We start from the raw sequence: 72089 nt of genomic DNA, 5'->3' as shown, positions 1-72089 counted from the left end.
AGTAGCTTAGCTCTCACATGTTCTTTTTCTGACCCTGATCTTCTGAGGTAGTTGAGTGTTCAACTAACTCATCTGTTGCATCGTAGTAGAGGTCTGTAAAGAGTTTTTGAGCTTTCATCAAGTCCTTGGGTTCCTCAATTTCATCTTCAATGTCGAGGGTTGAAATCATTTGGATGGGAATTATGTCATAGCTGTCCTCATTGCAAGATTAAGTAGGCATAGACGTATTCACACATACATCGATTGTCGCTAAAATTTGATTCCAATCAAATGGCTCAAAAAAATACTCTGGAAAGGGTTCAAGTACATATATTTCGTCTGTGTAATCCTTTTCTTAAATACATTCTTCTCGTTTTAAGCTCTCGTTTTTTGAAGCTCCACGCATCTAAATAGTAGTATCTTTGTTTAATCAGGATGGAAGCTTAGTTTCAGCCGAAAAGACTGAATCAAACTCTTGTATGGGAGTTTTTATGACATCTCTATAAGTGTGATCTTTTAGATTGACCCTTGTTATAGATCCCACTTGCTTCAAGTACATATAATTGTTTCCCCAATCTTGGATAAGTTATACCTGTTGCCTAAAAGGTCTTTCCAATATGATTTCATAATTGAGTTTTTTCCCAAAGTCTATTATGGTAAAAGTGTGTTGATATTCAGTCCCACAGGAATTGACTATCACTTTTTCAAGTAGCCCTAATGGTCTCTCAATGTGTCCGTCAGCCAATTGCAATTTCATTCCAGTTTGTCTATTGACAGGTTGTCCCTAGGATTCCCATACTGCTTTCGTGGTTATGGCTATGCCTGCTCCACTATCCAATATTTCCATGGTTTTAATTTCATTATATTTCACTAGAAGGGTTGTGTTTCCTTCTTCCTCTTCTTGATATTCTCCAACTTCTTTCATTGGAACAAATCGAATCTCTTTGTTGTCCATTTCGTTTTTCAAATTTTCCATTTTTTTTGAAATTTGCCCCGTTATCCCCACCTTCTCTAGGATTTTTTGTAGATCATTCCATAAATATGGTCTGAGTTTTAATAGCTTCCCCAAGGTAAGAGTACATTGGATGGGTGTAGACATGATTGAATGAATGTTGTCTACTTCTAGGGTCTGTTCAACTCTTTTTACTTGAGTGGCCTTACATACTATGGATTTATCTTCGTTATCTCCCAAGTAAGAGAATAATGTTTTCAAGGTCAATGGTTTAGACATTCCTGAAGCTTCAGACCCACAATCCCCGTACAAGGATTGTACATCCATGTCCATATCAGGAGGTAGGTTGTCCAACCAAACTTCCTCTATAGGAGTAGGCTTTAGAGTTAAGCTCCCATCATTGATCTCTCTAAATTTTTTCCATAAGTGTCCTGGCCAGTCTTCCTCTATGAATGGAATTCCGTTTAAGTCATCTTAACTGTCCGGCACTATAAGTTCTGCTTCTTTTGTTTCAAGGTGGGGTTCTACCACCACTTTGGATTTTTCTTTAGTGTTTCTTACCACAAGCTCCTCAGGTTTTGCGATACTTTCAAGCTTGGGTTTGTTTTTCTAGTATCTCTTGTGTGATTCTTACCAAATTTTGATATCCTCAAGCTTAGCTGCTTCCATGTCTGGAGAGGTATAATTTTTCCATTCGTTTGTCATGTTTTGGCCTCCTTTAAGTCCTGCTTGATAAGCTTCCAAGGCTCCATTAATAGGCTCAAAAATTTGATCAACCAAAATTGATCCTCCAAATTTCACGGTTGTTTCTTTGATTTCGCTTCTAGTTTCTTTCACCTTTTCTTGGAATAGATTTCTTGCTTTCTCCCCAATTCCACTCGTTGTTTTTGTTCTCTCATCTCATATCTTTTGCTTTGGCTTCTTTTGATCCTTTGAGAGTAAATTTTTGTATTTTCCTAATCATCAGAGGAGTTGTGTTTCTTTTTCTTAGCCTGGGCTCTAGTGATTACCTTGATTGGAACAATCGGTTCACTCTCACATGAGCTACTAGGTATCACTTAGACTATGTTTACTACTGTTTTACCCTTGTTTAAAGGATTTTTAGGACAATCTTCTAGAAAGTGTCCTCCCCTTTTGCAACATCGTATACAATAAGCTTTAACTGGCTTGAGGTTTTTTTCAGGCTCTGGACATTGATTTTTCCAATGATCATCTGCACCACAGTTATGACAGTTTCTTGTTCTTGGCTTAATCATGGATCTTACCATGGGAGGTTTGACACCTTGATTACCTACATAATACATTGGTGCAAGCTTTGGTGGAGCATAAGTCACAGGTTCTTCCATTGGTGGTGGATGTGAATTATAATAGTCTCCCTCTACCATTATTGTGGATGGACTAGGCTCGGCATACGGTACAACAGGCATAAGTGCTTGTTCATCTATGACTCCTTCGGAATGCATGTACTTTACAGGTACTACATTATGTCCTGGATATGGAGGTTGTTGATCCAACATGGGTTGAGGTCTTTCCATACCCATCGGTGGTCTTTGAGCTTGGGCCATATTAGGATACTATCTGTACATGGATTGTCCTTGTGGCCTCATAGGCATGTACTGAACATTCCCATCATACTTTGGTCGGAAGTAGCACTCATGGGTCTCATGGTTGGTCCATTTACCCTTGATTGCACACCATTTTTGTGGCCTAATTGGTTGTCCCTGTTGAGGTATCCCTTGTCCTGGTCCCCTCATAGGTGCTTTTTTGCATGTTATTCATCATGTTCTTCATCCTTTTGCGCATATATTCTATGGTTGAAAGCGGTGCAGCAGCAGCCATTCCCACTTGTGTTGGTTTAGTGGATGTTGTTTTCTCACTTTGGTTATCCTTAGGAACATCTTCTATTGAAAATATCACAATTGTCTCCTAACGTCAATAGCATCTGACACACACTCTTCTAGGGTTGTATGCTTCTTGCTATAGAGTATAGAGATGAAGTTCTTTGTTTAGCAGTCCCTCTAGAAACAAAGATACGAGTCGTTCTTCTGCAGGTATCTCTAGCCCTAGGCATCTAGCAATGTATTGTTTCATTTGAGTTGCACAATCTCTAATAGACTCACCATGTTTCTGTTTAAAACTGTAGATTTGAACTACCGTATTATGTTTGATCCCTGTTTTGGAACAAGCAACTACAAATCCTTGAGATAATGTGTTCAAGTCCATGATTGACCTTGGTGCAATGTTTTGGAACATGCCAATGCTTTTTCTTCTAATGTCATTCCAAACCCCTCGAATTCAGTATGAAAATTGAATATATGTTCTGCTCTTAGCACTTGCTTAAAGCTGTTAAGTGGTCGTATGGATCCCCTGATCCACCGTATTTTTTGACCCATTTCTGAAAATTAGCTGGTCTCACGCGTCTATTTGGTTCAACTCCCGGTCTCCTGGAAGTTGGTCCTGTTTCGAGTCCTTCAAACTAGTTTGTTGGAAATAGTGACTCATGTAGCTTTGGACTGGCCTTAGTGTCACCCGGTTTTCTACGTGATGAGGTGGTTTCTGGTTTCTTAACATTACTCTCAGATGATCTCTCACCATTTTCATCTCTTTTGATCCTTGTCCCAATATCCAATCCCTTATGGAATACCCTTGATATTTGGTTTGTTCTATCTCCTTAGGAGTCATCATAACAAAGTTGTTGTTATAACAATCTCTTATAAAATGAGAGTATATGCTTATAGCACATTGTCGTTCCGGTTTTTGAGTGAGTCGAGTAAGAAGACATTTTGGATGAATTTGAAAAAGTTTCTGAGACTTCTTCAAGAATAGTGTGCAATGAATTTCCTTGATTCATGCTTTCTTTAGTGGATACTCTACTGGAGGTTTCTCTGAGTATGCCCTGATTTCCTAGTACGCGACCAGATCTAAGGTTCATATAGACTTATGAAGCCCTGGATTGAGTACTTACCTTTGGATTTACTTGTTGTCAATTTCTACTTGATTCGATTGCAACTTTCTGTCAAGCTACCAATTCCTTTTCTGCAACCTGATTCATGTATAAATTTGATAAAGTTAGCTATTCTTTCACAAAGATTGTATAATTTTTGCTAACTATTGTGATTGGTCTGTGTGTATCACTTCAAATCAAGCTATGGGAGTTAGCAAATGACTTTCAGATTAGACTTTGGCAAAAATCAAAAGATTAATTTGCAACTTGGAACCTGAGTGAACATGTACCAATCTAGATCCGATTGAACCCAAAATTGCCCGGTGGCTTTTTATTATGTTGGTCTAACATTGTACAAGTTCAAAAGTCAAAATTGTGTCCATGGGTAGCAGTAGTAAATAATCACGATTATTTACTTTTGTCACTTTTTTTGTAAATTTTGGCTTGGTTTGGAAAGTATACAATCTGTTAAAGTCCCATGATAAATTTCAACAAGTTTGGACAAAATCTGCTCAAGTTCATCAACTGTTTTGTGTCCACAGACTCTAGTTTCAAGAATTTGGCTTAAGTCTCACTTTTGTGATCCAAATTTCACAAAAATTGAATTGTGGGGTCTACTTGATATGCTTGACCATGTGCTCTACTCAAAATCGCAAACTTGTCAATTTTTAAAGCAGATGTAAATAATCGCAATTATTTACTCCAACTATATTTTTGTAATTTTTTGTCCCAACTTTGACACAAATCTGTTAAGCACCTCAAGTTAAGGTCTCTAGCCAAGTTTCATCAAGTTTGGACAAGTTTTGGTCAAATGTCATCAATTTTCTGTCCGCTGACTAACTTTGCAAATTTGATCACAATTTTCAATCCAATGATCCAAATCTTACCAAATTTGTTTTGTGAGCTTATTATAATATGATAAAACTAGTGGTGTGTCAACTTGGTCAAAAAAGTTGAAAAATAGAGCAGATATAAATAATCGTGATTATTTACAACTAGTAACTTTTTGCATCTTTTTGGTCAACTGAGCATGTACACATGTTTATCACATCAATATAAGCCTATGAATCAAATTCAACAAGTTTGGACAATTTTTTCCCCAATTTACACTCAAGATTTAGAAAGTTAGTATAAACTTTAGTTTTTACCCAGTTTTTTGTCAGTTTTGTGATCCAAATCTTTTGTGCCTTCACAAAAGTTGTTTGTACATATGCAATGAGTCAATGGTATGAACCTTGGTCAAATCTGGGCTGAAAGTTAATAATCGTGATTATTAACTTCAGGCTTGAAATGAACTAATTTTTGCACTTTTTTCAAGGACAGTCTCTCTATGATCTATTTTAAAGCTATGAATCAAGTCAAAATTTAATTTGGCTTAAAAATGTCAAGAAAAAGTAAATAATCTGAGTTTTAGTCAACTCTTGAAATTTTTACCTCGAAGTGTCCTTGAGCTTACCCATTGGTTCAGACAACTTTTAAGCTTACTCTCCATTCGGATTGAGTGGTTTGGAGTCTTTTCGAGCTATTTCTAGCCGTAGACCTGAAATTCTGTAACTTTCAATAACAACTCACAATGATTCTTTCAAAGAGAGCAATGTTTAGAAATCCACCTCGTATCCTACTTACCCTGCTCCTAGATTCTCATGCAATGGGGTTGTGGAAAGTGTCCACAAACACTCATTTTCTTGTCTTTGATGGTTTTTTGAGCATTGATCTTAAGACTTGTCTCGTGTATCACTCATCGTCAAGATCCTAATCTATTTCTACAATCCTACAACCTTAAAGGCACTCGACAAGTACGATTACTTCCAAGCTATCTCTACACAGCAAAAGACGACAATCTTAGGCTATGCGATTTCTAAAAGAAAGTTTTGAACTCTATGTGATCCTAGAGGAAGTTAAAGGATAACTTCACAAGACGCTCGTGTTTTTTTTCTAGTTTAGGTCTCTTCGATCCCCGGCAATGGCGCCAAATGTGGGACGCGTGTGCAACCTCACTATCCTATCTTATTGCAGTATTAGTGAGAACCACGATTAAATTGTCAATCCATGGGATGAAGCTGATTCAACTAGTGCATAGAGGCTACAAGAGATTGTCAATCTCTTGGAAAACAACTAACAACTCGCAACTCACTCAAGCTACACTCAAGTGACTAAAATCACCAAAAGCCGATCGCTCATCTGCAAACAAATCACATCCGTTGCAGCATCAAACGACATCCAAATGTAACGAAACTTCTAGGACATGTTTATAATACCTAAGCACACATGCTTATGGTCTCAAATTTCACTTTAGTGCCAATTGCGATTATTAACAACAGTGAATTTTTTACCTAGTCATTTTCGACCCAGAATGCAACTAAATGCTTAGCAATGATGTCCAATACCCCGCTTATGCTTATTTTTTTATTTAAAAGTGTAAATTCTGAGTTATGATCAAATTAAGCCGCGGGTCACCGATGCCAAAAGCTACGAATTACTCTGATGTACTTACGTCAATGAGTAGAGCTCTTACCTGCGATTCCAATGCAACAAACACGACTGCAATGTGACAACCGGGAAGGGAGTAGGAAGCGCGAGGATGAGAGAAGTGAGCTCCGTTAGCTCACGCTGTGTATTTCATTATCCAAAACTTTATAATAACTTACAAAAATTGGCTTTTATACTTTAGCCAAGGTTTTTGGTGGTCAAAACTAATAATCTGGGAGTTCTACCAAAGATGGGTAATGACAGGTTGATACAATCTGGAAGCTTGTAGCCCCGGCTCATCAATTACAAGGTTTATCCAAAAAATAAGAGTTACAATATTCTCGATTTATCAAAATAATAATTGTTTTTACAATGAGAACTCCAAAAAATGGTATCCGTGGTATCTGTGTTAGCTTGCTGCTAACTCTCTCTCTCTCTCTCTCTCTCTCTCTCTCTCTCTCTCTCTCTCTCTCTCTCTCTCTCTCTTTGTGTGTAGATTTGGTCGTCACCATTACGGCCAACGTGACTGAGGTGCATGTGACAACACAAGAACAACAAAGGGGCCTTGGAGCTTGAAAGAGTGTCAATGGGGGAGTGGCAGTCAGATGTAGCCTAAGCAATAAGAAACACCTAGAGTTGACAAGGGGATTTGCAGCAATAGGCTACAAGCGGGCTATCACTCTCAGTGCCCCCTCTTGAGTCATCAAGATTCGTCTCTGCTTGCCTTACGGACAGTTAGCATTGCATGCCTCATTCAAAATTTCCATTTTCTATCTGCATGATTCATTAAATGAATGCATCCACAACGAGAAGACTTTTACCACTCTTTATATTTACAAGAGAAGATAGAACATGACGACAATCTTTTACCTACTGCATCTCCCTACTCAAAGCATAGCTTGTGAGCAACTTATTTGTCTCATTGTAGGGACGCTACCTTGCTAGGAGGATGTGTTTGTGAGTTGTTTCCTTTTGGACCATAGTTACATGGTGTCTTTGAAACGTTTCTAACTGCACCTTTTCGTCTTGTTTCAAATTTTGTGATGGTTGAAATTTAGATTTTTGGAGCTATACCTGGCCTTGGGTTGGTCATGTCGAATCTCACAAGTACTTAGTTTTCATTAATGCTTACATTACAGTTTCAATAAGTTAGATTATGCATGTATAGTCCATATGGTAGATTATCTGACATTTTCTATAGCTCTTTCATTACATTTTGTGATGGTTGAAAGCTAGATATTTGGAGCTGCACCTGGGCTTGGGTTGGTCATGATGAATCTCACAACTACTAAGTTTTCATTAATGCTTACATTGATAGTCTCAATTAAGTGTGTGTGTTTTGTGACAGGCATCTTAAAGTAGGCTGAGGTAGTTTGTTGCCAATGATCATGTGAGTTGGAGTTCTTGTAAGGTTATGCATCATTAATCTTCTTTTGCAAAGCTCATGTTTTCAATTGCTGAGAAGAGCTATCATTTCACTTTGGGGAGTAGTGAGATAGATAGCAGTGTTGTGGACATTAAAGACCAGATAAACCAAAAGCTGGATCATAGAGCAAGCGTGGAGGAGAGTAGAGAAATATTTCAACAGGCAGTAAGCAGTGTGTTGGAGATGCTTGGCCTCATAATTCCCATGCTTGTGGTGAGTGTTGCAAATTATGATAAGTATAATGGTATCATAGTTGCATCAAAAAGTCCAATTCCCATGCAATTCTTTGGTTGTTGATACAACATGCACAGGTTGGTTGGTTGTAGCAAAGATGATTTCTCTCAATTCAACTTTTACGAAACACATGAAAAAAGACTGAGCCCACATAGGTGGACAAACTCAAAATTTCAAAAATATCACAGGTTATTTTGAAGAAAACCAACAAACCAATGAGATTTTAGTGTGAAATATGACAAATAGAGGCAAAAGTCTAGCTAAAAACCGAGAGATTCATGCTTGCCCTTTTTTAATTGGTTCATGAAATAGTTTTTGGTGAACATAGAAACAAAAGAAGTCCAAAGTTGAAGCTCATCATGTTGACAAGAAGCTATATGAAACAGTACGATTGGTTGAGGAAAATTGTGGAAGTACTTGTGAGGTATCAGAATACTGTGCCTTGATCGCTTGTATTTCTCTGTGTTTTTGAATACACATTTAATAAATCTCTAAGGAAGAAATTAATGTGGAACGTGTTGCCAATTAAATTTCATGAATCATATAGTTGTTTGAATATGAAAAATTGAACTATTGTTTGATAATGCTTGGTATTCATGTTCCCATTTGCGATAAGTGACACCAAAACAAGGGGTGATGTATTGTTGCTTGTGGGAGAAAACTTCTAAGATGTCAGGTTTCAATCTACTACATTATTTTTCAAGTCCCTCTTTTTTTCCTTTTTTTATCTTCTATATCCCTTATTTGGCTGCTATTTCTTTCGCTTGGACCTTGTCTTTAGGTCTACAAAGTCTCAACCAATTGCCCCTAATACTAATGCTTCTAATTCATAGGAGCAGCCTCGTGATTTTATCACCTGTTTGCTCTATCGGCATCACCGAAGATTCTGTGCACGGCATACTCATCATGGGAAGACAATCAACTTGGCACACTTAATCATGTAATAAGAGACTCATGTAATATATATGATTACTTGTGAATCGTTCATGTAATAAAAATGCCGCCTCTGCCGAAGTGATCGTAATAAGCTTCACCCTTCATTCTGCGCGCCCCACTGCAGAAGCTTGGGGGATAAAGTGCCAGTCGTCTTGCTAGGCTTCCAGCTCGCAGCTTAGAGAGGCTTCCAAATAATTTTCTGTTTTCTTTGCTCGGCTTTCCTCTCTTACACCAGTTTGCAGTAGCTGACTAATATGGCGAAGGAAATCGGCGTAGACACCGTTCACTTGGAGCGGGTGGAGAATTGCGATGTACGGGTTCAAGTAGCTGATGCAGCTGCGCCCGAGTCGCAGTCTGTTAGTGTATGTGCCACCTCTACCCTTCTTTCTAAAATTCCTTATTTTGCTGCAAGCTTGAGTGTGCCATGGAAGCAGAACAGTACAAGCAACGCCGAAAAGATGCGAACTCTGAAGCTGGAGTGCGCTACCCATACTTCTCCAGCAGATTACATAGCCTGCTTTAAGTTCCTCATAGAGCCTCGCAACATGCAAATTGACTCCGTCTTGGCGGCGGTGACAATCATGCGATGTGCGGACCACCTTCTGTTCCAGGATTGCGCAGAGTTGTGTATGGCATACCTAGCAGCAAAGCCATGGTCTGATGAGGAGGAGGTGACCGTCCGGGACGCGCTCTCTCTTTTGGGTTTGCCTCCCTCTGCCGATCTTTCACAGAGGCTCTACCCGCCCTTGGATGGGCTCCGCATCTTCAAGCAGGTTTTCACAGACCTTAGCCAAGATCATAAATCCTTTCAAAATGGACTAGTAGAGGATCTTGTGAAAGATGCATTTGCGAAAGCCCCATCTGCCCTGGTTGCTAACTTCTACGGACCGTTCTTCATTGAAGTTTGGTCGGTGCTCACTCGTGAGCTTCTCCAAGATCATGAAAAAATCATCTCCGATAATGAGTCGAGGTTGAAGATGTACGCAAAAAGAGACAAATGGGTTTCGATGACTAGCATCCTTCTTTCGTATGCAGATTCTGCAAAAGTAGAGTTTGCAAAAGCAATTGCTTCTGATTGTGCTGCATTCTCAAGCCTCATTTCCAAAGCTGAGGGGCACTCAGTGATCTGTCAACCTCTTTTTGCCTGGTGCGAAGGTTTTGCAGGTGTTTTGACAAACATCTTACTTTTAAGAGGGTACTTTCAAGCTTGCCTCCACATGTTACTTCTATCGTGAAACTCACGATGGATAATCGCAGACTTCCCAGCTTTGAATCGTGCTATGAGTGGTGGCGCTCAAACTTGTCTAAAAGGATGGAGCTTTCGTAGTTTTTGGTCGTCCGTTTCCAAGTAGTATCAAAAACGGCAGAAAAAGTTATATGTTATAACAATATTTTAGATAGGTAGCCTGTTTTTTTGCATCTTCATGCTGTTCCATGCAATGCAAGAGACTTTAACAAGTTGGTGTTCTGATAAACTATAAATCTGTGTGCAATTATCAACTTATGGGTTTTGTTTTCGCTCTCTTCTTCTTTAGCATCTCTTGTATTGAGCGATAAATTTTTGTGCCTTGATTAATTTCTTTGGACGGTAGAAGAATGCTTAATCTAATTAAAATGCACAACGCATGAGATGCGCAGGCTTATTGTTGGAGTTTTCTCTAAGCATAGAAAACTATAAATCTCCTGTGTGCAATTATCAACTTATGGGTTTTGTTTTAGTTTTCGCTCTCTTCTTGAGCGATAAATTTTTGTGCCTTGATTAATTTCTTTGGACAGTAGAAGAATGCTTAAAAAATTAAGCTTAACTCATGAGATTAAAATGCGCAACTCATGAGATGCGCGGGCTTATTGGAGTTTTCTCTAAGCATAGAAATTGCTGTGTATAGCTGTCTTGTTTCTTGTTTCTATATTGTTTTTCTGAACTTCTAGTTTATTTAAAGTGTCAATTGTTAGGTCTAGAGGTCGTGGTTAATCCTCCATAATCATATGGATATACTTTAAGCTCAAAGCTTACCCCTTTCTCTTAACTTAGCGGCAATTGAGTCGCAAGTCTCAACTTCAAAACCACCCTTGGTCTCTTGTATATGCAGCGGCATGGAAAGCCTCTCTCTCTCTCTCTCTCTCTCTCTCTCTCTCTCAAATTTGTCCCATTCTACCTCAATGATCTCTCTTCTCCACAATTGCTTTGTTTATGTATGTGGCATTGCAGGTGTTATCTAGTGTGAGGATCTTTGTGAAGTTGAGCTAGATACGTGTCGAGGTGTCCACCCGATTGAAGGCCAATCGAATCTCGATGTCTTCATTGCATATTTCGTTGTCTATTCTGGCAGTGGTGTGGGTAGACAAGTATTTGTTCAAAGGTGGTATACCATATGTTACAACCCATCACATTGTGACAATTTTGAAACAATGTGAGTGATATGTCACCTAGCACTTGACGAGGCATTCTCAAAGGGTAGACCTTTTTAGAGAGATCTATAGAATTGTCATGTGTGCTGCACTGTTATCATCGTTAGTCTTGGCAAGCTTGATGTGCTTACTCTCACGCATCCCAATAAGGAAGTGATAATTCAAAGATTTGTCTTTGCATGGAACATTGGGACCATGCCAATAGCCGTGGATAGTATCCTTTCTCCATGCAAATTTGGAACCTCTACAGTAATTACTAATGCCCAAATCTTCCACTAAAAGAATGCTAGCCTCTAATGCCACAATGTACTTAGGGTAAAACCCCCAACTTAAGACCACCTAAGGGTTTCGCCAATTGCAGCCAGCATACTCCACTGTTTTCAGGTTGGATGAGCACAATTGGAAGAGCTCATCAATGCCTACCTACAGTAAAAATCTCGCCCACGAACGATGCTTCTACAACGAGGCGCAACGTCGTCAAAGATTTTTTGTGTAACAAAAATAGACGTGAGTGGAAAGCCACACGAGGGGGTTATTATGGGACATGGCACCCAACAAGGCTTGAACCTAGATCCAACGGCAGTGATTTAAAGTTAAGTTGAGCTAACCACCTCACCACAAGGCCACTTGTGTTCCTACATTGGACCTTTACAATTTTAAACTTGGGGAGTCCAAGGTCCCATTAAAGGGGGCCGGTTTTTTATTGGCCCCTCTAACCACCTCACCACAAGGCCACTTGTGTCCCTACATTGGACCTTTACAATTTTAAACTTGGGGAGTCCAGGGTCCCATTAAAGGGGGCCGGTTTTTTATTGGCCCCTCTACCCTAGTTCTCGTGGTGGATTCAGAAGCACCATCTTATAGAAAGATTTTCCATGAGATTAGACCACCAGTGATTCTAAAGTTGAAGCATGAATTATATCTTCATTTCTTGCATAATACAGATGTGTAACCAAATACACATGATTCTTTGATGCCGTAACTAAATGCATGAATCTTTTGTTTCATTTATATGTCCCTTTTCACCTTTCACGTCTACCATCCTAAGTGTCCGGGCTTCGACTCAACCATAAATTTTGTTAAGGACCCTTCTATTACAAATCCAATGTTTGAACAAGCCCAAATCATCTTATACATCATAGCCCAACACCACCATGTGTTGGACATATTGAGAATCTCAATCCTTTCCTGGTCACATTTAGGACAATCCTCTTGACATAATTCAACATACAATGGAGCAATAATCGGCTTTGCCATTCCATACAACAAGACTTGTGAGCGCTCTGCCACATCCAAGATAAAACAAGAACGTTCTTACTCATGTCTTTTATAATGTGCATGTCAAGAATATGGTTTTCTTCTCATGAATCCTTCATTTAAAAATGTTCCTTCAAGTTAGACTCCAAAGCATCTACGTACTCTATGCTTCCCAATGTAATGCATTTGATCCACATACCACAAATTTACAACGTAAGCGCATTTCTTTCACATACCAAACCAAGAGTTAAATTCATGTTGAGCTATGCCATAGAATTGACCAAAAGAGAGCACATTGACAAAGATCCATAAAATGAAAATTCAAGAAAACTAAGGACAACAATTTTAGCACTAATTTCTAAATCCAAGCTTTTGCTAACATCACAAGGTCTCATACAGCCAACAACGCATCTTACATAATGTCCATGAAGACATACTAGACTTTTTTATATGTGGCAAATGACATCTTTCTATCTATTGTTCATATCAAGGCTTTTAGGATGAAAATAGCTTCAAAAGGGAGATAAAGCCACAAGTCACTTGTAAAGAAGAAACTGATCTTAAACTGTCAAGTATGCACCTACAAAATTCAAACCGGAAAAGGTTTTCAAAAGAGACACTAGGAACTTCACCAATTTTCTAGCTAGGAACTTCAACAGTACTCCTCTAGCTTAAGCTGGTCTGCAAGTCGGTGATGCATTAATATTGTCTCCAACTTTTCACCATCTCCATTGACCACCTACATGTATTTAGAGACTATATATATACTCGACTCAATTAGATTCTAAATATTTACTTCTTCAATATCATAGCTATACCTTACTTTACTAGTCTTATTTACACCTAACCCTTTCTAGGAAAGAACACAACGTGGTATGGATAGCAGGTGGCCCAATTTTTTAATTTAGACTTTCCAAAAAAGATCCATAGAAATTTGACTAACCTTTGAGAAAGGAAAATGTGGCCACCTTTTTGCACTGGCTATGACATATAAACTCAATTTTGTAATCAATAAAATTGAGGGCATAACAAGTCCCAACTCACATGTATAGATTTTTCATTGGGGCAATCATACGGCAACGTATACAAGGTATGCTTGAGATCCCCAAAAGATTCAATATATTGAATACCATATGCGGCTCAAAAGACATGCTATGTAGGAAAAATGTATCATATGGTTGCATTGAAAAAGTTTAATAGCCATTACTTTAGAACCTTTTTTGTGCTATTAATTTTGGTTATAACTAGACAAATTTTCAATTCATAGTATAACTGATGCTAAGTAAGTATATCTAGTAATATCATTCACTGATGTCTGGGGTATCTTTTACAGCATCCGTCACATTTCACAAAGAAACGGTCCCAAGACAGCTATAATATCAATGCTAGGGAACAAATGACTCAACTAGGGCATGTAGGCAAGCCAAGAGGTTGTCAATCTCTTGTTTGAACACAAAACACTTTGTGGAAACAATCTATGAACTCTCCAATTGCGAAAAACCTAATTTTTACCTCTTTGATTCAATCACATGCAACACCAATATCAAATCAACTTCGATCAACACCAAACTTGGCAGGCACAATCCTTACTAGGTCAAAAACTCTTTTAGACTAGCAAACCTGAAATCTGCACACTAGAAAAAAAATGTAATTTTCTCCATTAGAAAAATTACAGGTCATCAAAATTTGATGTCAAACATACCTACTAGGTGGTGCTAAGCGTTGGGAATTTAATACGAATGTTGGAATATGAAAATAACGCTTAGATAGTGAGATGACACTTAGAAGGCTATGGGATTCAATGCTTGGATCTTGCAAAACTCTTGCAATGTAAATATTGACATATAGAGCTCTTTGAGGCTAACACATTGATGCTCTTGGCTTGTCCCTAACATAAGTTAAAGTTTAAAATTTAGGAGTCTCCTCTCAACCTCTTCGTCTCCTTGAAGAAACTGAAGGTCGATCGATAGCTGCTCTAGCTTTTTGCTTGTGGCTCCACTTCTTGGGTATTTCTTTGTGTCGTTTTGCACATCTCTTGTATAACCATTACATCATCACAATAGCATTTTTAGCAAATTTTCAAAGCTATCTCTACTTTTTTCATGTCTTCATGTATTCATTTAGCTTGTTGATTCTCTGGCTATCTTAAAATGACTATATGATTCATGTAGAATGCACAAAAACTTGAATGTTTTTTATTTATGTAAGATTAAGAAAAAATCACAATCTTTTCCTAGCTATGCTGGATAGAAATTGTTTCTAGATTTGGAGCTCATGGGCTTGATGTGCACTGTAAGAATAGGCTCGTTCTACGTACGTCTCTGTTGCTATAGTCTCTTAAATTGATGCGTGTGGTGGTCTCCATGTGGCACAAATAGATACAATCATAGTCCAGTCTTGAACCATTTTTAATTGGCACGTGAATGTTCTTCCTAGAATAACATCAAAGTTATTCTCAATACTAAAATCTACTACTATAAATGTATGCTTGTTGGCAGATACGCTGCGAGCGATCACTAGCATAGCAAGAAAAAAACCAACAACTCTATGTCAGTCAAGGATGAAGCTTAACCCGTAGGCATGTGGAAACAAAGAGATGGACGTCACTCATCTTCTTGACCTTCTAAGGAAATCTCTACTCAAGGAAATCAAATATAAATTTTCTATGCGCTAGTGAACATAACTCAACCTACAATGCTCATGCTATGAAAAACTAAACCAAACGCATTTGAAAAATTACAAAACTCATAGGAAACACTCACCTCATCAAGAGATCATTACCTTATGGACTTTGACTTGATATCCTACCTCAAACCACCTCGTGCGACAATCACGTATAAAGAGAGGCAGCAAAATGCAGGTCACCACTTTTTGATTTGTATGATCCTAATCAGTAGCTCTACTCGCGGTAAACCCACAGGTATGAATAAATCACCAAACGGACACACCGTTTGCAAGAAAACTCACCCGAAAGCTCGTAGAAGCTCACTTTGCGAAGACACCAAAAGCGTGCAAGCTTGGTGTTGGAAGCCTTAGTTGTTGCTAACACATGGGTGGTGTTGCTTTTGCAATGGAGGCTCCGATAGAGCGCGTAGGAAAGAGAAGAAATCTCTCTCTCTCTCTCTCTCTCTCTCTCTCTCTCTCTCTCTCTCTCGCTCTCTCTCTCTCAGACTCAGACACAACGCACAATAAACTTGAGATTTGATTAATTCAAAAGTTGGCTTAGGGTTACAAAAATTGGCTTATATACAATTCTTCCTTAAAGGCTCATTCCCACAAAGAATATTGGCCGCTAAAAACATTACAAAATTTCATTCTGCTTCAAAAATTAGTGATACAAAAATTTGGGAAAAGCTCCTTCTATGTTTGACCGTCAACACTCCCCTCTTTCACGTTCATGTCGTCCCTAACATGACGGGTCTTGATCTCCTGCTTCTGGTAAAAGTTGCCTTTGTGTCAGTGGAGCCTTTAGGGCTTTAGCAGCTTCAAGTATGACTCGTACCTTATATTGCCGAAGGTGACTGTGGGGCCAAATATTTTATTGTCATAAGTAAATAAGCTGGCGTAGAAGGATTCCTCAAAAGCTTGCATGTGGTAGCTTGGTAAGAACATTGTCCTTTGATATAACATATGTAACACCTCCAGGGATGGATGCTTCGACAAATCAAATGTCATTGTGGTGACAGTGTCACCCGTTGATAGGAGGGTTCAGTCTGTAGCTTTGGACGGTGCAAACACTTCAATGCAAGCTAGGAGGGTTTTACATATTTTCCTTATCATCACATATGTCAAGTGAGAGGAGCCAGTGAAAATCTTAATGGTGCCCTTTAGGATTTTCACCATATAAGAGACACTTATTCTCTCTCCTTCCTTGGGCGGTGGCATAGATGGGTAATTGAGCCAGGTGGGATGTTTCTTCAAGATTCTGATGTGGTTTGCCCATGTGCGTACATGAGGGACTGGAAAAAATAGAGTGTCATCTCTGACAATTTTGGGGGCTTCCACCAAGTACTTTAGAAATCCGAGGTACTTGAGGAGCCACACTTTTCTCCACTTTGGTTGGGAGTCCACTATCTTCTTTTCACTCTCTCCATCTTTGATGTCTCCCTCATACATTGGCTCTATTGCTTTTGCTTCGACTCTCTTCCTGATCTCTAGCACTTCATACTTTAGGAGAGGATATGGGAATGAAAGTTGTATCCATTCCTCCCTAAGCACATTTGTGCCAAGCTCTTGGACTCCTACAGAGTGTAACATTCTTGTCTCCCACTCCAAGGCTGCCTTGTGGTCTTCAACTATGGACTTTTCAATCAAAATTTGGAGGCTTGTCTCCTCCTCTGCAGTCAACAATTTCTCTCCTTCCTCCGGTGTCTCTAGTTGTTCTTCTTGGTGTTGTAGATCTTCTACATCTTCAGGAACTTCCAAGGTCTCGTCTTTGGCATTAGTCCCTAGATCACTGGGCCCCTGCTTCATCTATTTCTTTTTGTAGTTCTGCTATCTGTTGTTGAGCAAGTAAATGTTTCTTTGTAGCTTCCTCTACTTGGTCTACCAACATCTCTTGCAGTGTAGCTAACTTTCATTGGAGCTCTTCATGTTCTTTTTGGAGCTCTTGGTGTTCAGCCTTCATTCTTTCCTCTACGGCTAGGCACCCTTCTTCCATATGCATTCAATGTCTTTGTTCTAGCCATAATTCCTTTTGGAGGGTAGTGATTTGTGCTTCCAAGGCTTGGATAGCTTGACTATTTGCCCATGCAACTTCCCGTGCAACCCTCGAGGTTGCCCTTAGTCTCTTGATTATCAAGTCGTGGAGCTCTAATTTTGCTTTCATCTCCAGCATTTCATCTTTCGCTGCCTCCATCTCATCTTCTACCCTTTCTTTTTCTTCTTGGAGATTCTTTACTTCTCTCAAAACCTCTGCCATTTCCAATTTTAGAGCGTCTCGTTTTCTCTCAGCCTCTCTTAGTGTTGCACTAAGAGTCTCAAGCTCTTTTTGTGCGTCCTCAGCTTTCTGGCGGTTAATGTGCATCATGCTTGAGAGGTGAGCATGTTCCATTTGTACATTTTCTTTCCTGGTATGCAGCATATTGTTTTCTTCAACAAGTGTTAGAGATCGCGTTTTGACTCTGTCAAGTATCTGATATGTGGCTCTTACATCATCTTCATTTGCTGCAACCAAGTTTCAAGTTGATCGCCTAGGGATTGGGCCATAAAAGGGAACCTAGTGTCCCAAACTTAGCATGACCCCTACTGGAGGTGATCTCCACGGGCTGGCCCGATGGTCTCCATTGTGGCGTTTGCATGATTTAGACCAACCCTGACACTTTAGGTTGTGGGAAATGTATTTATGCGCTCTTCTCTACGTTTCTTTGTCTAGTTGTGGTCCTTTAGATCTATCAGCTCTCATCTGTTCTGTAGGGATCTTCTTTCTCTCTAGTTCTTGTCTGGTAGTCCACGGTGGGGTTGGAGTTCCATAAACTACTATAGAAGCCTATGCCGATGTGTATTCGGCTTGAAGGAGGTCTTCATAGGTGTCCCTTTCTTATTTTTCCTTATCTCTTGGTGGAGGTGCTGCCTCTTCTGTCCTTTCTTGTGAGTGTTGTGGTTGGGATGTAGAGGGTTTTGGACTTGAAGGAGGTGTAGAGGAGCCTTGTGGTGAAGGTGGTGGGGTTTCATTTTTTGCTTGGTCACCTTCTTGACCCTTCTTAACAGAAGGCTCTAGCATTTCTTTCAGCTTTCTCTTGATGTCTTGTACCTCCTCCATTGTGAAGGGCTCTAAATTTTGCTGTTCAGTCACCTTTTTTGTTTCTTCATATGCTCAGATGTAGTGATTGAATTGATCTCTAGAGGTCTTTAGGAGATTCCTCTGACTTTTGTTGAGTTTGGTACCCAATACTCCTCAAAGTCTCCTTTGAGTGCCCGTTTTGCCTTGAACTGCTCAATCAACCTCTCGATCTGGCTTTTTGGAGGTGTGTCTCTTTGGGCCTAGATTCTTTTTTCATTGCCATTTTACCCTTCTTCTTTGGGGGTTCCTGAGGCTCTTTCTCCGGTTCTGTCTCTAGCCTTCTCCAAAGTTGTGTGGTAACTACTGAGGCTACTGGAATTACTGGTTCATCTTTTGTATATTGCTTCAACTTGAACCATTCATTCTGTGTTGGTGGATTGGGCCACTAACCACTTGCACCAATAGCTTCATATGAAATCTTTGTTAGTGTTTCGCCACCTCCAATGTACTTGGGCTTTTGTATACCCATGATGACCACTTGCTCATGCAGATATTGGGCATAATTCACTTCTTTGGACACACTGCTTTTCAATGCCCAATTTAGGATATTAGCTACTACATGGGGAGGTGTTGTGTACTTTTGGGGTCGATTGTTGCTGCAAACATGGAAGTATTCGTAGTAGAGCTTATAGATCTTTGCAGCTCCTAGGTCTCCCAAGTCTTTGAACGTCTGATTGGGCTTCTTTTAAGAGTATACCTTTACTTCATCTGTTCTTTCTCTAACATAGCTACCCTTATTGTGGAGCCCCAATGCATCCACTATGGTTTGAACTTTAATCAGAGTCTCTCTTATGTCCGTCCAAAGCAGTCTTCAATACCTTGTCGTCTTTTTGGATTGAGCTTACTAGATCATAGACTCTCTGCATATCCACACCCTCTGGTGGTGTTGTGAAGAAGTTGTATAAATCTACTCTTTCCAGTTGGGTGAGTGTTTCTTCTTTGTTTGCATATTCCAACATTTCTCATGGATTCATTTGGATATCCACTACGTTCCCTTGTGGGTCTCTGAATGTACCTTGGTACACTGCCAATCTTTCCCTTTTTAATGTGGCCTCATCTACCCAAGACTTGGCTAGATTTAATGTCTCTTCTGGTAGTATATAAGGCTAGCTGGCTGTAATAATGTCCTTCAAGGACATCCTCTTCTTCTTGGCTGGTGATTTACTGGCTTCCATTGATACTGTAGGCACTCAAGTGGAAAAATTAGTGTTGTCTTACAAAATCTTGCATTTTCTCAGTTTCTAGATATCCAAATGACTTCAAATTTGAAACACACGCTAATTAGGGCCTAAGGATGCAATGCATGTGGTCACAATTTCATTTTGGGTGCAGATTTATGATGTGAGACATCATACGCGTACAATGTTGAGGTGCTCAAAACTGAGTGATATTCATGTGTACATAGCTCTTATCATGTACATCATGGGTATATGCTTGAATTTCAATTTGAATATCATTTGGACAAGCTGTCACCATTAGAACTCCTTACAAGCTTTGAAGCTGGATTCTGGCTTAGTTTTGAGCAAATGAGGTTCAAATGGGGTGAAACTAGGTAGATGCTCTCATAATCATGTCGTAAAGGCTTAGAAGGGGTCAAGTTAGCCTCCAGGTTCATTTCAGGCTAGTGAGACATCATACGCGTATAATGTCTACTTTGTTCAAAATGGCTCAAACTTGTAGTGTAGTCGGGCCTTAGCGTGGTACAGCCTCCTGTGATGTTAGAATTTGATTTGGGTTTGTCCTCATGTGATTGGAGCCAATAATCAAGTATAGAGATTTGGATTCCGGAACTTGGGTATAGATGGGTATATAGATACAAAACTTGATGTGACTTGGGCTTTGGGCTAAGATTAATGGGATAAAGGCATTGGAAGTGAGAAATCCCCCTTGAATTGTCATTTGACCCTCTCGAGACATTATACGCGTATGATGTCTCTTTTGAGATTTTTGGCCCAGGCTTCATCTGTAGTATCCTTAGGTGATTGGAAATCCTTTGATCATCTCAAATTTTGATTTGGAGATGAGTCATGTGTTTGGGGGCCATAGAATGTTTCTTTTGCCGAGATTTTTTGATTTTGGGCTCCAAGTGGTCATAACCTTGCCCAAATTTGTCCAAATTGAATGCATGGCTTTTTAATATATGGTGAACATGCTTTTGATGAAAAATGTGGAGTTTGACATCTGTATAAAAGAAGAGACATCATACACGTAGAATGTCTATTGATGCAAAACAACTTGAAACTCCATGGGTAAGTTATGTATAGCTTTTACATGATGTTCATGGTCTCTGATTTGAATTTGAGCTTGTGAATGGGTGTCAAAGAGCTTGAAGGGGTTTTTGCATCTAGATTTCACTTTTTTGAGTGATTGAAGCTCAAAAGATATCCAAGTGTGATGAAAATGTGTTGGGGAGCACATAATGATGTCTATTAAGAGTTAGAGTTTCCAAAATCACAATAGCATGTCAATTCAAGGCTTTTAGACATTATATGCATCTGATGTCTACTTTGGCATTTTTGGCTCAAACTTGTGGTAGAGGTAGCTCATGATGTGTGTATGGCTCTGATGTGCGCAAATATGAATTTGGACTAGTGCTTGTGAGCTCAAGGCCATATAAGTAGTTTATGACACTTTGATTTAGAAATTGATGTGGGTGGTGATCAAAACATACCCAAAGGTGCCCAAAATTGGTGTAGAGGCTATATGTGATATGCTTTACAATTCTGGATGTTCAGAGTGCTGACAGAACTCCTCTGTAATAGCTATGTCTAGACATTATACGCGTGTAATGTCTACTTTTGCAAAATGGATATTTCAACATAGGCACATGATGTATAGGCTATGTACTTGCTTTGTGTAGAATTTCACTTGATTTGAAGCACTTTTGGTAAGTCCAAAGCCAAATTATGGGATTAGGTTGAAACTTTGAGTTTTTTGGGTCTTGAGTACCCTAATTGGCTCCAAATCTTATGAAATTTTATGTGCTTCATGTTTAGGGTATGCATAATGTGTTTGTGAAGTCAAGTGGGTGTTTTTTGTGCAAAATTTGACTAGGAGACATCATACGCATATGATGTCTCCCTTGATAAAAAGTGAGTTTGATGCCTTGGGGTGTTTTGTGCTTGTGCCCTAGGCCCTACTACTAGCTATTTTTCAACTTAAGAAGTCAGATGTTTAGCTTAGAAACTCCCTTTTTGGAACTTCAGTCTCTAAAAGGGATTTCTTCATTTGAAGACGTTTTCCTGCAAAGATTCTTCTTGAGCTCCATTCCCAAGCATGTGGATGCAGAAAGGCACCTTTCCATGGCTTTGATGAATCATTTGAACTCACGGATACCCTTTTTGGTGATTTGTCACTCAAAAAGTGCCTTTTTATGTGGAGATGATTTTTCTTGATGTTTGACCCTACATGTTGGTTGTCGATGATATATCATTGATGCCTGTGAAGTTTGGTGGCAAACGGACACCTCGCTTCGCCATAGGACCAAAGGATGCTTTGTGTGTTTGAAGCCTAACTCAATGTTTTGGTCCACTTTTTGATGATAGATCTGGGAGGAGGTTACCTTGGCTTATAGACATACTTGAGACATAACTACTCATGAAGTTTTGTGTCGTTTCAATGATCCCTTCTCGATCATCTTCTGTCGTGTCCGAAGAGATTAGGGTTTTCTCGATTGACCTAAATCCACATTGGAGGTCATAGAGGTCTAGGTTAGGGTTAACCTCCTGTCATGTCTTGTAGCTATCGGGTCAGTGGTTGAAACATTACAGCCCCGTTTTGGTTTCTTTCCCGTGATGCCACATTGCCGTTTTTTTGGAGTTTTTCGACAAAGAGAGTATAGAACTAGAAGAGCACATGGTAACAACTCTATATCTCATTCCGGTGCCAGTCGTTGTGTCGTACGGAGTCATAGAAGGTCCACGCACTCTAGGTCTCTCAAGCTCTCTCTCACTTGTGAGTAGTGAAAATGAGCTAATAAGTGGGCCCAAATAAACTTATATCGGGGTTTCTCGAACTACTTGTTATCAAACTTAACAGGTGCTCCTATCTTGTTGCAAAATGTACTTCAAGCTCAAAAATTTCTTCATTTGAACTTCGTTTGCTCTGTTTTCAAAAAATTTGTCATTTCGTCCAAAAACTGACCAAATCGACTTTTCGTAACTTTTCTCATACTTGCACCCCATCTTCACAATAAGATTTTGTTCACTTATTGATCACTCCCATATTTTTCTTTTGTCACCATGTCGCTATTTCACTTGCTTTAACTATTTTCCTTTTTCCTTTTTGAGAAATTAACAAAAAATAAAGAAAAATAGCTAACTTGATCTGAAAATACCCATAAATCAAGATAATTAGATAATGGTATAAGAAACCACTATTTACATCTATTTGTTGTATTTTTGGTCGGATTGCTTTGTTTCCTCACTTTTTTAGCATGAAAACTGTGATTTTTACATTTATACACACACCTAGAGGCTCATCTTTGGTGTTTGTCCTCTATTTCATGTTGTAACACATTAATTAAGGGCATACATACTGGGTTTACCAAAATTCTCACGATCAAACACGGAAAACTAGCAAAGTCATAGTGCCCTTTTTTACACTTGTAGTGAGTTGGGTCTGCATTGAGAATACCTCCCCCCTTCCTAGTGAAAAATCCTCGTGGACGATAGTGTATCGCCCAAGGGTATGTGATCTGCATGGGAATCAAGAAGGCGCTAATGCTGGCCATGTAATACGGTCCTATATGCATACTCAAGCAATGCATGGAAAAATTAATGTTGTGCAAGAGGAAGGTATAAGCATGATGCTTATTGGCATTCAATGTTGAAGTTTCTGTGAAAGTATGAGAGCGATGAAATAATAAGCTTTCCGGTAATTTTTCTCTTTCTTTGATAGACAACGGAGCTGGTTAAAACATGTGGCTGTGAGTCACCTTTGTAGTTGTGGTTGTGCTCCGTTTAGGTATCCAAATCTGAACTGTGGGTATGGTTGGACTGGAACATGCTTTTGGTTGTCTGTTGAAAGCGTGTACTTCAGGGATTCCTTAGATTGTTGTTTTGGAACCCAGATTTTTGCAAGCTTACTTTGGGCCTTAAGTAAATACTTTGGTACTCATATTTTCTTGAAGAGGAACTTTGGTTTTTTCTTGTGATTGGTAGTGGAGGTCTTTGGAGAAGTAGCTTTGAATCGACTTTGCTCAAACCTTGCGACCTAATCCTTTCTGATCCATATCTATTTGATAGCTTTGTTGGGCCGTGTAGGTGGGTTTCGTTGTGGCATGCTGTCGTAAATTCTCGTCAAACTCATGTCCTAGGTAAGATTATTTGCTATACTGACTTAGTTTTCTTGCATTGTAGGTCTCTTTGAAATCCATTGTTGGACAATGGTCATTTGTAAGGGTTTCTTACATTTATCCATCGAGTGCATTACTAATGGTTTGTCTGTAGCTATTGTAGCAAAAGGAACTTGTTGTTTTCCCAAAGCAGATTGGATGTTAACTATATTGTAGCTCCAGTCAAGTCGTACATTATACCTTCTCTGCCAAGTTTGCCCTAGCAATAGAGCATGTTGTGTGTGATTATCTTCTACCACCACATAAAATTTATTGCGATAGACCTATTGTTAACCTGTACCAGGAGCACTATCCAACCCATTACCTTGATTGAGTGCTTTGAATAACTGTGGAGATTTTTTTATGTCTCCTGTAATTGGTTGTCAATTTGGAGTTGCTTGTAAAGGATAGGAGATCAGGTTACCTTGAGCACGTGAATCAATCATTGTTGCCTTGCATCCTAGTTTGACAGCTGCTATGTTTCAAAGTTACTTGAATGGCATTAATCTTTAGGGGAGGTCCATGTTGTACTCGCTATCCAAGTCCCTCTCTTTCAATGGTGGTATAGTTCTTTTTAGCACTGTTGAGTTGTCGGCTGGAATAACATACTGGAAAATCCATCTCCTGGTTGAGCCAAAATACATCCTATAGCAGATGCAGACGCATCAATATGAACGTAAAAGATTTTTTTCCAATCAAGTGTTTGTAGCACTGGAGCGGATATGATGGCATCTTTTAATTTCTTAAATGATTTCTCACACTCATCTATCTTCCTATCAATGTACACATTTACATGCATGTGTTGCAAGAAACGAAAAGGAAAGAACTTTGGCCTATTGTTATTATCCATGTTGGGTGTAGGAAAAGGCTTTGAAGACCAGAGTTTCATACCTTAAGTGGTGATGATGTGACATCTTCACCACATGCCTCTACCTCTTGTTGAAGTCCACATAATCCTCCACATTAGGTTCAAAACAGTGTGGGCAAGAAGAGTCTACCTCAATCGCCTTTCCATTTTGCATGCGGTGGTGACACTTGGGTGGTTGTACTTCAATTGAACTCTCTAGGCCTAGAGAGAGCATAGGCCCACTTGCTTCCACCAAATGCTTTAGGCTTTGTGTCTTGGACTTTGTGGCTGATACAGTTGACAACTCTTCTCTAACTGTTGGAGAGAATACACTTGGTGCTACACAAAATCTAACTGATATGAGATTGTTGATGTGGTTCTCAAAAGCAAAACTCATTGTTCTTTCTTCACCTCCTCTGTCGGTACTCATTGATAGAATGCTTTGGTTGAGAGCAGTGATGACATTTTGTAGCCCTCCCTCTTAATGATCTTCATTTGTGATTAATACAAGCAATGCGAAATGGGGAGCTTACATCTTGGATATCGATGACACTACAACCTAGCAGTAGCACTTCGATGAAGGCCTTGAGTGCTTCTACAGTCTCCTCTTCTTTAGTCTTCCGATTTGAAAACTCTTGTAGCTACTCGTCCATGATTGATGGCATGCATCGCTACTCTTTGTTGACTGAAGGTCTTTGCAAATCCCTCCTCATTGGGGGCACCAAATGAGAGATAATGGTGCAAAATAGACCCGGTGGCCTCTACACCAAGACTATGCACGATGGCCTCGATATGGGAGGTACACAATAGGGGCACCACCTAGCTTGGAATGCAACTAGGACGCGTGGTAGGGGGTCGCACATAACACAAGGAAGATGTGAGAGAAGGAGAAAGAGAGGGAGGGAGGGTGGGAGAGGAAGTTATTCATTAGAACTTCATTAGTATAGGCTTCATAAATACCATAACACAAGGAAGATGTGAGAGAAGGAGATAGAGGGAGAGGAAGAGATCATTAAAGCTTCATTGATATAGGCTTCATAAATACTATACAAACATTCATGAAGAGGAAAATTGCACACAATCAACATCTCACAAACTCATGTGTGCATGATAACTCAAACCTCTTGGCCTTTAAGAAACCAAAATGAATACTATGCCATAGTAGAACTATGTGTGCATAAAGGTGCATACACAAGGATGTACATATGAGAGCGTGAGTGCTAGAGCTTGATTGTGTGTCCATTTACAAAAGAGAAGGCCTCCTTTTATAGGCCAAGAGAGTGATCATGAAAGATATTATGAGCAAGAGGAGTTACTATAAAGTAATCTTAGTAAGAGGCATTGAGAGAGCTCCGTGTGTCCTTATTATTGAACGATTTCCTCCTAATTGCCTTCATCTTGATCAAATAAGAGAAAATCCAGCGACAATGGAGAGAAACCTATAAAAAGTGATGTGTATGGAGTTGGATAATCATGACTTCTTCCTATGTGAACAAATAGGCTCCACCATTTTGGCTATATCTCCCACATTGTAGCTCCAAAAATTATAAAAAAATTAGGGATAGAAAGATCAATTGAACGCCTACAACTTTTCTATTGAAAAGTTTTTTCAATTTGGAATTAGAAAAAAAATAAAAATCCCACAAAAATATATGTTTTTTTTTCCCCGGGCGGTCACTTTTTAGAATGTGTATGATATCACGTGAGTTAACCGGAGAGGATTATTAAAAGATCAAAATGTATACTTTTATGTATACATTAGAGGGGGGGGTGGGGTTTTTTTAAATAGGCTCACAGTGTAAGTATAGTATGTATATTGGGGTATTGTTAATTACCTCTTGAACGCACGTGATATAGGGATCTTTTGATAAGTGACTGCCTCGGGTCTTTTTCTCAGGGGGTTCACTATTCAGTACCCCCTATATAACATGTGTTCGTGGGATAATTTAAAAACCCCTTTTTAACATTTTTTAATGAATAAAATGACCCCTTATTTAAGGAATTTTCCAAAATTAAAAATAAAAAGCCCTTATTTCTATGTATCTATGTTAATTGCCTAAAGGTTTTGCATTTTAAAACCCTTCATGTCAAACTCACATGGTACATTAACATGATCACATAGTGCACCCCTCAAGGTCTTTTTCCTTCCAGAAGTCTTCCAGGTGGTCCCCTCTTGACTCCATGTGCAAGCTTTGTGTACACAAGTGAATTATACTTGAATTTGATAATATTTTATTGACTCCAACTCCATAATGCATAAGATTCTCCTCCCTTTCATTGTTGACTCTTATTAATCACCTGTAGTGACCGTCACGTAGTAATAGCATCTAGTGATTTTTTTTTTTTTTCATAAGGTTTGTTCCTACCTCTCCTTATTTTTGAGATCCAAATGTGGCAAAACCATAGCTATGTACAAAATAAATACATATATATTTTTTTGTGATTTTAATGCATCAAGTCCCTCTTCCTCCGCGAAGCCATGAAGCCTTGCCATCAAGTACATACCAAGAGAGAGGTGGTCCAAAATTTTGAAAAGCGGCCCTAAACACCAAGGTGGTGCATGAAGACTGTATTATGGCCTCCAAGTGGCAGTCGACGTTTGGTCCACATGAGCTAATGCGTATGTATGGGTCCATCCAAGGGAACAAGGTAAGGATCTTGGTGGACGATGGTGCTTCACAAAATTTCATTAACTATAAGTTAGTGAAACGGCTCAAGTTGCCCTAGACTTTGATTTTTTGCCGTTACAAGGTAACGATGATGAATGGCCATGACGTCAAGGTGTGAGACACTTAAGTGAATGATGTGCCACTAGAAATTCAAGGGTAACACGTCCTTGAATTTCCAAGTTATGAATATGGAGTGGGTGGATGTGGTACTGGGTCAAGAATGGTTTCATAGTCTAGAATCATCACGTAAATGTAGCTATGAGCACAGCAGTTTGATGTTTGAATCGAATGGTGTCAATGTGCAGCTATTACAAGAGAAGGATGTGCCCTCCTCACCACTCATTTGTATAGCAGAGCTTATGAAGCTCACTTCTCATAATGAAATAGAAGAAGTTTTTATGTGTTACTCCATGTGTCATTTTCTTTTGAATGTTGATAATGTTTTACTTGACAATTCATGAACACTGCATGCTTCTCTCTCTCTTTAATTCCATCTATGGCTACTTCTCTGTCTCTTGAATAAGCAAATGTTGCTAATAAGCAAAAAGAATTATTAATGGAACATAAAGATGTACTTCTAGAAGATTTACCACAAGGGTTACCATCGACACGGGATGTGCAACATGGCATAGACGTGGTTGCATGCAATAAAACAGTAAGTAAACCACCGTACAGAATGAGCCATTATGAGGCTATTAAGGTGGCACATTAGTCTGTTGACTATCTTTGTAGAGGTTTTATACAGCCTAGTTCTTTGCCATGGGCTTCTCCCATCTTATCAATGAAGAAAAAAGATGATAGTATGCACATGTGCGTAGACTATTGGGGATTGAATGCAGTTAATGTTAAGAACAAGTACTTGTTGCCAAGAGTGGATGCGCTATTTGATAAGCTGATCAACACTTGCATCTTCATAAAAATTGATTTACGATCAAGGTATTATCAAGTAGGCATTAGTCTTGTGGATATACTCAAAACTGCATTCCGAACACGGTTTGGACACTATGAGTTTTTGGTTATACCCTTTGGGTTGACCAATGTGCTAACTACTTTCATTACACATATGGATAGTGTCTTGAGACCATATATGTACAAGTTTGTTATTGTTTTTCTCAATGAAATTCTCATATATAGCCCTTCTAAAGAATAGCATTTATAACATCTGAAGTAGGTTATTACAAGAACATAAGTCTTATGCCAAAGAATCAAAGTGTGATTTTCTCAAGGAGGAGATTCACTATTTAGGGCATGTTATTTCAACTGATGGGTTACACATGGAACAATCCAAATTGGATGCAATTCGGAGGTGGCCCTCTCGCAGAAATCTTGAAGAGCTTCAAATTTTCTTAGGATTTGCATATTTTTATTGAAGGTTCATTAAAAACTATGCTCATATTGCGGTTCCGATGACAAAAACCAAAGGCCAAGGGAAAAACTTTTCAGTGGGGTACATCTCAATAACAAAGTTTTGATGCTCTGAAGGATGCATTAGCTACAACTCCTATCATTAGGAAGAGAATGGGGTCTAAGAGGGGCTCTTTATTTGACAGTTTTAAGGAAGTCAAAACTTTAGTATTAAAAGAATAATCAAAGGACAAATTTTGAATTCAAATTGTGAAAATGGCTAGTTTATTTGAATCCAAATTTCTCTCCCAAAATGGAGTTTAAAATCTAGCGGGTAAAACCATATTATGTAGCATATCTATGGAAAGAGCTCGATGTGTAGATTGTAGATCTATGATCTCTGCTCAAATAGAAGATCAGATACGGGAGTAATGTAAGACCAAAAATCATAAAATTATCCACCTCCTTTCTTGGGGGAGGGGAAAGTGTATCCTTTGACCACTCTTACACACCCACCATTCTTGCACACATGGCATATACCTATTTTTCTTAATGCGAATTGCCTTCATAAGCTCATGGAAAATAAAGAGGCCCTCCTAGACTTGATCCTCTTCCTAATGTTTAGCTATTGTGGATCCTTTGAGGCCATTCTTTTTAGAAACGAATGCCAGTAATCGTGCTATTGCAGCAATCCTTCTTCATAAGGAAAGGCCAATTGTATTTGAAAGCAAGAAGCTTGATTCACCCTAGCAAAATTATTCTGCTTACGAAGGAGAACTATATGCAATAGTGTCAAATTTGAAGACTTGGCGGCATTATTTGTATGGGGCACAATTTGAGATTGTGTTTGACCTTGAAAGCATAAAATGGTTTACACAACAATCTGATTTCAAGGGTCAAAAGGCCAGGTGGGTTGAGATTATTTAGGAGTATTATGCAAAGCTCCAGTATCATAAAGGAGGATATAATGTGGTACTTGATGCTCTTAGTCGAATGTCTAAGATCAACTCTCTTCTCTTTACCGAGATACAAAGGGAAAATGTGAGCATTGTAAGGAATAATGCAAAGTATGGAGCCATTTGCAAATGAGGGATCCTTCTCACTCCAATGTTGGTAGTGTGTCTTCAATCTCCACACTCATTTCTCCTCTTTTGAGTGATGAGCTGCAAACATGGAAGAATTTTTTCATAGATAATGGGTACCTTCTCCACAAGGGGAGAGTGTTTGTACCAGCGGATACGGACATTCGGCACCACATTCTTTATAAATGTCATGAAAGTCCAAGCGTAGGGTACCTGGACATTAAAAAATTTATACTCTCATACAAAGATAGTTCTACTGGCCAGGTTTATATGGCTATGTTCAAGACTACGTCACTGGTTGCATATCTTGGATGAAGCGTAGAGAACCATTCTTCTTCGGAACTGTGAACCACCTGTTTGATTATGGAGCACAAGAAGGCTCCAAGATTCCCATTTTGATTTTCTCATTCAGTAGCTCTACTAACTTTGGCAAATGAGCCTTTGGAACCGGAATAGGCCGCAGATTCCAAGGCACATGAGGTATTGTGAAAATTACCATAGGAGCTACAATAGAAGGATCAACACATCCTATCTCATGTGGCTTAAATGCAAAAGCCTTACCATGCTTTGAAAGCATTTCTTTGAAGCACTTTGTCTCCTCCTGTGTTAGAAACTCCTCGCGACCAATCTGCAAGTCTTGGAAAGACTCCTTTGTGAAGGTATGCCCAATATTTTTAGGATTCCTCAAACTTGGTTGTAAAGAAACTTGCTCAATCTTTTCCCTGTTGTTGGGTGGTAAGGGTGAAGCTACTGGTTTCACCTTCTTTGCTACACTCTTGTATTTAGTTTCAACATGGATTTCTGGGCCAACTGTTTGGCTTTCTTTAAAGGCTTCTATTACTTGATACATTTCCATAGAGCAAACTTCCACAACTTCATTTTCAAGATGCAAATTAGACCCCATTATAGCATCAAGCTCACCCATAGTATCTACAAAAGAAACTTGTTCACACAAACCCAAAACATTTTCAGTAGGCTCTAGCAACCCACTCTTTTTCATGCCTATTTGTACATTATTCACATATTGCCTCTCACATCTCTTCAAATCTTCAAGTTTTGTAAAACATATTGATCCATTCTTTGTTACCGAGGAGCTCGTTCAAAACACTTCACCTATTTTTGGATCACGCGAGACCCTTTTTCTTTTTGTACCACTGCAATCCCGCTTTACAATGGTACTTGGCCAAAACCCATCATTTCTCTATGATCATGAAACTCTTTGCTCACCTTTGGTAGAGGATGTTCTCTGAGGTTGTCACGATTTCTTTTATGGTTCAAACAAACTGTGAGAAATTGGACAACTCGTTTACCATCTTTGCTACGTATCCTAGCATATGCTGAACCATCATCCATTACCTTTGTTTCCATTCAAACTCCCACAATGTAGGGTTGTCCAAGGATGAGATGATATGAAGATGTATCCTGTACAAAGAAGTTTTGGTCATTCGTTACATCATCTATTGTTACCTTCACACCTGGACATGGTGCATACAATTCACCGGATGAATTGTTTGCCACTTTTACCATCCAGCCATGATCGGTGTCCATCGGCCATTTGCACTTGTTGTAGAGACTCTTTGACATTATGTTTATTTTTAAACCATGGTCAATCAAGGCAACAAATGGCTCTTCAAGATCACCTACCTTGACCAAAGTTTCTGTAGTAGCCCTTGCCCAATGACTTCGTGAATAGTAACTCCTAGGAATATCTTCAACTTCTTCATCATCATTTGAGAAATACACTTGCTTCACTCTCCCACTAGATTGGTAGCATCCTATCACAGCTCCATCATTCTCCTTATTTTGGAGTTGCATCCCTTGTGTCTTTGAGGTTTCCCCTTCAACCTGTGGACGAGAAACTTCAGCAAGGGTTTGCCTCTTCCTCTTGATGATGTCAATGATCTCCTCATGGAATTCACGCTTTGTAATGCCAAGAACTTCTCCCATAGTGGAGCTCATCGAGAAAGTTTCACCTATTTTTGGATCAAGCGAGACCCTTTTTCTTTTTGTACCACTGCAATCCCGCTTTACAATGGTACTTGGCCAAAACCCATCATTTCTCTATGATCATGAAACTCTTTGCTTACCTTTGGTAGAGGATGTTCTCTGAGGTTGTCACGATTTCTTTCATGGTTTACACAGACTATGAGAAATTGGACAGCTCGTTTACCATCTTTGCTACGTATTCTAGCATATGATGAACCATCGTCCATTACTTTTGTTTCCATTCAAACTCCCACAATGTAGGGTTGTCCAAGGATGAGATGATATGAACATGTATCCTGTACAAAGAAGTTTTGGTCAATCTTTACATCACCTATTGTTACCTTCACACCTGGACATGCTGCATACAATTCACCGGATGAATTGTTTGCCACTTTTACCATCCAGCCATGATCTGTGTCCATCGGCCATTTGCACTTGTTGTAGAGACTCTTTGAAATTATGTTTAGTTCTGAACCATGGTCAATCAAGGCAACAAATGGCTCTTCAAGATCACCTACCTTGACCAAAGTTTCTGTAGTAGCCCTTGCCCAATGACTTCGTGAATAGTAACTCCTAGGAATATCTTCAACTTCTTCATCATCATTTGAGAAATACACTTGCTTCACTCTCCCACTAGATTGGTAGCATCCTATCACAGCTCCATCATTCTCCTTATTTTGGAGTTGCATCCCTTGTGTCTTTGAGGTTTCCCCTTCAACCTGTGGACGAGAAACTTTAGCAAGGGTTTGCCTCTTCCTCTTGATGATGTCAATGATCTCCTCATGGAATTCACGCTTTGTAATGCCAAGAACTTCTCCCATAGTAAACTCAATCTTGTTATTCAAGATACTTTTCTCCAAGACTTTCTTTAAATCTGTAGCAACCTCAATATCAGATTTAAGTTTATAAGTTGGGCCTTTTGTCTTACCTTTCGTTGGCTCTTTCTTCTTTCCTGTTGTAGACTCCTCCATGACTACTTCAGGTGGAGATGCTCCTTGTGTTGAGGGTGTTTGAGAAGGCATTGAGTCGCTTCTTCCCCCACTTCTAGAAGCTCTTTTTGATGGTCCTTCATCAGCATTCTCACGTCTGCGCTTCTCTTATACAATTGCCTCATTTTGTTGGCATTTTGTAATGTAGGCATGCACTGACAATGAGTCCACTGGATCATTCCATCCTGTTTCTAGACGTATGCAATCACCTGCTTCATGTAGAATCTCTTTTTTAAGCTTTCCCTTTTTAGCTAATTGCATGACATTTGGCCAAATTTGACCATGATGGTCACTCACCTCTTCATCACAAAAATGTTCAATTTTTACTCCATAAGTAGCTGCCTCAAATGAAGAGGTGGCATGCTTAGTTGCCATATCTTCAACTAAGGTTTGCATTCCCCCCTTCCCAAAGTTAGTTCTCAAGGGTAGACCTGTCTCTCTTAAGTGGATTTTACCATCCTTAAAAAAGACAACATCTTTTGACAAAGCATCACTAAAATCATCACAATCCCTTCTTACATGGTCTGTACTATCACACCAAATACATCTATTAACAAACCCTTCTTTGGGCTGTTGTCTTTGCCTAGGAAGTGGCCTTGATGGTTGGCCTTTTTCTTCAAGCTTTGCAAACTTCACCTTCAAGTCACGCATTCCCTTCACAAGCTCATCTAGCATGGACTCATCAAACTTAGGAGCGATAAAAGTAGGCTTTACCATTTTGTCAGAAGTTGAGGTGGAAGGACTTGTAGTGTTTACTACCATCTTGTCCCTTCTTCTTTGTCGTTTGGCAAGCAGTGAGACAGCACCTTCAACCTCATTCTAGTCGGTCTTTAGTCCTTGCTCAGCATCTTTATCTTCAAGAAGAAGCTCCAAATTTTCTTGAAACTCTTTTCCTGCAACTTGTAAGAAAAGATCTGTCTTCTCTACATCTAGTGTGGCCCTTTCTGTCCTGGTGAGTTGTGCATAGCGCCGCTCAAATTCCCTAAGTAGCTTTGTTATTGATAGTCCTTGCTTTGGCTTGACTACCCATTCTAAGAATGTCCTTTTGGTCACTCTCTCAGAGTCCTCCATGAAATATTCCTCCTTTAAAGCTACTTTGAATTCTTCCCAATTTCTCCCATGCCCATCTTTAATTACCCTAACATGCTCTCTAATTTCTAGAGCAACAACTAGCTCAAAGCTTTGAATCATCTCACCTTCTGACACGCGATGCAGCTCCATCTCCTTCACATACTCGCGTAAGTTCTTGGTTACATATTTGCCATTGAACTGATCCATTCTATTGACGACTGCTTGTATGGCCTTCGTTGCTGAAATCTCCCTTCTTTCAATGGCATGTTGTTTTTGCATGAACATTGCAAATTCTTGAAACATTTGCATTGTTGTTGGTTCAAAATGCATACCCTATTGCTCAACATGATCACCCATGGTTATCCACAAAATCTCACCCTGACAATTCGCGTCGGGTTCACCAAAAAATATGTCGAGAAATTTGCGGTCTTGCCAGGAAAGCACCGAGCTTATGGCTGTGAGAGTTTGTGAGAGAACTCAACAAAAACTATATGAAGGAGTTAAACCATAGATGCCATGAAGACTAGGGTTTGGAAAGAAGTGCAATCAAAGAAGACTCACTCTTTCTCTCTTGCACTCACACACACAAAGAAAGAACACAAAAGAGAATGTCAAAACAATACGAAAATGAAAACATGAAGGCTATGGTCATATCGTATCATGGGTAATATGAAAGGGTTAATAGATGAGCTAATGGCATTCAATCTTGACTAACCAAATAGGCTACGAATTGTTCTTTGGAATTGTAGTTTTGTGCTTACCATAATATATATATTTTGTCTAGTGATTGGGATTAATTGTGTGTACAAATCCTCTTGGTTCATAGCAAGATAACTACGCTTACGTCAAAAGAAAAGTTATAGTTTATGAGAGGTAGTATGATGGGATCCGGTGATAGAAGTATTTCATTAAGCCTTTCTGGGCCAAAGAGAAGCACTATACGTTGTTGAAAGTGTATTTTTCGGCTAATCCATACGTTAATTCTAATAGATCGTACAGAGTGAAAGCGATAGAAATGATCATCATGTGGGTTATTCATCTAGGATAGTATGTGAGAAATGTAGATATGAGAGAAGTGAAGAGATGAGAAGTTTCCCTCCCAATCCCTATTCTTGCCCATAGGCAATAAGGATACTGTGGAGAGAGATGTACCTGTAGAAAAGAGAACCTAGAATTTGCAGAGAGGATGAATTACTAAGAATGAGAGAGATAGGTTTGGATAAGGAGATGAGATTAGATACATATATATATATATATATGTCGGACTAGAGATGAAAAAGAAAACAACAAGAAATCATGAAAACATCAATGTAGAACACATCTTACTTGACAAACCCTTCGACGCCATTATTGATGGAGAGAGAAGAAGAGGGGAGCACTCCACTTTGATTGATACGCCAAGTACAACACCTTCTTTGATTAGAGTTGATCTTCCAAGGATAGCGTACAAGAATGGCTAGTCTTCCTCTAGGAGAAAGTGTAGGCTTGGGCTTATGTTAATGGGGCTAAGTACAATTAGGCATTACTACTCACTCCCTCAAGAATTCCTCTCATCAATGGCTTGAATGCTTGAGTTCGTTTTCAAGGAAAAAGAGGTCCCCTTTTATAGGTGAAGGGAACCCCCAAGGGTTTACACAAGAAGAGAGGAGCCAGTGTGAATAGGAATTGGAAATGTTGGAAATGAGCTGTCCCTGCATGATGTGGGCAGACTGGGGTCCAGTATTTTGATCATATCTCCTCAACCGTGGCTCCAAATAAAAAAGTAAAACTATGGGCAGAAACTTCAGCTCATTAGCTACGATTTTTATTTTAAAATCATTTTCCAATTCGGATTGGAACCTTGTGTAAAAAATTCATCAAAATAGGGTCCATTTTTGGCAGCAAAAGTCTTCACGTGGTCCCCTTAGCCTAGACTTTCATTTAATTCCAAAGGACACCTCATGCCACATGAAAGCATGACATTGCTCCTTGATAAATTTTTGTAATCATGCTTGCAATAATGCATTAAAATAAGTGTATCTTTGAAATCATGCCACCTAGTGTCCCACTAGGATTTGATTCTCTCCTAGTAGCTATTTAAAAAGAAATATAAGAAAAGTATAAAAAATACATAGAATATATATATATTGGAGTTTACCCTAGATATAGGATCTAGCTAGGGTGTGAGATGATAATGAAATAGTAGAAATAAAGAATCAATGCTTTTTGCCCCAAGTTAAAGAGGCGGAGCTATTGAGCTTTTTCCATAGTATTTTCTGATGGTAAAGTAAGGATAGGTTACCCTTGAGAAAAATAATAGGATGAGATAGAAGGCTTATTATTATACTTAAATATGTATATGTACATTATAGGAAAGATAATTATGTATCTAAAAAGTTACAAGATAGATCTTGTAGCATGCGTTCGCACTATGTACGTGTCACAGCATGACATCCACCCCCTCTAAACCTGCACATCCTCCGGTATGTGCCACATTATTTCTTTGTAAGATCAGCCCTCTTGTACATCTTCCTTGCTTTCTTCTTCACTGGATGATTCCAAATCTTCATCTTCACTTTGATCTTTACCTGTGGTTTGCTCTTCTTCCTCATCAACATCTTCTGGATCATTGTCTCCTCTTCTCTTAAACATTTTGATCCTTTTTCCTACAATGGGAATCTTTACTTCTATACCATCTAGTTCAGACAAGCAAGCTGTAAGTAGCATTTTCATGCACATGCTTTACAACATACGGTCCAAACCATCTTTTTGAAAACTTACGCATGACTGTGTGCTAGTTATCAAGGCTACTATCATACACCAAAACCCAGTCACCTTTGTCAATTGCTTTGCTCCTGAGTCGATGTCTCTTATCAAAGTATTCCTTGTTGTTCAACCTTGCATTTTTGAGTCGTTCTTTTGCAGCTTCAATGTCTCCAGGTCTTCTCTCTAGCTGCCTTATATGCAGTGCAAGGAGATCTTCCCTACTAAGCCCCTCTTGCCAAGGTAGTACATTCCATGTGGGAATTGTATCTTAAATCGGCATCACTGGCTTTTAATCATACATTAGCTCCGCAGGCATGTAGCCAGTTATTGAGCTATGTATTGTACGATCAGCCCATAAAGCATATGGTAACAGTTTTGGCCACTCACCAACTCTTCCTTCGCAAGCCTTGGCCAAAGCTTTGATGATAGGAGGAGTCCCTCTTTCACGCTTTCCATTGCCTTCAGGGTTGTAAGCTGTAGTAAGAGAAAGCTTGATTCCTAATCTAGATAATAACTCCCTTGCTTCTTCGGCATCCAGTTCACCTCTATCTGCAGTGATTTTTCCCACACAACCATAACGGCAAATCACTTTATCAAGAAGGAATTTGCACACAGATTCTGTGGTTTTAGCCCTTAATGCTCTTCCTTCAACCTGGTTAGTTAGGTCCTCTCATGCAAGAACCAAGTATCTCATCTGCCAGAGTCCTAGAGGCATTGTGACTTGATCCACAACCCATTTATAGTGCATGGCTAGTGGATATGTAGGGTGCAATCCATCACGATGTTGGACATTTGAATACATTTGACAAGTTACACATGACTCTACAAATTGAGATACATCTTTAAACATACCCTTCCACTAGTATTTTTCTTTCAACTTGGAGAAGGTTGCCCACACACCCCTGTGTCCAGCCCATAGACTCTCATGAAACTCTTGCATGAGCTTTACTTGAGTCTCTTTTTTACATATAACCCTTTTTGGTGTAGCACCCTTTTGTTTAGGATGCTTCCACAAGTAACCATCCCTCAAAAAGTACCCATATGCTTTCCTGCGTATCCTCTTGAATTCTTGTTCAGACCAATCATCCTGTTTTGTTAGAATAATCAAGTAGCTTCCAATAAGAAGCCAATCACCTTCATAAAGCTCTTTCAAGAATGATTCAAGGAGATTAGTCATGCAGACATTGTTACCTTTGACATGAGAGATAGAATAGAACTTTGTGCCTACATCATCTCCCTCGTCAATCATTTGTGAATCATCTTCATACCTTGCCCTTCATAGCATATCTGCCACTGTATTGTCTTTACTTGCAATGTGCTTAAACTCAGGATTTAAGGACTTAATGTAGGCAATCCACCACAACATAGCAATGTCTGGAGTTGTGCAACTTGTAATCATCCCAAGAAGTGGTAGACAATCTGTTTCTACAACCACACATGCACCAATTAGGTACTCTTTCCCACTTTTCAAGGTTGTAACCATACCCCATAACTCTCTTTATATGTGGATAGTTTCTTTGGCGAGCACTTAGCACCTTTGCTCCAAATCTTACCACATACCTATGTCCTTCTTTGTCATCTTGCCCTATTGCCCATCCAATCCCTGTAGGACTGGTGTCTACTGTCACAATTACTGGCCTTTGACACTCATAGTCTACCTTTCTCAAAGTTGTTGCTGACTGGAGCAACTCCTTTAGCTTTTTCATGGATTTTACATGTGCTTCTGTCCATATAAACTTCTGATTCTTTCTAAGCAGCTGATAAAGAGGATCAGCTACATGTGCATAATGTGGAATCCAAATAACATAGAAGACACATGCTCCCAGAAACCTTCTAACCTCAGTGATGCTAGTGCATGTTTCTTTCATTCTTTGGATGGCATCTACCTTTGTTGGACAAGGTTTCCTACCATATGGCCCGCACATGTGCCCCACAATAAGCACTTCATTGACACCAAACATAGAGTTTTTCCCTAACAATGTAAGATTCACTTCTTCCAACGTAGACAAAATTTTATCACAATCATTTATGTGATTTACCACAAACCTGCGACATCCCTTGAGATCCAAAGATTCATCTTTGTCACTTTCTTCACATCCTTTGATAGGCAAATCATCAATGAAAGTCATTGTGATTTGAGGAATAAAGTCACATAAGACCTTATTCATCCCATTCATCATATGTGCAACCGAGTTGGTTGCTCCCTGTGGCAAGGTACACATCCTTACCAAACCCAAAGGTGTCCTCATGGTTGTCAAGTCTCTGCTTTCGATTGCAAGCTGAAATTGATCATACCCTGAGTAGAGATCCCCCATTGAGTAGATTGCCCTCCTTGCAAATGCCTCTGCAAACTCATCCACAATTGGACCTGTACTTACATTTCTAATTGTGACCTTGTTCACTGGTTGCATATCTTGGATGAAGCGTAGAGAACCATTCTTCCTCGGAACTGTGAACCACCTGTTTGAGTATGGAGCACAAGAAGGCTCCAAGATTCCCATTTTGATTTTCTCATTCAGTAGCTCTACTAACTTTGGCAAATGAGCCTTTGGAACCAGAATAGGCCGTAGATTCCAAGGCACATGAGGTATTGTGAAAATTACCATAGGAGCTACAATAGAAGGATCAACACATCCTATCTCATGTGGCTCAAATGCAAAAGCCTTACCATGCTTTGAAAGCATTTCTTTGAAGCACTTTGTCTCCTCCTGTGTTAGAAACTCCTCGCGACCAATCTGCAAGTCTTGGAAAGACTCCTTTGTGAAGGTATGCCCAATATTTTTTAGGATTTCCTCAAACTTGGCTGTAAAGAAACTTGCTCAATCTTTTCCCTGTTGTTGGGTGGTAAGGGTGAAGCTACTGGTTTCACCTTCTTTGCTACACTCTTGTATTTAGTTTCAACATGGACTTCTGGGCCAACTGTTTGGCTTTCTTTAAAGGCTTCTATTACTTGATACATTTCCATAGAGCAAACTTCCACAACTTCATTTTCAAGATGCAAATTAGACCCCATTATAGCATCAAGCTCACCCATAGTATCTACAAAAGAAACTTGTTCACACAAACCCAAAACATTTTTAGTAGGCTCTAGCAACCCACTCTTTTTCATGCCTATTTGTACATTATGCACATATTGCCTCTCACATCTCTTCAAATCTTCAAGTTTTGTAAAACATACTGATCCATTCTTTGTTACCAAGGAGCTCGTTGAAAACGCTTCACCTATTTTTGGATCAGGCGAGACCCTTTTTCTTTTTGTACCACTGCAATCCCGCTTTACAATGGTACTTGGCCAAAACCCATCATTTCTCTATGATCATGAAACTCTTTGCTCACCTTTGGTAGAGGATGTTCTCTGAGTTTGTCACGATTTCTTTTATGGTTCACACAAACTGTGAGAAATTGGACAGCTCGTTTACCATCTTTGCTACGTATCCTAGCATATGCTGAACCATCATCCATTACCTTTGTTTCCATTCGAACTCCCACAATGTAGGGTTGTCCAAGGATGAGATGATATGAAGATGTATCCTGTACAAAGAAGTTTTGGTCAATCTTTACATCACCTATTGTTACCCTCACACCTGGACATGCTGCATACAATTCACCGGATGAATTGTTTGCCACTTTTACCATCCAGCCATGATCTGTGGCCATTGGCCATTTGCACTTGTTGTATAGACTCTTTGACATTATGTGCAAGTAAAGGTAAAGCCAAAGAGGATGTTCCTTCTCTGGAAGACCCAGCTGTAACTGATGAGAGGCTGTTCGATTTTGCAGCATCATGTGGTGTTGGAGACAAATATGATCTAGTTCATTTTATGTTTAACCCAAAATTTGATATTGAAGACCTTTTAGCTCAGCACAGTGAATTCTTGTAGCCCTACAGAGATCAATTTGAACTCATGGTGCAGGTAGAGAGGGTTATTCTACCCAGTATGACTTTCGTTCATTTAAATGACTGCGGTGGAAAAGGACACTGACTGAAGAAGTATAGGGAATTACCACCTGCTTGCCAACATTCAGCTGCCTGCCTTTGCACCAAAAAGAGTGCAAACTTATTTAGGAATCCTTTGGCTTTATGATTTACCTAAACAGCCTGTTTGGATTCCTCATGCAGAATCCTAATGAGGTGTTAGAGGAGCAGGAGAGGATGCAGCACCAGACGAAGAATGCGAGGAGACAACACATATACAAGAAGTCGATGAGGTTGAAGATACAGTCGACCTTGAGGTTGAGGCAAATTGAAGTACAAAGAAGTAAGATGCTCTCTGTAAAAACAACAAACACCCCTACAGCTTCACTGTGTTTGCTGGCTGCTTGCTTGTGTGGAGACATGCCTACATGGTTTTGCTGGCTGTGCTTGACTTCAAGATTGGAGACATGACCTATATCTTTTTACATGATGTGCAAAGCATCTTTTATTTAAGGGAGGAATTCCCCCTGGCTATCATTTCCAGAGTCCAAGAGGAGAGGAGTGGATTTTTTTCAGAGGATAGTAGTGATGATGAGGCAATGGAAACATCCAGCAATCCAATGGAATGCCTTCGAAGATGCTTTGAGAAAGATGAAAAATACAAGGAGACACTACCGGATGAAGCCACCTTGCAAGCAATAGGACAAAGCCTAAGACCATCAACAAGTCACAAAGAAGTGGAGGATTGGTTTAACCATTCAGGTCAGGGGTCAACTACATCTGTGGACCTATGGCAGAAAAACCTTATTCTGTAGGATGAGAGCTTCATGGTAACACTCTCTCTCTCTCTCTCTCTCTCTCTCTCTCTCTCTCTCTCTCTCTCTCTCTCTGTGTGTGTCACTTAGTCAGACATGATATGTGCAGTCTTGGATTGCTGACAAAGATGACTTCCTTCGACGGCGGACTCGAGACTATCGTGGAAGGGATGCGGCCCTACCACAGTACCTTTCAAAGCTTTGCGAGTCGCCAATAGTAGTTTTTCACAATGGAATGTCACAAGAGGGTTCAATAGCAACTTACACATTAAAGACACTATCACACTTCTTGGGTGGACCCGTGCTGCCCAAAAGTGCAGATAAAGTCATTCTTGTGGACAAAGTGTTTTCCAGAGATTGTTTTGGTTACTTCCCGGGCTATACAGGTGGTCAGGCAGCTTATTATTACACTTACACATCAATGGCACTAGCTCTTGGTAGACAAAACCCGGATGAGCTTTTAGAGTATGGCAAACATCTAATGATTTGTTACAAGGGTGATGTGCCAAAAAACAAAATTGAACCTTCAAAATCTTGATACACTTCAAGTAGCAATTGTATAAGATCATGTATTACAGAAATTTTATACAATGTCATCCACTTAGAGTATCTTTCTCCACTTGTGGTTCACATACACCATTGTCTCTCTCCACCTTCGTCGACCTTCACGAGCACCGGAGTTGTTGTATACCATTGATCTTTTAACTTTTTTTTGTTGTAAATGTCTGATGGCTTGTGCTGTTGCTGAAGAGGCCAAGACTTCTTTTGCCTGCATTCGATGAATGATTCTACGATAGAACCATTCAAATAGTTCTCTCAAACTGTTAGCCTTGATTCGAGAGCCACCATGTCATGTGTGCCTGAAATAAGCATTTCTCGCCATGTAATGAGACTTTTCCATCCCTTGGGTATTCCATCTTGCCGGGTTCCCATACTTTTGTATAAAATATGGTAAATGACTGAAAATGATGTGTTGGATATGAAAACAGATTACTAGAATGTTTTACACTCACATAGTTACACATAAAAGAGAATCAAATACACAATAATACCATGTAGTGAGTAATCTAGGTGTCTGTCCATGCTGTCTTGAATGATTTTTTGAGAAGGTTGAGATTCTCCTTGAACTTGTTCATATCACCTTGTACCAGTCATCTTTGTTGCACATCAAAAATAGGATGTCTATTGATCTCCAAACCTCAGCCTTCGCGCTACGAGTAGTTGGTTCTTGATCTTTGGCTGCAATATGTAGCTTTTTCTAGCTCTGATACTCTACCTTGCTAACATAAGATGTGTTATATATTCTTCCATGTTTTGTTAGCTTTGGATCTTGTATTCCTTGGGGTTTAGATAAAAACCTCCATGCCTTCACCCCACCAATGGATGGTTTGCATGGGACATACTTCTCAGCAGTTGATCTCTTTTCATCCCACTGGATTTTCACATTGCCACCATGAAGCCCCATATCCGACAGTACCAATTCTAAGCACTTTAGGGCCACTTGTTGCTCTGCTGAGTTCTTGATTTTCCAAGAAAACCTGATATATAAGTAGACCAATTTCTCCACAATTCTATAAAGGGCATGCATTGTACAGATGTGGACATTCACAAGTGGTATTTTCAAAACCGGTCGAAAAGCAGGGTCCTCAATGTGACGTGTTGGAGCTTTTCTCCACCACTTTGGGTCCATGACCTTTGCAGGCTCCATGCAAAACAAACACGGTGACTTTGCCATTGCACCCATTCCACAATTATACATGCACTTTAATGTTTTGAGGTCACCTGCAAGATGCCATTGAACTTGAAAGTCTCCCCTTCCATCTAGACGTAGTACCTCTCCCTGGTAGTCTGTCGATCAATCACCTCCGGAACACCCAATATAGAATCTCATGATCTTCTTTCTTTACCTGCAACACAAAATAAATGAGACTTAAGTAGATGTGAACATTTGAGCTTAGCTGAGAATCTCGCTTACCTCAAAAGCACCAAGCCACCATATGCTAGATTTTGATTGAACATTAAAATACAAAGGATCATCATTGGGACACTTTGAGAGGGCTCTATTCATTAAAGTAATAGTAACACGCTCTAGCTTTTTCTCATTAACAAGCTCACACTCATCCTGTTTCAACACAAAATGTAATACCCCTCGTGAATCTTCAAATGTGATGTTGTAAAACTCCACCATTCTCTTCTGCAACATCTGCAAGTCCATAAAAATATTATTGAACTCATCATATGCCATGTTTGCTCCATGGACACTGTAAGTTTCTTTAATATGAAAGGGATGTCCAAGATATTCTCCCTGTGCGTCGTTAAGCTGAAGCCTCTCTTTCCAAACATTTGAGGTTGATGGTAAAAGTTTGGATTTTATACGCTTCTTAACAAAGATGGATGAGACAGATTTTTGTATAGCTGAATATCCTCTTTTGCTTACACCAAGTGAATCAAGTGTGACTTGTATCTCTTTTGCAGGCACTGAGTTCTCTGAAATAAAGCGGTCCACTACATTTCGTTGTAGGACCTTAAACTTCTTGTCATGTACTATATCTGCTGCAAGGCTTCTACTTATAAGTGGCTTCAATCTCTTTCCTATATTGGCTTTGGGGTCAATGTTTTCCTTGTCAGGATAGATTGAATCTCTACATGAAGAGAATGCATAAGTAAATAACAGAAAATTTACTTCACTAACACTATTTAGGCACATGAAAACAATGCATAACAAGAAAAAACAAAAAGATTACTTAACTAAGACAATTTAGCCAACCAAGAAGCATCACCTTAATGCTTGGATTCTTTTCTTGAGTTCTCTGGATGCAACCTGCAATGTTTCAAGATTGCGCAATTTCTTCTTTCGGATACGACCACCCAAGATGGTGTCCTTCAATTGACAATTTTGTACCTTTCCTTTCAGTTCCTGTACCTCTGAGTTGTGTTGCAAAATGGTAACCTGATCTGTAGAATGTAAATGTAAAAGATGAACAATCTCACATTGTTGAGCTTGGAGAATGTCCTTATAAGTTTCAGCTTCCCTTGTAAGAGATTTACAATAACCCAGTTTGCCCTTTTCTCCATCACCAGCAAAGGTCAATAAGCTTGTAGGATTTACAAACGGTGGAGACGCATTAGTCATTGGATTCTTAGGATAGAGAGAGCCTCTTGTCCAGATATCTATGTGTTTAGCTCCCTGAGCTCTGAGCGTGTCTATGGACGCGGGAGGTATATGTGTGTTTGCTTTACTACGCTTAATCAATGGTTGGTACTCATTGTCCAAATCAATGTGAAGGTGATATTTGGCTCGTTTCTGCATAACATTTGTGCCATTTGAGGAGTGTGCCATTAGCCAAATGTGCAGGTTTAATGGAAAGTGAATAGGTGGTTGTGCCTTCATCCCTCCATGTTAGCCTCATTCCCTCCATGTTGACGAGGTTCATTCAATGCAATTGAAAAGAATATTATCCCTCAATCATTACGAACGAATGTTCAGAAGAGTAAAGAATCTACTTAAAGTACACTTTTTGAACTTTTACCATAAAAGACCCACCTCTATTATTCGCCATATTTTCTAGAGAGAGAGTGCGAAAAATACATTTTCTTAGAAGGCCCTCCAAATGACCTCCGAAATTTTCTAATGGTGTAGCATCAAGCTATGGTGGATATAGCCTTAGCTTAGCCATGGTGTTAGGATTATGGTTAGGGTTAAAGTGACTAGGATTAGTGTTAGGCTATTCCAAGAGAAAGATCATTAGGGTAGATCATATACACAATGAAATAAGCTCAAAGTGCAATGATTTATTAGGAAATAGCCTCTAATATAGGCTTGGTAGTTTCCATCCATTGGAAAGAGAGGTTGCATCCTTTTTCTACTATACCATGTCATCATCTCATCCATCCTAGTAGTCAAGGGATTTTCCAGTGGTGTCACAAGTGTGGGCTTACCCTAACAATCGTCCCTTAAGCTAACGCTTGGGGAAAAATACAAAGATGTCATAATTGCATGTCATAGTTTACTCCTAGGTTCTACTGATACATCTCGGTGTAGTACATGATTCATCATGGCGGTTCTCATACAATATTCATCACCTATGGTTCAATAATACTCCACATTGCACCACCAATATCCCACTCCTCTCTCTCTCTCTCTCTCTCTCTCTCTCTCTCTCTCTATATATATATATATATATATATATATATATATATATTATATATGTGTTTGTGTGTGTATGTGTGTGTGTACCTATCACAAGTAGCACATTTTTTATTTATTCATCTTCCTCTCACCCTAACTTTCTTAGTAGGTAGCCTCTCTCTCTCTCTCTCTCTCTCTCTCTCTCTCTCTCTCTCTAGTGCAGCCATTTTTGACCTAATAGACTATAGTTGACTCTTTTGATCATAACTTCTTCATCTGAACTCCGATTTGGGTGATCTATAGCCTCAATCAAAGAGCACAATGCCCTCTACACATTGATGTAAAGGCGAAAAATTCCAAATTTATGGAATGTATTTTTGTAGCAGCATGTCTAAAGTGAATGGGTTCAAGAAAGTTGACTCTCATCTCTTATTTACATACAATGTCTTCCGGCACTCTCAAGGGTTCTTCTTCTTCAAGAAGGTCCACAACCATTGTAGAAAATGATCCAAAATCTCCTAAGGGTGAAGATAGCACACAACCACTCAACCAACGACATCAAAAACCATGATTATGGCATACTTGGTGTCGTTGCAAGAGATCGTAAAACAAACAAGGTGAAGACTTACGGGCACTTGCAATTTTAGAATGGCACGCTAAGGGTCCTTATGGTTGAACATGAGAATCTCAAGAGGACACTTGAGATTCAAACAACACATTTGATGCAACTTGAAGAGGAAGTCAAGGAATGTAAATGCTCTCTTGTGGATCTGAATGATTTGAAGGAGCACAGGAGCAAAGTAAGTAGAGCATGATCATGTATTGAAAGAGGAGAAATTTGACACCATGAGCCGGTATGAATGCGACTTGAAAAATGTATGCATAAACAAGTCTTGGACTGATGTATGTGGTAGCAATGTGGTTCCTAATTCCTCCCTCATACAAGCTATGGCTGAAACAAAGAATGTTGAGAATGTGGATGTGGAGGAGTTGAAGGAACGTGAGCGACGTTCCAAGAACATTGTTTTCGTGGAATTTCCAAAGAGAAGTTAGAGATGCCTCTTTCTCTTGCCATTGTTATCAAGGATTTCTTCCAAACCCACTTTGGCATGTCCGGAGTTATGGTCTACAAAGCACATAGAATGGTTAAGCAAGGAGCTCCTCGCTCGGGAGAACGGCCAATTGTATGCACCATGCCGGATGAGACCAAACAAAATATTATCCTTGATAATAATTAGATCTATTTGAGGGATACAAAATATTTTGTATGTGAAGATCTCACTATTAAGTAACAAAATATGCGTCGCAAGGCTTTTGAGAATAAGAATAAGAAAAACAAGGAGATCTCTCATGAATAAAATGTGTCTAAGGAGGAGGCAAGTCCCTCAAGCAAATAGGGATGCACGACCTATGAGACCGAGTTACAATTGAATATATGATTTGAAATTGCAATGGTACCCATGGAGTGTGGAGGTTGGCATTGATGAGTTAACAATCAAAGCCAATGTTGTACTTCTTAATGAAACTTGGGAGCATGATACACAAAGGATTAACGGCTTGGAGGATTACAATGTACATTCATTGATGTGGTCAAAGAATCTCAAGAAACAAAGAGAGCAAGGAGGGATAGCATATATGGTTAAGAAAGGATTGGAAAATTTTGTATCAATTGTGAAAGATGACAAGTACAAACATTATGTATGGCTGAAAATTATGACACCAAAAAGAGCACCCATTTTTGTAGTCGGTTGCTACATTCCTCATCATGATTCCCCCGTTCATGCTTGCATGGATAGAGATCACTCATTTTTTGATTTAGAAGAGGACATTGCTTATTTCAAAGGCAAAGGTAATTTTATTGTATTTGAGGATAGGAATGCTCGCACAAAACATTGCAACATGATACTCAACAAATTTGATATGCCATACATTTCAAGGGAGTTGAAGGAAGTTCACTTGTATGGTCATACTTCAATGGATGAGAAAGAGCCGGATCACTATGAAAAGTTACTTTTACATATGTGTAATAGCACGGGTATCCTCATTGCCAATGGTGTATCTTTGTGGAATGGGACCAATGGATTTATATGTAGAAAACATAATGAGGATATTGTGATTGACTATATGCTACTCTTCGAAGCCATCATGTATCACATAAAGAGTTTTATGTTTTCCCATTGGACCGCAAAATCAGACCATTGGATCTTACGTATTAACCTTGCATGTGGAGAAGCAACTAAGCACGATAATCTTAGCCAAAGGGAAGAGAAGTTATCTCTATGTATTGTATTTCAAACGGGCACCAATGTACATTGAAATGGTTGAGCAAATGTTATGGATGAAAAAGCTTCAATATGATGCACCATTGGAAACTACATGGGAAGCTTTCAAGAAATTTATTTGTTCTTGTGATGAAGAAAGCTTTTCCATAAAGCATCTCCATGGTATCAACAAAGATAGATCACGCAAACGGTGGTTTGATAAAGAATGTCAGAATGCTTAAAAGTCCTTGATAAAGCTTGATGCAACTATGGACAAAGAAAACTATCAAAGTCATTTTCATACATACAAGGCACAAAAGAGAAGAATATGGGAAGTAAAGCAGCAACTTTTTCAAGTCCAAGAAAAGGCACATGCATTTTGAAGAAACTTGAGTGGAAAGCGGGTTGAGAATTTTGGTAGCTTGAGTCTTGTGGATACGTACACACATTGTAGGCAATTATATGAGAAACCAAATGCTGAAAAAATGCCATTTTATGGTTCACTACCATGTATGCCCTCTTTTTTTACTATTGAGGAATTGAGGATGTATGCACTGGGCTTGAAAAGTTGGCCACTCGCAAAGCGAGAGATCTTCATGGACGGGAGATTTTACCCATGAGTGGATGTGTGATATGTTTAACCTTGCACTTCGACATAGTATGCCTTATGATTGGAGTACTAATTGGGTCAAGCCTTTGCATAAAGGAGAGGATGTGAAGAATGTAAACAACTACCGGACTATAATGATTGGGTCTCTTATGGCAAATTTGCTTGGGTGCATAATGGAGATGAAATGAGTGATTGGGCTAAAGATAAGGATAAGCGCGCAAAATGGCAAGTGGGTTTTTGTGGATACCATAGCACCATTGATCATCTTGTCACTCTTTGTGTTCTCATGGAGGAAAGTTGATCCAAGCGATTGTATTTTTGTTTTGTGGACTTTAAGAAAGCCTTTGGTATGATTCCACGTAACAATTTGTGAATAACGATGGAAGAACTAAAAGGGCCAAGTGAGTTTATACTTGTGGTTTCTTGAATCTATAAGAAAGTGATGTGTCAATTGCGCATGGGAAGAGGAATTTTAGAAATTATTATAAGCACTATTGGGGTTAAACAAGGATGTTCATTGTCACCAACTCTCTTTGTTCTATGCATTGATCAATAAAAACAAATGGTACTTGACTTTATTCAAGATGAAGACATTGAAGAGGTCACTATTTGCAATGCGGAATCATGCTTTTGTTGTATGCGGATGATGTAGTGCCTCTAGCACACACTTTAGAAGATGCACAAAAGCTTATGGTTGTCCTTGAGAACTTTTGCTTGCATAGTGGGATGATTGTGAATGAATCCAAATCCTTGAGGTTTCGTCCAATCACAAGTGGCATGAATGTGCTATGCATCATTTGGAAGTGGGAAAGAGAGCATAATATTCATTTGAGAACATGTGTAATGCGGGAAACATCAGTTGGGTTCTCAAGAAGTAACTTTTTGATGCATTGATGACACGGTTCTTCTTTATGGAATTGAAGTGTGGGGCGGGAGCATCTCAAAGTCTACTTGGAAAGAGTTTGAGAATGTCCAAAAGCATTTTCTTACGAACTTTCTACAAGTTAAGACACAAACACCATATATGCTCCTACTTCTTGAGTCAAGATCTCTTCCAATTGAGGTTATGGGCATGGAAAGGGTTGTGCAGTACATGATAAAGATGCGTCAAAAACCCTGGTATCGACTTCCTACAATTGCATGAGAAGCAAGCAAAAAATTTCAAAAGATGCATAAAAGCAAGATCTTGAGCACGGAATGGATGCAAGACATAAAGAAGTGGTTTGGGAGATGGGATGCATTACACTTGCGACAGGATTCTTCAATTGATTCCCAAGTGAATGAAGCTTTTCTACAATGCCAATGTATTACAGTTGGGAGAAATCGGTGGGTCACGCTTCATACATTACACACCCATATTGCCCAAACTACAAAACCATGTTCTTCACTGAAAGAGGAAACCATTCTCACACTTACATGCTTGAGCCTATCCCTTTGTCGACGTATGCGCTATCACAGCTAATCGACTTAGCTTCCATTCCCATCAATCCAAGATAGCGTCTTGGGGCAATGGAGAAGAGTACACATTATGCTCGCTGTAAGTTCAAGAGTTTGAGTACTATACACTACTAGAGTGCTCAACTTTTAGTCACATCTGAACTTGCTTCTCTCATATTTTAGCCATGACTTAGACCTACACACTTTCCTCTCCCAACCACAGTGTGGGATCTCCATTACCACTCTCATTACCACAATTTTGGAGCATCGAAAGTCAATCATTAGCCAGACACATACTATATCACATGTAACTTTGGTCCCATAGGTCATATTTGACCTCCGAGGACCATAAATAAATCTATCCATTGCTCTCTCTCTCTCTCTCTCTCTCTCTCTCTCTCTCTCTCTCTCTCTTCTCTCTCTCTCTCTATTAAGCAACAAAATATGCGTCGCAAGGCATATGAGGAAAATAATAATAAAAACAAGGAGATCTCTCATGAAGAAAATGTGCCCAAGGAGGAGGAAAGTCTCTCAAGCAAATAGGGATGCGTGACCTATGAGACCGAGTTACAATTGAAAATATGCTTTTGGAATTGTAATGGATACCCATGGAATGCGGGGGTTGGCATTGATGAACTAACAAGCAAAGCCGATGTTGTACTTCTTGTTGAAACTTGGGAGCATGATACACAAAGGATTAACGTTTGGAGGATTACAATGTACATTCATTGATGTGGTCAAAGAATCTCAAAGCAACGAAGAGGACAAGGAGGGTTGGCATGTATGGTTAAGAAAGGATTGAAAGATTTTGGAAGCAATTGTGAAAGATGACAAGTACAAACGTTATGTATGGCTGAAAATTATGACACCAAAAAGATCACCCATTTTTGTAGGGGTTGCTACATTCTCATCATGATTCTCCCTTTTAGCTTGCATGGATAGAGATCAACCATTTTCTGATTTGGAAGAGGGACATTGCTTATTTCAAAGGTGAAGGTGATGTATTGTATATGGGGATATGCCTTCTCGCACCCAAAACATTGCACATGATATCAACAGTTTGATATTGCCATACATTTCAAGGGAGTTGGAGGAAGTTCACTTGTATGATCGTACTTCAATGGATGAGAAAGAGCAGGATCACTATGAAAAGTTACTTTTACACATGTGTAATAGCACGAGTATGCTCATTGCCAATGGTGTATCTTTGTGGAGTGGAACCAATGGATTTACATGTAGGAGACATAATGGGGATAGTGTGATTGACTATATGCTACTCTCTGAAGCCATCATATATCGCATAAAGAGTTTTATGTTTGGTCAATGGACCCGGAATCCGACCATCGCACCTTATGTATTGACCTTTCATGTGGAGAAGCAACTAAGCATGATAATCTCATTCAAAGGAAAGAGAAGTTATCACTATGTATGGATTTCAAACGGGCACCAATGTACATTGAAATGGTTGAGCAAAAATTATGGATGACAAAGCTTCAATGTGATGCACCATTGGAAACTAAATGGGAAGCTTTCAAGAAAGCTATTTGTTCTTGTGCGGAAGAATGCTTTGCCATAAAGCATCTCCATGGTATCAACAAAGATAGATCACGCAAAAGGTGGTTTGATAAAGAATGTCAAGATGCTCGAAAGTCCTTGATAAAGCTTGATGCAACTATGGACAAAGACAACTATCAAAGTCATTTGCATACATACAAGGCATTGATTCAAAAGAAGAGAAGAATATGGGAAGTAAAGCAACAAGAATTTCAAGTCCAAGAAAAGGCACATGCATGTGGAAGATTTTGGAGAAACTTGAGAGACAAGCGGGTTGAGAATTTTGGTAACTTGAGTCTAGTGGATATGTACACACATTGTAGGCAATTATATGAGCAAGCAAATACTGAAAAAATGCCATTTTATGGTTCACTCCCATGTATGCCGTCTTTTTTTACTATTGAGGATGTATGCGGTGGGCTTGAAAAGTTGGCCACTCGGAAAGCGGGAGATCTTCAAGGTATCAAGCCGGAGATGATCAAATGGACGGGAGATTTTACCCATGAGTGGATGTGTGATATGTTCAACCTTGCACTTCAACATGGTATGCCTTATGATTGGAGTACTAATTGGGTTAAGCCTTTGCATAAAGGAGGGGATGTAAAGAATGTAAGCAACTACCGGACTATAATGATTGGGTCTCTTATGGAAAAGTTGTTTGGGTGCATAATGGAGATGAAATTGAGTGATTGGGCTGAAGAGAATGACAAGCGTGCAAAGGGACAAGCGGGTTTTCGTCGATGCCATAGCACCATTGATCATCTTGTCACTCTTCGTGTTCTCATGGAGGAAAGTCGGTTGAAAGGCAAGCGATTGTATTGTTGTTTTGTGGACTTTAAGAAAGCCTTTGATATGATTCCACGTAACAATTTGTGGAGAAGGATGGAAGAACTCCAAGTGCCAAGTGAGTTTATGCTTGCGGTTTCTCGAATCTATGAGAAGGTGATTTGTCAATTGCGCATGGGAAGAGAAATTTCAGAAATTTTTGTAAGCACTATTGGGGTTAAACAAGGATGTCCATTGTCACCAACTCTCTTTGGTCTATGCATCGATAAATTGGAACAAATGGTACTTGACTTTATGCAAGAAGAAGGCATTGAAGAGGTCACTATTTGCAATGCGGTAATCATGCTTTTGTTGTATGCGGATGATGTAGTGCTTCTAGCACACACTTTAGAAGATGCACAAAAGCTTATGGTTGTCCTTGAGAACTTTTGCTTGCATAGTGGGCTGATTGTAAATGAATCCAAAACAAAGGTTATGCTTGTGAAAACCAACCATAAGGAGAAGCCATGCATTGTGTAAAACAACGAGACACTTGAAGTTGTTGAGAGCTTTAAGTACCTTGGCCTTGAGGTTCCATCCAATCACAAATGGCATGAATGTGCTATGCGTCGTTTGGAAGCGGGAAAGAGAGCATATTATGCATTTGAGAACATGTGTAATGCGGGAAACATCAAGTGTTGGGTTCTCAAGAAGTATCTTTTTGATGCATTGGTGACACCGGTTCTTCTTTATGGAGTTGAAGTGTGGGGCGGGAGCATCTCAAAGTCTACTTGGAAAGAGTTTGAGAATGTCCAAAAGCGTTTTCTTACAAACTTTCTCCAAGTTAAGACACAAACACCATATATGCTCCTACTTCTTGAGTCGGGATCTCTTCCAATTGAGGTTATGGGCATGGAAAGGGTTGTGGAGTACATGATAAAGATGCGTCAAAACCCTCACATCGACTTCCTAAAATTGCATGGGAAGCAAGCAAAAAAGTTCAAAAGACGCATAAAAGCAAGATCTTGAGCACGGGATGGATGCAAGACATAAAGAAGTGGTTTGGGAGATGGGATGCATTACACTTGCTACATGATGCTTCAATTGACTCTCAAGTGAATGAAGCTTTTCTACAACGCCAATGTATTACGGCTTGGGAGAAATCCGGTGGGTCACGCTTCATACATTACACCACCTATATTGCCCCCAACTACAAAACCATGTTCTTCGCTGAGAGAGGAAACCGTACTCACACTTACATGCTTGAGCCTATTCCCTTGTCCGCGATACGCACTATCGCAGCAATTCGGCTTAGCTCCCATTTCCTTTGATGCGAGATAGGGCGTTGGGGCAATGGAGAAGAGTCAAATCGATTGTGCACATTATGCTCACTGTAAGTTCGAGAGTCTGAGTACCACACACTACTAGAGTGCTCAGCTTTTGATCACATCCGAACTTGCTTCTCTCACATTTTCAGCCATAACTTAGACCTACACACTTTCCTCTCCCAGCCAAAGTGTGGGCTCTCCATTGCGACTCTCATCACTACAATTTTGGAGCATCGAGAGTCACTCATCAGCCATACACATACTACATCACATGTAACTTTGGTCCCATAGGTCATATTTGACCTCCGAGGATGATAAAATCTATCTATCTATCTATCTCTCTCTCTCTCTCTCTCTCTCTCTCTCTCTCTCTCTTCTCTCTCTTCTCTCTTTGTCACATCTCTCTTGATTTCTCTTTTGTCCCTTTCCGTTCTCATCCCCTTTCTCTATCCCCCTCTCCTTTCCTACTGAAACACACATACACACACACACTCTATCCCTTCCCCAAAACTCTCTGTGTGTGTGTGTGTGTGTGTATTGATAACCATCTCCATTTATCCAAATCCGTGTCTCTCCATACTTTTTTTCTAACCTGCCCCTTTCTTCCTCTCTTCTCTCTCTCTCTCTCTCTCTCTCTCTCTTCTCTCTCTCTCTCTCTTCTCTCTCTCTCTCTTAATTCTTTCCTTATACAAGCTATGTCTAAAACAAAGAATGTTGAGAATGTGGATGTGGAGGAGTTGAAGGAACGTGAGCGAAATTCCAAGAACATTGTTATTCGTTGAATTCCCAAAGAGAAGTTAGCGATGCCTCCTTCTCTTGCCATTGTTATCAAGTATTTCTTCAAAACCCACTTTGGCATGTCTAGAGTTATGGTCTATGGAGCACATAGAGTGGGTAAGCAAGGAGCTCCTCACTTGGGAGAATAGCCAATTGTATGCACCATGCCATATGAGACCAAACGAAAGATTATCTTTGATAATAGTTGGATCTATTTGAGAGATACAAAATGTTTTGTATGTGAAGATTGCACTGTTAAGCAACAAAATATGCATCGCAAGGCATAAGAGGAAAAGAATAAGAAACAAGGAGAGACCTCACAAAGAAAATGTGTCCAAAGACCCAAGTCCCTTGAGAAAATAGGGATACACAACCTATGAGACCGAGTTACTAATGAAAATATTATTTTGGAATTGCAATGGTACCCATGGAGTGTGCAGGTTGGCATTGATGAATTAACAAGCAAAGCCAATGTTGTACTTCTTATTGAAACTCGGGAGCATGATACACAAAGGATTAACGGCTTGGGGGATTACAATGTACATTCATTGATGTGGTCAAAGAATCTCAAGAAACAATGAGGGCAAGGAGGGATAGCATATATGGTTAAGAAAGGATTGGACAGTTTTGTATCAATTGTGAAAGATGACAAGTACAAACATTATGTATGGCTGAAAATTATGACACCAAAAAGAGCACCCATTTTTGTAGCCAGTTGCTACATCCCTCATCATGATTCCCCCTTTTATGCTTGCATGGATAGAGATTAGCCAATTTTTTGATTTTGAAGAGGACATTGCATTTCAAAGGCAAAGATAATGTTATTGTATTTGAGGATATGAACGCTTGCACAAAGACATTGCAACATGATACTCAACAATTTGATATGGCATACATTTCAAGGTAGTTGAAGGAAGTTCACTTGTATGATTGTACTTCAATGGATGAGAAAGAGACGGATCACTATGTAAAGTTAATTTTACACATGTGTAATAGCACGGGTATGCTCATTGCCAATGGTGTATCTTTGTGGAGTGGAACCAATGGATTTTATATAGAAAAACATAATGGGTATAGTGTGATTGCCTATATGCTACTCTCCCAAGCCATCATGTATCGCATAAAGAGTTTTATGTTTGGTGAGTGGACTCAAATCAGACCATCAGACCTTATGTATTGACTTTGCATGTGGAGAAGCAACTAAGCATGATAATCTAAGCCAGAGAAAAGAGAAGTTATCACTCTGTATAGATTTCAAACGGGCTCCAATGTATATCAAATGGTTGGGCAAAAGTTATGGATGACAAAGTGCACCATTGGAAAATAAATGGGAATCTTTCAAGAAAGTTATTTGTTCTTTTGTTGAAGAATTCTTTTTCTTAAAGAATCTCCATGGTATCAACAAGATAGATCACACAAAAGGTGGTTTGATAAAGAATTTCAAGATGCTCAATAGTCCTTGATAAATCTTGATGCAACTATGGACAAAGACAACTATCTAAGTCATTTGGATACATACAAGGCATTGATTGTAAAGAGAAGAAGATGGGAAGTAAAGCAACAACTTTTTCAAGTCCAAGAAAAGGCACGTGCATGTGGAAGATTTTGGAAAAACTTGAGGGGCAAGGGGGTTGAGAATTTTGGAAACTTGAATCTTGTGGATATGTACACACATTGTAGGTAGTTATATGAGCAACCAAATGCTGAAATAATTCCATTTTATGGTTCACTCCCATGTATGCCCTCTTTTTTTACTATTGAGGATGTATGTGTTGGGCTTGAAAGGTTGGCCACTCGCAAAGCGGGAGATCTTCAAGGTATCAAGCTGGAGATGATCAAATGGATGGGAGATTTTACCCATGAGTGGATGTGTGATATGTTCAACCTTACACTTCATGGTATGCCTTATGATTGGAGTACTAATTGGGTCAAGCCTTTCCATAAAGGATGGGATATAAAGAATATAAACAACTACCGGAATATAATGATTGGGTCTCTTATGGAAACATTGTTTGGGAGCATAATGGAGATGAAATTGAGTGATTAGACTGAAGATAATGATAAGCGTGCAAAAGAACAAGCGGGTTTTGTCCATGCCATAGCAGCATTGATCATCTTGTCACTCTTCGTGTTCTCATGGAGGAAAGTCGGTTGAAAGAAAGCGATTTATTGTTGTTTTGTGGACTTTAAGAAAGCCTTTAATATGATTCCACGTAAAAATTTGTGGAGAAGGATGGAAGGATTCCAAGTGTCAAGTGAGTTTATGCTTAGGGTTTCTCGAATCTATGAGAAGGTGATGTGTCAATTGCGCATGGGAAGCAAATTTTTAGAACTTGTTGTAAGCCTCTTGTAAGCACTATTGGGGTTAAACAAGGATGTCACCAACTCTCTTTGGTCTATGCATCGATCAATTGGAACAAATGGTACTTGACTTTATGCAAGAAGAACGGATTGAAGAGGTCACTATTTGCAATGCGGTAATCATCTTCTGTTGTACGCAAATGATTTAGCGCTTCTAGCACACACTTTAGAAGATGCACAAAAGCTTATGGTTGTCCTTGAGAACTTTTGCTTGCATATATAGTGGGCTGATTGTGAATGAATCCAAAACAAAGGTTATGCTTGTAAAAACCAACCATAAGGAAAGGCCATGCATTGTGTACAACACTGAGACACTTGAAGTTGTTGATAGCTTTAAGTACCTTGGCCTTGAGGGTTCCAACCAATCACAAGTGGCATGAATGTGCTATTCATTGTTTGGATGTGGGAAAGAGATCATATTATTCATTTGAGTACATGTGTAATGCGGGAAACATCATGTGTTGGGTTCTCAATGGGTACCTTTTGTATGCATTGGTGACACCGGTTCTTCGTTATGGAATTGAATTGTGGGGCGGGAGCATCTCAAAGTCTACTTGGAAAGAGTTTGAGAATGTCCAAAAAAATTCTTACAAACTTTCTCCAAGTTAAGACACAAACACCATATATGCTCCTACTTCTTGAGTCGTGATATCTTTCAATTGAGGTTATGGGCATGGAAAGGGTTGTGGAGTACATGATAAAGATGCATCAAACCCCTCACATCGAATTCCTACAATTGCATGAGAAGCAAGTAAAAAAGTTCAAAAGATGCATAAAAGAAAGATCTTGAGCACGAGTTGGATGCAAGACATAAAGAAGTGGTTTGGAAGATGGGATGTGTTACACTTGCTACATGAAGCTTTTCTACAACACCAATGCATTACAGCTTGGGAGAAATCCGATGGGTCACGCTTCATACATTACACCACCCATATTGCCCCAACTACAAAACCATGTTCTTCACTAAAAGAGGAAACCGTACTCAAATTTACATGCTTGATCCTATCCCCTAGTTGGCAATACGCACTATCGCAGCCATTGAGCTTAGCACCCATTCCCTTCGATGCAAGGTAGGGTGTTTGGGGCAATGGAGAAGAATCAAATTGATTGTGGACATTTTGCTCACTGCATTTGGTCACAATCAAATTTTCTTCCCTCACATTTTCAGCCATGACTTAGACCTGTAGAGTGTGGAGGTCATGGAAAGAAGACTACACACACACAACATAATCGTGTTACCCTACAGCATCCATTCAACGTGTTGCTCTTACTCTTCTTCTTTTTGAACTATTATCCAAAGTATATTTACAACATAGTATAGTCAGTGTCCTGCCGCCCATAGCACAACGGCCATATTCTTTAACATCATATTCTTTAACACTCTCCCTCAAGCTCAGAATGAGCTTGCATATGATGGATTCCCAATGCTTCACAAAAGTAGCAAAACTTCTCCTTTCCAAGAGCTTTTGTAAATATATCCGCAACTGATAATTTGTCTTCACATACACCAAATCAATCTCACCTGCAAAACTTTTTCTCTAATGAAGTGATAATGTACTTCAATGTGTTTGGTGCGAGCATGGTAAACTGGATTCTTTGCCAACATGATGCTGCTAATATTGTCACAATATATATGACACTGTCAAGATTGTCAAAACCAAAGTCTACCATAAGTACTCTCAACCATGACTCTTCACATGCTTCCAAAACTGCTCCACGATATTCAGCTTCTGTACTGGATAATGCTACAGTTAATTTCTTCTTGCTACTCCAACTTATCATACCATTGCCAATGGAAAATGCATACCACTTGTAGATCTTCTATCCATAAAATTTCCTGGCAATCGCATCTGTGTAACCATAAAGACAAAGCTTCCCATTCTTTTCATAAAACATTCCATAACTGACAGCAGCTTTTACATATCTCATAATTTGTCTCATTGTATCAAGATGATTTTTACATGGCTTTTGTATGAATTGACTCACAACACCACTGCATAACTCAAATCTGGCCTTGTTATTGTCAAGTAAATAAGACTTCCAACCATCTTGCAATACATAGTGACATCCTCAATGTAATGTCCATCATCAATCAACTTCACATTTTGATCAAGAGGTGTATCGGCCGATTTGCACGATGTCATTCCATACTTATCAAGCATATCCAATGCGTATTGTCTTTGTATCATCAAAATTCCTGATAAAGTGTCGACAATTTCAATTCCCAATAAATATCTCAACTCACCAAGGTCCTTCATGTTGAATTCTCTCAACAAACTCTTCTTGACATGCAAAATTTTCTCATCATGATTTCCACTGAGAATGAAGTCATCAACATAGATAACAATAACAAAGATCTAGTCTCCATCAACATGCTTCAAAAACAATGAGTGATCAGTAGTAGACTGTTTAAATCCAGTCTTCTTCAAGAATCTGGTTATCTTTTCACATCAAACTCTAGATGCTTGCTTCAAACCATACAAAGCTTTCTTCAACTTACACACATAATATGGAAACTCTGGATGTTGATAACCCTCTGGCTGTATCATATAAACTTCTTCTTCTAAATCACCATTCAAGAATGAATTATCGACGTCCATTTGCCGTAACTTCCAACCAAACATACTTGCCATTGCTATCACCAATCTGGCTGTTGTCATCTTTGCAACTGGACTAAATGCTTCATCATAATCAAGACCTTTTGTTTGTGTGTAACCTTTAGCAACAAGCCTCGCTTTGTATCTTTCCACACTACCATCTGAGTTGCACTTGACTTTGTATACCCATTTTGAACCAATTGCTTTCTTTCCACTTGGCAAGCAAACCAAATCCCAAGTGTCATTCTTCACAAGAGCACCCATTTCATCATTCATAGCTGACTCCCATTCTGATTTTCCAATTGCCTCTTGAAAACATGTAGGCTCTTTATGTTGCACACGTTGTCGAGAAATTTGCGGTCTTGCCAGGAAAGCACCGGGCTTATGGCTGTGAGAGTTTGTGAGAGAACTCAACAAAAACTATATGAAGGAGTTAAACCATAGATGCCATGAAGACTAGGGTTTGGAAAGAAGTGCAATCAATGAAGACTCACTCTTTCTCTCTTGCACTCACACACACAAAGAAAGAACAAAAAAGAGAATGTCAAAACAATACGAAAATGAAAACATCAAGGCTATGGTCATATCGTATCATGGGTAATATGAAAGGGTTAATAGATGAGTTAATGGCATCCAATCTTGACTGACCAAATAGGCTACGAATTGTTCTTTGGAATTGTAGTTTTGTGCTTACCATAATATATATATTTTGTCTAGTGATTGGGATTAATTGTGTGTACAAATCCTCTTGGTTCATAGCAAGATAACTACGCTTACGTCAAAAGAAAATTTATAGTCTATGAGAGGTAGTATGATGGGATCCGGTGATAGAAGTATTTCATTAAGCCTTTCTGGGCCAAAGAGAAACACTATAAGTTGTTGAAAGTGTATTTTTCGGCTAATCCATACGTTAATTCTGATACATCGTCTAGAGTGAAACCGATAGAAATGATCATCATGTGGGTTATTCATCTAAGATAGTATGTGAGAAATGTAGATATGAGAGAAGTGAAGAGATGAGAAGTTTCCCTCCCAAGCCCTATTCTTGCACGTAGGCAATAAGGATACTGCGGGGAGAGATGTACCTGTAGCAAAGAGAACCTAGAGAGGATGAATTACTAAGAATGAGAGAGATAGGTTTGGTTAAGGAGATGAGATTAGATACATATATATATGTTGGATTAGAGATGAAAATGAAATCAAGAAAACATCAATGTAGAACACATCTTACTTGAAACCCTTCGGCACCATTATTGATGGGAGAGAGAAGAAGAGGGGAGAATTCAATGTTGATTGATACGCCAAGTACAACACCTTCTTTGATTAGAGTTGATCTTCCAAGGTTAGCTTGTTGCAAGAATGGCTAGTCTCCCTCTAGGAGAAAGTGTAGGCTTGGGCTTATGTTAATGGCTAAGTACAATTAGGCATTACTACTCACTCCCTCGAGAATTCCTCTCATCAATGGCTTGAATGCTTGAGTTTTTTCCAAGGAAGAAGAGGTCCCCTTTTATAGGTGAAGGAACCCCCAAGGGTTTACAGAAGAAGAGAGTAGCCAGTGTGAACAGGAATTGGAAAAGTTGGAAATGAGCTGCCCCTGCATGATGTGGGCAGTCTGGGGTCCAGTATTTTGATCATATATCCTCAACCGTGGCTCCAAATAAAAAAGTAAAAATATGGGCAAAAACTTCAGCTCATTAGTTACGATTTTCATTTTAAAATCGTTTTCCAATTCGGATTGGAACCTTGTGTAAAAAATTCATCAAAATAGGGTCCATTTATGGCAGCAAAAGTCTTCATATGGTCTCCTTAGCTTAGACTTTCATTTAATTCCAAAGGACACCTCATGCCATATAAAAGCATGGCATTGCTCCTTGACAAAGTTTTGTAATCATGCTTGCAATAATGCATTAAAATAAGTGTATCTTTGAAATCATGCCACCTAGTGTCCCACTAGGATTTGATTCTCTCCTAGTAGCTATTTAAAAAGAAATATAAGAAAAGTATAAAAAATACATAGAATATATATATATTGGAGTTTAACCTAGATATAGGATCTAGCTAAGGTGTGAGATGATAATAAAATAGTAGAAATAAAGAATCAATGCTTTTTGCCCCAAGTTAAAGAGGCGGAGCTATTGATGCTTTTCCCATAGTATTTTCTGATGGTAAAGTAAGGATATTTTACCCTTGAGAAAAATAATAGGATGAGATAGAAGGCTTATTATTATACTTAAATATTGATATGTACACTATAGGAAATATAATTATGTATCTAAAAAAATACAAGATAGATCTTGTCGCATGCGTTCCCACTATGTACGTGTCACAGCACGACATCCACCCACTCTAAACCTGCACATCCTCCGGTATGTGCCACATTGTCTCTTTGTAAGATTAGACCTCTTGTACATCTTCCTTGTCTTCTTCTTGACTGGATGATTCCAGAGCTTCATGTTCACTTTGATCTTCACTTGTGTTTTTCTCTTCTTCCTCATCCATATCTTCTAGATCATTGTCTCCTCTTCTCTTAAACATTTTAATCCTTTTTCCTGCAATGGGAATCTTTACTTCTGTACCATCTAGTTCAGACAAGCTGTAAGTAGCATTTTCATGCACATGCTTTACAACATATGGTCCAAACCATCTTTTTGAGAACTTACGCATGACTGTGTGTTGGTTATCAAGGCTACTATCATACACTAAAACCCAGTCACCTTTGTCAATTTCTTTGCTCCTGAGTAGATGTCGCTTATCAAAATAGTCCTTGTTTTTCAACCTTGCATTTTTGAGTCGTTCTTTTGCATCTTCAATGTCTCCAAGTCTTCTCTCTAGCTGCCTTATACGCAGTGCAAGGAGATCTTCCCTACTAAGCCCCTCTTGCCAAGGTAGTACATTCCATGTGGGAATTGTATCCTCAATCGGCATCACTGGATTTTGACCATGCATTAGCTCCGCAGGCATGTAGCCAGTTACTGAGCTATGTGTTGTACGATCAGCCCATAAAGCATATGGTAACAATTTTGGCCACTCACCAACTCTTCCTTCGCAAGCCTTGGCCAAAGCTTTGATAATAGGAGGATGCCCTCTTTCACTCTTTCCATTTCCTTCAGGGTTGTAAGCTGTAGTAAGAGAAAGCTTGATCCCGAATCTAGAAAAGAACTCCCTTGCTTCTTCGGCATCTAGTTCACCTCAATCTGCAGTGATTTTTCCCACACAACCATAACGGCAAATCACCTCATCAAGAAGGAATTTGCACATATCTTCTGTGGTCTTAGCTCTTAATGCTCTTCCTTCAACCTGGTTAGTTAGGTCCTCTCGTGCAAGAACCAAGTATCTCATCTGCCAGAGTCCTAAAGGCATCATGACTAGATCCACAACCCATTTATAGTGCATGGCTAGTGGATATGTAGGGTGCAATCCATCACGATGTTGCACATTTGAATACATTTGACAAGTTACACATGACTCTACAAACTGAGATACATCTTTTACATACCCTTCCACCATTATTTTCTTTCAACTTGGAGAAGGTTGCCCACACACCCTGTGTCCAGCCATAGACTCTCATGAAACTCTTGCATGAGCTTTACTTGAGTCTCTTTTTTATATATAACCGTTGTGGTGTAGCACCCTTTTGCTTAGGATGCTTCACAAGTAACCATCCTTAAAAATACCCATATGCTTTCCTGCGTATCCTCTTAATTCTTGTTCAGACCAATCATCCTGTTTTGTTAGAGTACTCAAGTACCTTCCAATAGAAAGCCAATCACCTTTATAAAGATGTTTCAAGAACAATTCTAGTGAATTAGTCATGCAGACATTGTTACCTTTGACATGAGAGATAGAATAGAATTTTGTGCCTACATCATCTCCCTCATCAATCATTTGTGACTCATCTTCATACCTTGCCCTTGATAGCATATCTGCCACTGTATTGTCTTTACCTGCAATGTGCTTAAACTCGGGATTTAAGGACTTAATGTAGGCAATCCACCGCAAAAATAGCAATGTCTGGTGTTGAGCAGCTTGTAATCATCCCAAGAAGTGGTAGACAATCTGTTTCTACAACACAACATGCACCAATTAGGTACTCTTTCCCACTTTTCAAGGCTGTAACCATACCCCATACTCTCTCTTTATTTGTGGATAGTTTCTTTGGCGAGCACTTAGTACCTTTTCTCCAAATCTTACCACATACCTGTGTCCTTCTTTGTCATCTTGCCCTATTGCCCATCCAATCCCTGTAGGACTGGTATCTACTGTCACAATCACTGGCCTTTGACACTCATAGTCTACCTTTCTCAAAGTCGTTGCTTACTAGAGTAACTCCTTTAGCTTTTTCATGGATTTTACATGTGCTTCTATCCATTTAAACCTTTGATTCTTTCTCAGCAGCTGATAAAGAGGATCAGCTACATGTGCATAATGTGGAATCCAAATAACATAGAAGAAACATGCTCCTAGAAACCTTCTAACCTCAGTGATGCTAGTGCATGTTTCTTTCATTCTTTGGATGGCATCTACCTTTGATGGACAAGGTTTCCTACCATATGGCCCGCACATGTGCCCCACAATGAGCACTTCTTTGACACCAAACATAGACTTTTTCCCTAACAATGTAAGATTCACTTCTTCCAACCTAGACAAAATTTTATCACAATCATTTATGTGATTTACCACAAACCTGCGACATCCCTTGAGATCCAAAGCTTCATCTTTGTCACTTTCTTCACATCCTTTGATAGGCAAATCATCAATGAAAGGCATTGTGATTTGAGGAATAAAGTCACGTAAGACCTTATTCAGAGTTGGTTGCTCCCGCTGGCAAGGTACACATCCTTACCAAACCCAAAGGTGTCCTCATGGTTGTCAAGTCTCTGCTTTCGATTGCAAGCTGAAATTGATCATACCCTGAGTAGAGATGCCCCATTGAGTAGATTTCCCTCCCTGCAAACGCCTCTATAAATTCATCCACAATTGGACCTGTACCTACATTTCTAATTGTCACCTTGTTCACTGGTTGCATATCTTGGATGAAGCGTAGAGAACCATTCTTTTGGAACTGTGAGCCACCTGTTTGAGTATGGAGCACAAGAAGGCTCCAAGATTCCCATTTTGATTTTCTCATTCAGTAGCTCTACTAACTTTGGCAAATGAGCCTTTGGAACCGGAATAGGCCGTAGAATCCAAGGCACATGAGGTATTGTGAAAATTACCATAGGAGCTACAATATAAGGATCAACACATCCTATCTCATGTGGCTCAAATGCAAAAGCCTTATCATGCGTTGAAAGCATTTCTTTGAAGCACTTTGTCTCCTCCTGTGTTAGAAACTCCTCGCAACCAATCTGCAACTCTTGAAAAGACTCCTTTGTGAAGTTATGCCCGATATTTTTAGGATTCCGCAAACTTGGTTGTAAAAAAGCCTGTTCAATCTTTTCCCTGTTGTTGGGTGGTAAGGGTGAAGCTACTGGTTTCACCTTCTTTGCTACACTCTTGTATTTAGTTTCAACATGGACTTCTGGGCCAACTGTGTGGCTTTCTTTAAAGGCTTCTATTACTTGATACATTTCCATAGAGCAAACTTCCACAACTTCATTTTCAAGATGCAAACTAGACCTCATTATAGCGACAAGCTCACCCATAGTATCTACAAAAGAAACTTGTTCACACAAACCCAAAACATTTTCAGTAGGCTTGAGCAACCCACTCTTTTTCATTCATATTTTTACATTATGCACATATTGCCTCTCATATCTCTTCAAATCTTCAAGTTTTGTAAAACATACTGATCCATTCCTTGTTACCGTGGAGCTCATCGAGAAAGTTTCACCTATTTTTGGATCAAGCGAGACCCTTTTTCTTTTTGTACCACTGCAATCCCGCTTTACAATGGTACTTGGCCAAAACCCATCATTTCTCTATGATCATGAAACTCTTTGCTTACTTTGGTAGAGGATGTTCTCTGAGGTTGTCACGATTTCTTTCATGGTTTACACAGACTGTGAGAAATTGGACAGCTCGTTTACCATCTTTGCTACGTATTCTAGCATATGATGAACCATCGTCCATTACCTTTGTTTCCATTCAAACTCCCACAATGTAGGGTTGTCCAAGGATGACATGATATGAACATGTATCCTGTACAAAGAAGTTTTGGTCAATCTTTACATCACCTATTGTTACTTCACACCTGGACATGCTGCATACAATTCACCGGATGAATTGTTTGCCACTTTTACCATCCAGCCATGATCTGTGTCCATCGGCCATTTGCACTTGTTGTAGAGACTCTTTGATTTGTGTTAGTTCTGAACCATGGTCAATCAAGGCAACAAAGGTGTTCAAGATCACTACCTTGACCAAAGTTTCTGTTAGTAGCCCTTGCCCAATGACTTCGTGAATAGTAACTCCTAGGAATATCTTCAACTTCTTCATCATCATTTGAGAAATACACTTGCTTCACTCTCTCACTAGATTGGTAGCATCCTATCACCTCATCATTCTCCTTATTTTGGGAGTTGCATCCTTGTGTCTTTGAGGTTTCCCCTTCAACTGTGGACGAGAAACTTCAGCAGGGTTTTGCCTCTTTCTCTTGATGATGTCAATGATCTCCTTATGGAATTCACGCTTTGCAATGCCAAGAACTTCTCCCAGAGTAAACTCAATCTTGCTATTCAAGATCCTTTCCTCCAAGACTTTCTTAAATCTGTAGCAACCTCAATATCAGATTTAAGTTTATAAGTTGGGCCTTTTGTCTTACCTTTCGTTGGCTCTTTCTTCTTTCCTGTTGTAGACTCCTCCATGAGTACTTCAGGTGGAGATGCTCCTTGTGTTGAGGGTGTGTTTGAGAAGGCATTGAGTCGCTTCTTACTCCACTTCTAGAAGCTCGTTTTGATGGTCCTTCATAAGCATTCTCACGTCTGCGCTTCTTTCTACAATTGCTCATTTTGTTGGCATTTTGTAATGTAGGCATGCACTGACAATGAGTCCACTGGATCATTCCATCCTGTTTCTAGACGTATGCAATCACCTGCTTCATGTAGAATCTTTTTGTAAGCTTTTCCTTTTTAGCTAATTGCATGACATTTCGCCAATTTGACCATGATGGTCACTCACCTCTTCATCACAAAAATGTTCAATTTTTACTCCATAAGTAGCTGCCTCAACTGAAGAGGTGGCATGCTTGGTTGTCATATCTTCAACTAAGATTTGCATTCCCCCCTTCCCAAAGTTAGTTCTCAAGGGTAGACCTGTCTCTCTTAAGTGGATTTTACCATCCTTAAAAAAGACAACATCTTTTGACAAAGCATCACTAAAATCATCACAATCCCTTCTTACATGGTCTGTACTATCACACCAAATACATTATTAACAAACCCTTCTTTGGGTTGTTGTCTTTGCCTAGGAAGTGCCCTGATGGTTGACCTTTTTTCTTCAAGCTTTGTAAACGTCACCTTCAAGTCACGCATTCCCTTCACAAGCTCATCTAGCATGGACTCATCAAACTTAGGAGCGATAAAAGTAGGCTTTACCATTTTGTCAGAAGTTGAGGTGGAAGGACTTGTAGTGTTTACTACCATCTTGTCCCTTCTTCTTTGGCGTTTGGCAAGCAGTGAGACAGCACCTTCAACCTCATTCCAGTCGGTCTTTAGTCCTTGCTCAGCATCTTTATCTTCAAAAAGAAGCTCCAAATTTTCTTGAAACTCTTTACCTGCAGCTTGTAAGAAAAGATCTGTCTTCTCTGCATTCTAGTGTGGCCCTTTCTGTATGTGAGTTGTGCATAGCGCCGCTCAAATTCCCTAAGTAGCTCTGTTATTGATAGTCCTTGCTTTGGCTTGACTACCCATTCTAAGAATGTCCTTTTGGTCACTCTCTCCGAGTCTCCATGAAATATTCCTCCTTTAAAGCTACCTTGAGTGTTCTTCCCAATTTCTCCATGCCCATCTTTAATTGCCCTAACATGCTCCCTAATTTCTGGAGCAACAACTAGCTCAAAGCTTTGAATCATCTCACCTTCTGACACGCGATGCAGCTCCATCTCCTTCACATACTCGCGTAAGTACTTGGTTACATCTTTGCCATTCAACTGATCCATTCTATTGACGACCGCTTGTATGGCCTTCGTTGCTGAAATCTCCCTTCTTTCAGTAGCATGTTGTTGTTGCATGAAGATTGCAAATGCTTGAAACATTTGCATTGTTGCTGGGTCAAAATGCATACCCTGTTGCTCAACATGATCACCCATGGTTACCCACAAAATCTCACCCTAGCAGATTCGCGTCGGGTTCACCAAAAATATGTCGAGAAATTTGCGGTCTTGCCAGGAAAGCACCGGGTTTATGGCTGTGAGAGTTTGTGAGAGAACGCAACAAAAACTATATGAAGGAGTTTAACCATAGATGCCATGAAGACTAGGGTTTGGAAAGAAGTGCAATCAAAGAAGATTCACTCTTTCTCTCTTCCGCTCACACACACAAAGAAAGAACACAAAAGAGAATGTCAAAACAATACAAAAATGAAAACATCAAGGCTATGGTCATATCGTATCATGGGTAATATGAAAGGGTTAATAGATGAGTTAATGGCATCCAATCTTGACTGACCAAATAGGCTACGAATTGTTCTTTGGAATTGTAGTTTTGTGCTTACCATAATATATATATTTTGTCTAGTGATTGGGATTAATTGTGTGTACAAATCCTCTTGGTTCATAGCAAGATAACTACGCTTACGTCAAAAGAAAATTTATAGTCTATGAGAGGTAGTATGATGGGATCCGGTGATAGAAGTATTTCATTAAGCCTTTCTGGGCCAAAGAGAAACACTATACGTTGTTGAAAGTGTATTTTTCGGCTAATCCATACGTTAATTCTAATAGATCGTACAGAGTGAAAGCGATAGAAATGATCATCATGTGGGTTATTCATCTAGGATAGTATGTGAGAAATGTAGATATGAGAGAAGTGAAGAGATGAGAAGTTTCCCTCCCAAGCCCTATTCTTGCACGTAGGCAATAAGGATACTGCGGGGAGAGATGTACCTGTAGCAAAGAGAACCTAGAGAGGATGAATTACTAAGAATGAGAGAGATAGGTTTGGTTAAGGAGATGAGATTAGATACATATATATATGTTGGATTAGAGATGAAAATGAAATCAAGAAAACATCAATGTAGAACACATCTTACTTGAAACCCTTCGGCACCATTATTGATGGGAGAGAGAAGAAGAGGGGAGAATTCAATGTTGATTGATACGCCAAGTACAACACCTTCTTTGATTAGAGTTGATCTTCCAAGGTTAGCTTGTTGCAAGAATGGCTAGTCTCCCTCTAGGAGAAAGTGTAGGCTTGGGCTTATGTTAATGGCTAAGTACAATTAGGCATTACTACTCACTCCCTCGAGAATTCCTCTCATCAATGGCTTGAATGCTTGAGTTTTTTCCAAGGAAGAAGAGGTCCCCTTTTATAGGTGAAGGGAACCCCCAAGGGTTTACAGAAGAAGAGAGTAGCCAGTGTGAACAGGAATTGGAAAAGTTGGAAATGAGCTGTCCCTGCATGATGTGGGCAGACTGGGGTCCAGTATTTTGATCATATCTCCTCAACCGTGGCTCCAAATAAAAAAGTAAAAATATGGGCAAAAACTTCAGCTCATTAGCTACGATTTTCATTTTAAAATCGTTTTCCAATTCGGATTGGAACCTTGTGTAAAAAATTCATCAAAATAGGGTCCATTTATGGCAGCAAAAGTCTTCATGTGGTCTCCTTAGCTTAGACTTTCATTTAATTCCAAAGGACACCTCATGCCATATGAAAGCATGACATTGCTCCTTGACAAAGTTTTGTAATCATGCTTACAATAATGCATTAAAATAAGTGTATCTTTGAAATCATGCCACCTAGTGTCCCACTAGGATTTGATTCTCTCCTAGTAGCTATTTAAAAAGAAATATAAGAAAAGTATAAAAAATACATAGAATATATATATATTGGAGTTTACCCTAGATATAGGATCTAGCTAGGGTGTGAGATGATAATTAAATAGTAGAAATAAAGAATCAATGCTTTTTGCCCCAAGTTAAAGAGGCGGAGCTATTGATGCTTTTCCCATAGTATTTTCTGATGGTAAAGTAAGGATATGTTACCCTTGAGAAAAATAATAGGATGAGATAGAAGGCTTATTATTATACTTAAATATGCATATGTACACTATAGGAAATATAATTATGTATCTAAAAACATACAAGATAGATCTTGTAGCATGCGTTCCCACTACGTACATGTCACAGTACGACAACGTGAAACCGTGTATACATAATGTGTACGCATGTAACCGTTGTATATCAATCTATTAACTAGATAACGCACCCTCTCTGATCTTCTCAAATGTGGTGCACTCTTCTCTTCAACTCTTGCATATGGGGGTACATATTTCTCAGCATGCTTACTACCAGGTGTTCTCAAATGTGGTAAACCATGCTCTTCATCAAGTCTTTCATCTCCACAACTCTCCCCAACCACTTTCTTCTTGCCTTTCTCGTCTTGCTTCTTATCTCGCAAACGACTACTCCATGGTTGACACTTCCTGTACTCTCCTCTACCATATGTGGTCCTGAAATAGTTCTTGTTGATGGTCCTGGCTTATCAACAACATGACACACATTCTATTGTTCTTCATACTCATCTTCTATCATCACTGGCTTTGGTTTATACCATGGTTCATGCTCACAAAATTTGACATCTCTACTGACATAAACTTGTCTTGCCGTAGGATCATAGCACTTGTAACCTTTCTTTTCAATTGGATAGCCCGAGAATATACACTTCACTGCCTTTGGCTCCATCTTCTTTCTTGCTTCATTTGGCACATGAATATAGCAAACACATCCAAAAACTTTCATGTAGGAAACTGTTGGCTTGAAAGTCTCTCATAAGGTGAAATTTCATGAATGGCAGTTGTTGGTGTTTGATTCATAATGTGTACTGCTGTATGAACTGCTTCAGCCCAATATGTTAATGGCATATTCATCTCATTCATCATGGCTCTTGCAATCTCTGCTATGACTCTATTCTTTCTCTCAACAACTCCATTTTGTTTTGGTGTGTATCTCTATCTTCTTATGCCTTGTTCACATAAGTAATCATCAAAATTGTGTGACATGTACTCTCCCCCTCCATCTATATGTAGGCATTTAATTTGACAACCATTATCTTTCTCAACCATAACTTTGAACTCCAAGAATACCTTGAATGCCTCTAACTTTGCCTTTAGAAAGTAAACCCATGTCATTCTGCTGTAATCATCTGTGAATGTGACAAAATATCGACAACCGTTCAGTGTAGCATGATCACAAGGTCCCTAAATATCTAAATGAACAATTTCCAAAGGACTTTGGCTAATTCTCCCCCTCTTTGGAAATGGTAAACAAGATTGATTTCCAAATTGACAAGCTTCACAAACATGATCAAAATTCAATCTACCAAACTTTGGTTATCCACGTACAATTTGATTTGATTGCATATGCTTTAGTCTTCTGAAATAGACATGACCAATCCTCTTATGCCATAACTCTGCCCAATCATCTTGAGTGGCTTATTTGTTTGCATACATACAGCTGTGTAAACATGGATATCCAACTTCCAATGAGAACAAGCGACCTTTCTTTCTTTCACGTGCCAATATCTTGCATATTTTGCCTTTGTGAAACTCCTCTATGAAGCAGCCATAACGATTAACTCAGACTTGCAACCCTTGATCTGTCATTTGTCCAACTGATGCTAAATTCTTTGTGATTGAAGGCACATATAGAACATCTCCCAATGTGTTGTATGTCCCGTCTTTGTTTAGCAATGGAATTGAACCAACATGCGTAATCCTATGCATAGTATCATCACCTGTAGCGACAAACTCATCCTCTTCTAACTTCTCTTTTCTGTCAAACCATTCACCATGATATGTCATATGGTTTGTGTCACCACTATCTAAATACCAATCATTTGTATAATGTGGCTCCACCATGCTTCCAACAACATGCTCCATAGGAAATAAATGTCCACTCAATCTATTGTCATATATATTTTGATCATGAGGATTATATCCAGCAAAATTTCCTCCATGTCTGTCATAACCTCGGCCTCTTCCACCACGATCATGATTTTGATTTAGCCTTGTGTAACATTCTCTTTCAAAGTGACCATAAATACCACATCTGTTACAGTATCCATCTCTTTGAGGATGTACAAATCATCCACCTCCACGTTCCCCCTACCTCTATGGCTGTAATCATTGTAACTTTGACTTTGTTGGTTTTACCATTGACCTCTTCCAGCATTGTTTCCACGACCATAGTTTTCTCTTCCACCTCTATTGTTTCCACAACCTCTAGAGTAAAAAACTTGATCTCTGGAATTGTTTTTTGATGTAGAAGGACCTGACTTGCCTAACTGCACCTCTTCTTGCAAACAAAGGTTTACTAACTCTTCAAAATCAGGCATATGTCCTCAAACAGATATAGATGTATCCAATGACTTGTATTCCGGTCCCAAACCATTCAATATCACTGAAACTAAGTCATCATCTGGAACTTCAACATTAATGCTCACAAGATCTTCCTATATTTGCTTTATCTCTGTCACATAATCTGATATGGATCTATTTCCTTACCATACACAATGTAACCTTTTCTTCAAGTGAACTTTTTGTGGTTCTATATTGGAGTTGTTCATCCTTGCTAGAATCTCCCATGCTTCCTTTGGAGATTGAGCCTTCTTCACATGTGGTATAAAGAAGTCACTAATGCATAGTGAAATCCAATGCATCACTTTCCTTGAATTCTCGATTCACTTCTTATAAGCTTCTACTCATGTTTACCATGTTTTATATGCTTCAATATTCTCTCTGTTTGGTTCCAAACCAACCTCGGGACACTCTTGTTCACTTGTAATGTAGTCCCATAAACCTTTGCCCATGATAAAGTTCTCCATCCTGTAAGACCATATGATGTAGTTCTCTCTGGTTAGCTTCTCTCCAACAATCTGTGTGACTTGAGTTGAACTTTCTTCCATCTTCACTCTCTCAATTGCT

This window comes from Adiantum capillus-veneris, chromosome 20 (assembly GCF_014529385.1).
Source record: "Adiantum capillus-veneris isolate H3 chromosome 20, ASM1452938v2, whole genome shotgun sequence".
In the NCBI taxonomy this organism is placed as follows: Eukaryota; Viridiplantae; Streptophyta; class Polypodiopsida; order Polypodiales; family Pteridaceae; genus Adiantum; species Adiantum capillus-veneris.
The sequence above is the reverse complement of the archived record's forward strand: the minus strand, read 5'-3'. Positions refer to the sequence as shown.